Source organism: Silurus meridionalis, chromosome 2 (genome assembly GCF_014805685.1).
Source record: "Silurus meridionalis isolate SWU-2019-XX chromosome 2, ASM1480568v1, whole genome shotgun sequence".
Classification (NCBI taxonomy): domain Eukaryota; kingdom Metazoa; phylum Chordata; class Actinopteri; order Siluriformes; family Siluridae; genus Silurus; species Silurus meridionalis.
Genome location: NC_060885.1, coordinates 33547175 through 33619263, shown reverse-complemented (window position 1 = coordinate 33619263; position 72089 = coordinate 33547175). Strand labels below are relative to the sequence as shown.

Sequence of the window (72089 nt, the reverse complement as noted above, 5' to 3'; positions counted from 1 at the left end):
AAAAAGTTCTATTGGTTTAAATTTATACATTGATAAAATTTAGTATGTTTTTGTGTTAGGGGCGAGAAGAAAATACGTCTGTTTAAAATTTGTGATGAATTTGGTCACATTAATATTACTATAAACACCTATTAAAAACTGTTACATTTTCACCATATAAAACCAGGCAAAAAAAACACTTGTGTTTGAGTAAAAGAATCACATTTAGAGAGAAAAAAAAAAAAACTCAATCAGAGGAATTTCACTTGGCCAGAACTGCCATTTCTTCTCTACCTATTAAAATGTTTCTCAAATTTTCATACATAGATACAAGTTGCTTTTAGTTGTGTTGCCAGAGCTCGTTTTTTTTTCTCCTCCATCCAGGCAGAGAGGTCATGCCAAGTACAGGGTACAAAGAGCTCGCCGTGACTTCACAATGAACAAAAGCACCAAGTTGACGGGGTTACCAGAATTCATTTCTAGCTCGGCTGGTGGTAGGGAACTGCTGAAACTTCATAATGAAACGCTACGATAAAAATCTTTACTTTGCCCTACCTTTTTGGGAGGGGGGGGCGCGAGAGAGGACAAATGGCAGGCGGGGTATTTTCCACACTCATGCGGTGCGCGTGATAAATCAGCTCAATTGCTGATTCGCTCCCAGGAATTCCTGTCTCTTTCCGCCTCCTCTGCGTTGTCAGGGATGCCGGGCGTCTTGGCCTGAAGCTCTGACCTGATACACGTGCTGTTGGTCTGATAGGATGGAAAATTTAAACTGTGTCAGGGAGCAGAATTTAGTTCACGTTCATACACATTATATATATATACGGCCATGTCGATATTTTCGAGTTACAATATATATATATATATATATATATATATATAGACACACATACACTATATTGCCAAATGTTTGTTTTACCTGGTCATAAGTACGGACTGTGCTTTTTGAGAACCACATCCCGCATTTAATCCCAATTTGCTCTTATAAATCCCTCTACTCTTCTGGGAAGATATTTCACTCTATTTTGTGGAGATTCATTCAGACAAAAGGGAGTTATTAAAGTCAGGTAGTGATGAGAAAGTGAGGACCGCTCCAACCCATACAGCATAAAGCAGATCTTCATGCAGTCTCCTAGTTCATGTAGAGGAACATTTCTTGCTACTGCATCTAAAGACTCCTGTGTGATTGTGTTAGTGAAATAGTAATGAAGAATTCAAGATGATTAAAATCCTTTAAAAACCTTTTGTACAAATTTCAAGCTTGATATATCATGTGCTATTGTGTGTACAGAATATAAACATGTTTAAAATTACTGCACATGTCCAGAAATATGTTTAATCTTATATTTGGGTTCTAAGTGTCTTATAAAGACTGACTAAAATGACTTTTTCTTGTGGGTGTGTTACCGTTGCTGTTGTGCACAATGCCCCACTTTGTTCTAAAAATGTTAGAAAATGTCTGGTCAATAACTAACAGAACGAAAAACAAAAATAGGGTTAAAAATTGCTTAAAAAAACCCTTTAAGAGCTACACTGAAAAACAAAACAAATGAAAAACGTCTACGCTTTCTTCTGGTTTGACGTCATCATCACTTCTAGGTGTTAAGAGTTGCTCATATTATCTCCCTGAGCTTGGAAACATGGCCATTGAGAATACAGGCAGCTTCCAATCGGCACAAATTGTGTCATAAAGATAGAGACTGCCAGCTGAAACTGGGAACTGGGAATTATTAATATTTTTTTTGTATTTAAAGACTGTCATTTCAGTTTTCAAACACTGTTAACCAATTCCCAAAGAAAAGTGTCTGGGGAAATTCAAGGCCACTTTAGTCGTGCTCTCCCGCTGCAGTTAGGGTTACAAAGTTCAGCTGGGGAAAGATGGATAAACAGACAGAGGAGGAGGAGGAGGGGGAAAAAGGAGGAGTGGGAGCAGAGGAAGAAATAGTAGAGCCTATAGAGTTTTTCTTTCTCCCCCATTCTCCATGCAGTTAGTAGCGGGCGATGAAAAGATAATTTCTCTCTTGCCCTTTAAGCAAAGCATTGCCATGAGGGATCGATTCCACTCCAGTCTGCTCCTGCGCTCTCCTCCAGCACTCTTCAGGCTTTTCAAGATCGTGCCACTGTCACATGAAATAGACACCTAATAGGTGAGCTTTTGTGTTCACCCCTTCACATCTGCCAAACCCTCCCAACCCCCATAGACCGCTGCAGCATAGTGAGGCAAAGACAAACGGTGAAGAAAAGAGTACAAAAGAGGCTCTAGAGAAGATGAACCAAAGCGGTTCTGTTTCTGCTTCACAAGCCGGAGCGTCCCTGTTTTTTTTTTTTTTTTTACACTCACAGAAGGAGACGACCGCAGACGAAGGTATCATTTTGAAAAATATATGAGGAAGCATATATTATCGACCACATGTTTAACATGCGGTGTTTCTTCTGCGTAATGATGTGGCTTATTAGTATTCTGGGGATTTTTTAAAAATGTTTGTGCTGTAATTCTTGACCTCGGCAGGGGATTTTCAGGCGTTCTGTATTTTCACCCAGATGTCCTTAGACACGTCCGGATTTATGTACCTTTGATAACATTCATTTATCGCTGAAAGAAGAGGAGCACAAGTGTGTGTTTGTCTTGTGTAAAATTTCAGACAGAAAGGCTTTTTGCTCAAAATGCTGTGACCACAGATTACCCAAGCTACCTCACCTCAGAGGCCACAACCTCTCATCTAGAGCATAAAGAGAGCATTGAGAGTCCTCACCTGAAGTGCAGTTAGGATTCTGGCCAATGCCTGGCCGTAAGTGTCACGGCAGTACGCTTGGGAAACGTGGACAGGCACCTGTGTCGTCACTTTTGTGCAGCATCATGCCCACGTCTGTGCCAGCCGTGTGCCCTGGGGACTCTTCAATAGCAGCCAAGCTCATACACGCCGCTTTGCCACCTGGGCCAGAATGAAGGAAAGACAAGCCTATAAAAACATAATCCCCCCCAAGGAAAGATAAACAAACAGTGGGGGAGTGTATACAGAGAACCCAGTCTGAGGGCCAGAGAGGCCCTGTGGCTTTTACAGCAAACAGCGTAATAAGGGCCTCCAGGGACTGTGAACCTGATGAGAGAAGGACGTACAGTTCTTGGATGATCTCCTCGAATGGACGACCTGCTGTGGTTTTGCACATCCTGGAAGTTTCTGGTGGTGAATCAGAAATGTAATGTGCACAAGTTCGGTTTTTACCTGCTGCTTATGCGTTTGTCTTTAATATATCGGGGCGTAATGTTCGCTCACAGCTTAGTAATAAATTATTATTGCAATGACAAGTGTAGTATATTCATCTCCGAATCAGACTCGTGGTGGTAGAGCGGTATGAAACATACGTCTGGAGTGAATCAAATAGTGCATGTAGTGTAGAAGAAAAGCTAAAACGTATATGTGCTTTCCATATGTGCAGCTCAAAAACAGCACACAATCAAATGAATAGTTGTGAATGTTTCTCTTGAGGATTATGGATGATACCTCCGTTTTGCTACTGGAATTTCCATCTCTCACCCGGCCTCAGCGAGGGCAGAGCGTTTCAGTTGTCTGAAGCAGCAGGAATTAAGTCACTTTTGCCAGAATGACAACATCATACAAGTGGAGTTAATGCTCTCAGTGTGCAGTTTGTTTTTTTCCCTCTTTTTTCCCTGATGGTTCCTTTTTTTTTTTTTCACGAGTAAAATACTCTGACACATGTGGACTTGTGTGCTTGTGAATGATACAAAAGCGTGTGCACATCTGGAACTTCACTTATCTACTCATTAATTTAGAGATCTGCTTCACCCCTCCAAACCCTTCTAAATCGTAGTGCAGGGTCTGTTTTATACTCAGTAACGTTCAGTGGAACACGTCGTAATCACTGTCACACTCACGAGGAGTTGTGAAGAACTTGTGGACGCTTTTTTCTATGGATTGTTTGAAGACTTGAACGCAGCCTTGGTGCTACAAGGATTTGTCTCAGGCTTTAATAAGCAACACATAACTACGCCTATATGTGTTTATAAATTTTTTCTAATATATATATATATATATATATATATATATATATATATATATATATATATATATATATATATATATATATATATACATGCAGGTTTAGCAACATTTATAAATAATGTTAAAATTAGAGCTTTTTCCAGTGCTGTTATGTAAGATGTTGCGTAAGCTACAAAACACAGCATCGGCAAAATACCCGCGAGTGTTTCTTTAAAAGAGTTGACTTGGCATGCGTAACAGTTTGCAAATAAATGTAAAGGTTATAAACATTTGGAAAACCCTGCATGTCAGGAGGTTGTAAACAAAACCTTACCGGCTTTAATCACTTTTAAATGAGGTCTTTACAAGACAAGTGGACGCAGAGCAACTGATTAAAGGTCACAAGGCCAAAAGTTCAATTTCAGTTCATTTGTATCAGTAGAGCGCTTTAAACAATGGACGTTGTCTCGAAGCAGCTTTACAGAGATAAAGCGATTATAAAGTTGTATAAAAGAGCGGATAAGTTTAGCAGCTATAAGTGTGTTTCTTATAATTGTAAGTTTATCCCTAATGAGTGAGCTAGTGGCTACTGTGGTGAAGGAAAAACTCCCTGAGATGGAACCTTGAAAGGAACCAGACTCAAAAGAAAACCTCATCATCATCAAAATAATATGCATTTATTACAGTTTCTTCGTTGTTGAGGTGTTCAGTGATGGACGCTTAAATGCAAAAACTGTTCATTCAAACTGTGGTCCTGAGCACGTTGTAGTAGACTGTTAATATTAATCACAGTCCAAATTCATACACAAAGTTCTTGAGTTGCTCATGGATCTTTATCCTGCTGATGTGGAACCATCCTCACACAGAGTGGTCTTTATTTGATTCAATCCAAAGAGAAATCTGGATAAATCTGGAATGAATTTTGGAATTGAGTGGGTATCAAACATGTATCAAACAGCAGTGGTGGAACTGAAGTGGTTTCTATCCATACACTAATTATTAGCATAACGCAATTATCTTGATCAGCTAATCATGTTGCAGGAGCAATGCAGATTTCAGATGTTTTACCAGCTTCAAGTCACCTTCATATCAAACATTGGTGTAACGGAAAGGATGATCTCAGAAACTGCTCACTAGATGGGCTGAACTTGTGGAAATGAGTTGTTGATGAGAGAACAAGAATGAGGAGATTGAGAAGAGCTGGTTCGAGCTGACAGGAAAGCTCTAGGAACTCTAGCACTCTTAACAGCCATGGTGAGCAGAAAAGCATCACAGAATAAACAATCACATGAAACCTAGATGTGTTTGACCTTCTATATGACAGCAGAAGACCTCGTCTGGTTCCTCTCCCATCAAACATGGACAGGAGGTTGTTGACAAGTCGCTGTTAAAAAGTGGAAATGCAGATGTGAATTGCTTTTAAATCTTTAGATACATGCTTGTATATATTTTCACGCTTTTGGCTTGATTTTTTACGATGCATTCCAAGATATGGGTTTGTCCAAATTTATTTTCCCTCCAAAGACCTCAGACACCTGGTTTCTATTTTTCTGTCACCTACAGTATTGTACTGTTGAAATCACCCTGAAGTAACCCTGAAATGTCTCAAAGAAGTATAACCATATCGTTCATCTGTTATTCATTTACTACATGATGAACTGGATGTGCCTTTATCATTCCTGTATATATTATGATTTAGGAAGGAAAGTGGACCGTGATAGGGTGAGTGTTCCTCGAGCTGACAGTAAAGTCACACTGGTGTAATTTTATAAAGCCTTTATCTAGGTTTATAAGGATCTAATACTTATTTTATCCACCGCTTTGTTCAGTAGTTCTTTTTTTCTATAAAGAAAACGTCAGATCGCAATGTTTTCTTGGCATATTTTACTTTTGAAGTCTACAGTTGCATTGGATAAATCCCTTCTTTCTCCTAACACGAACTGATAATTGAAAAATGGCTCCTCAAGACGGAAACAGGGATTTTTCCAAAGAAATAACAGCCATCACTTTGATGCGAATCTTCAGGATGTCAAAGCAAAAGGTGTGGTGTGTGGTAAAGGTTTATAGCATTCATGCTAACACGAACAAAATAAAACACAAACGTGACATTTTGCGTGCTTGTGTAATTCACAGAAAACAGTGCAGACAGACGTAAAAAAAAAAAAAAAAAAGCAGCTGATAGATGTGCTCTCCCAGACGAGCTTAGTGTCCTCAAAGTGGGTTGGAGCAGGTAATAAGCCAGCTTTGGGAGGGTGAGTGTTTAGTGCGCTGAGTGATTAACTAAGGACTCATTGTCCTCCACAAAAAGGACTAAGAAAGAACCTGGACTCCAAGTTATTCCAGCTATGCCTGTATACCTAACAGCAGACGTTTGTTTTTTATCATAGCATTTAGCTAAAAAAGACAGTGTACGAAACATAATGTAATCCTAATAATGTGTGTCATGTTTGTAATTGATTTAATTCTCATGTAGATCATTAGATAAGTAGAATTTTAGAGTGAAACTACAGATATCCCACCTGCCCTGTGGTGTATTGATTAGCGTCATGGTTTAAACAGTTTGCTGCTATGAGCTCCTGTGGCTCAATTGATTGTGTGTTTCCTTTAGTGTGAGAGGTCCTGGTTTAAACCCCTGTCAGGTCTCCACGATATGCATGCAGTAGATTTAGGCTGAGCGAATAGACGTTTGTGAAGGTGTCAAAAACGTGACCTGAAATGCACTCAGCAGAGCATTGTAGAAGGTGTTGGAGGGTAAAAGGGGAGAAATATCCTGCCACCCCACATGCCTGCCATTTAGCCATCAGCTACTGTAGCTACTTGCATCTGTTAGGATGTTTATCTTTCATTTCACACCACTTGCTGCTGGATTTATCATATGCATGCATGAGTTGTTCTTTCTTTGAAGCTCAGGATTGTGCCAAAAAGAAAATGAACCACAGTCCATTTATACCTAAACACACATGGTAACACATACACACATATACGCAATGAGCTCGATGAGATTTCTTATAAACAACTACCTCTTAGCTACATCTAAAAATTCAATCTGGAGAAGCAGAAATAATTACATTTAGATGCTTTTTAGCATGTTCTTTTGGTTTTTCTTTTCTAATAGTTGATGCTAGCAAGAGATGGGTTTCTGTTAAAGCCTAAATTCCAGGTCTTTCGCAATTACAAGTTGTACTGTCAGTAGCTCAAGTGTTTAAACCCAAACAGCTTCATGGATTTTCACGTGTTGCTGCTTCATGAGTAAGTTAGTCTTATAAGTTCTATATTTACAATGTACAGGGATTACCAAACTAGTGTTTCATCATCCAGATGTTAATAATGCATATACAGTAAAAAAAAAATTATGCATATGCAGTAAAATGAAGTTTACTGTACTATAATTGCAAATCTCTTAATGCATTTTATTTTATTATATATTAAAAGAATGACAGCAATTTGATAACAGTTGAGTTTTTGAGTCGGTTTTAAATAATGCATTAGGAACTCATATAGGAGCTGTGACACCTACAGAGAATTACCCAGTGAGATAACCAAAGTTTATACAGTACAGTGGAAACTAGTGTTGAGAAGATCAGATCTTTTTGGTGACTCATTTCTTTGAATCTTGTTTATCAAAATGAATGAATCTTTTTTGATTCAGAGTCAATTCTTTGATCAGAAATACTGTTCTCAATAAGCAGATCTCCAAACACGTCCACATACACCAGCTTTTCAATAATGAAAATATGACAATGCAGCTAAATGATGATAAACAAAATAAGTAGCTTCACCACTCGTATCTTCTGGTCCGTGATGTTAGTTCTTTTGTCACGTGACTCCCCTAATTTTTGTAGCAATAAGGTCAATATTTGGCCAAAAACCCCCCCTGATTTATGGAATTGTATAGCGTCTATTGGAGTCACGTCACAAAAGAACGAACGACTCGGACCAGATGACTCCTGAGGTGAATTACTCAGTTCTGTTTCCTATATATAACCTTCAGAGATTTTGCGATGCTCGTGCGCGTCCAGTAGCAAACAAACGAATCACTCTTTAAAACGACTCGTTCTTTTGAGTCAATTAAAGGTTCATCGTGAAGCCATGAACGAATCGTCACTACTGGTAACGTTAGTATTTTGTTGACTTTCTAACAGCAGCTTGCTTTAGATTTATTAAACACCTGTTGTGAAATTATGCAGCATCTCCTACAGCTTCAACAGCAAAACCAGACAATAATGTCACAAAGCCCTCATTGTGTGGTTATATTAAACCAACGTGTTGTAAACACGAGACGTGGAATGCCTGCTAAAGAGTGTGCACCAGGGTAGCAAATGGATATGGTAGTAAGTTTGGTGGTGGGATGGGGTATGAAGTTGTTCCCAAGCTTTAGGCTGAGTACTTTTGTCATTGTGAGGATGTTAGTGTTACAAGGAGCTCTGTGTGTAGTCAAAGGGAGGCATGGGACTTTCTAGGGATCCTCTGGTCTTGAATAAGCTGAAACCACAAGCAGCTTATTTTGCAGCCCTCGTCCTGCCCCCCTTCCTTTCTTCAGCTCCAGTGGAAATCTGCAGCTTCAGGGGTAACACGCCTCCTTGATTGATCTCCAGCGAATAGTGAGGGCTGCAGGGTTTTTCATAGTCGGCCGTGCCACTCCTGCCAATGTCAACTGTGCTCTGTTATAAAATCTCTCTGTAAAGCAAGGCCACAATTTGCTTGTGAATGGGCCTTTCTTCTGGGCCCAGGTGTTAACAATAGAGGGTGTTTAAGGAAGCACTTGTGCTGAGATTCCGCTTAATAAGACGGCAGTATTTACTGTGAGAAACCAACCTCTAGTTCTAAGTTGAAGGACGGTTCTGTAAAGCTTTTAAATATATAGCATTCATTATACAACAGGATCATTCTCTTAGATATTTATGTTAGGTCTTCTGTACTACAGTTAAAGAAACAGTCCAATTCTTTAGATCATATTAAAAAAGGTTAAGGGCCCACAGAGACAGAACTATATATATCGAAGAAAGTTCTCCAACAGCTTTGGAGGAAACTACCAAAGAATTTCCTTATAGAACCTGTTTGCTTTGCGCTTAATGTTCTTATGTGAATTATACGTACATCTTATACGTTTTTAAAGCGAGTTTCGGCTCAGTGATCCACTGCATTGCTATGCGGGAGTAATTTGCGGTAGGGAATATGATTTGAAATTGCCCCCAGCTGGAGCAGCCGCATCAGATTTAGGTCCCTACCCAACCATTTAGCGTTCCCCTTTTCTCGGCAGCTTAAAGGACAAAACATGGACATCCGTCTTGACAAACACCAGCTGTTGAGGTTTACTTCAAAGAGGTGAGCCTTCGCCTCCAGGCCAACCTGGCTAATGTTACACAACACAGTGCAGGTGAGTGGGGGGTCTGAGGGCTTTGTCTCGGTTTTGATGTTCTGTTCACAGCCCAGACATGGTTGCAGGCATTTCATTGAAATCGGTGGAAATTTGTGTTTGAAATCTTATTTAAATTGGAGAGATTTGTGATGGATTCGAATTTAATCAGCATGTAAAAATCGCGACGTTCTTTTTGAACGAGGCAGACGTACGTTTTTAATTCTGCATGCAATCAATTTTGTGAACTTTGTGATAGACTCTAACTGTAATATGATTCTCCAGTTTTTCATCTTCAGGATGTGGAAATTAATATTATGCAAAACAGGTTTCAGATGGACATCCAAGCAATGTCCCTACACTGTCCTCCATATGACAATCTCCAGAATTCTTTCTCTATAAAATAAAAACCTGATTAAAGCCTGAGCTTATTCTCTTTCATTGTGAAGTCTTTTTGAAAGGTTTATACAGGTGTACCAGGTGGGGGTGTGGTTAAGTATAGGCTTTAAATTGAAGGGAGGTGCCTCAAGGGTGAGCTTGAGTACTAAAGACTAATGAGGCACACCTGAGCACTGTTGTCTCCATCTATATTTCTGTGATCTGCCTCTCTCGTTTTCTTTTGCCCTAAGCAGTGAGCTAAAGGTATTTTTTTGTATGAGGCTGTAAGCAGAACAAAACCAAAGCTACTGTGTGCAAAAAGTGGTGAGTGAGTTGGATTTGATTTGCAGGAAGGTCTTTTTTTTACTGTCTGACTACAGTGTCAAGGATGCAAGCACAAAAACAAACACTATGGTTTCTTGAAACCATGTGCTGTTACAGCCAAAGGATCTTTTAAAGGACGGTGAATGTTTAAATACAGTTTAAAGTAATTATAATGTCAGAGGAAAAGACCGGTTTGCGTGCGGAAAATACGTGCTGTTAAATCATATTAAATAAGTATAAATGAACATCTTTTTATGGAATTCATACTCATTGTAATGACTACACCATGAAATGTTTCCTGCTCCTGATCATGGTTTTCTGCTCCGGCTTCAGTCAGAAGTCTAGAGAATGATCCTACATCAGGAAACTGTACTATGATCTGAGCTGAAAATCTTTGCACTGTTGCGTTGCTCTTCCATTTGCTGTAAGACCACCACCAACCAACTCCTCTTCGTTTTAACTGCCAAGGTCCTCACGTCTCCCATTTCTGAGCAGTCCAAAGAATATTGTTAGAGGAAGGATAATGAATAGTCGATCGTATTCCAGGAGGCTGTGAGTGTCAGAGGACAAGTACTACATAGAGGGAGCGCTTTATGGGCAGGTCATGTGAGGTCACTTTCACAAGGTGATGACTTTGTTAAGAAAACAAGCACATGGAAATACTCAACTAGTTCACTGGTTTAAACAGAAGGAAACTGGTGTGAACATTTTTTGATGGTTTAACAGTCTAATTTGGGGCACTGCCTTCTAAATTCTGACGCATGGCCCTTTCACACACACGCCTTTTTGTAGCCGGAAAAAGATGAAATAAAACCGGATGTTCTTTTCCTGTTCTGTCTCCAGGAAGATGCAGCTCTACCTCTGCCATGTTAATCTGCATTCTATCTGACTGGCAGGACACGCCCCAGCAAAGACGCAAAGATGTTAAAAACAAGCGTCAACTTGTTTCCCGATGTACACATTTATAAATGAATGCATCACATTGTTGGTTAAAATGATTTGACAGTAAATATGTTACTGAGTGTCTGCAGAAAGTTTTAACTGAAAATTTAATCAGGTGAAGTGACAGAAAAATCAATTTTAAGCATTCAAAAAAGATCAAATCCACCATAAATCGGAACGGGATCACTTCTGACATCAGAAGGATAATCTGATATTATTCTGATATTAATCTGATAAATCTTTTGTCCGTATAGTGTGCGTTGTTGTAAAAGTCTCTGGGTTGTATAAACCTCCAGGAAACGGTGGACATGGAAACTGAACGGAAACTCCCTTTTTTAATCCCAGGTATAAAGAGAAACATGCGAATACGGTGAGCAGGAAAAGTACACAATGGCGAAAACCTCATTCAAAGAGATATGAGATACGTTCTTTCTGCACACCTCCTTAAATAGATCCTTGTCTCTTTTTTTGTATTTAATGTGCTTTGCAGGAAAGACACTGAAACATGTGCTGCTTTATTTAAAGAAAGAACAGAAGATTAAGCTATAATGAAACACAGCTTTGAAAATACCCCAATACCTTTGGTCCCTGTAATCCAAGTAAAAAGCTTAATGCCATGGGTTAAAGTGTGTCGGTAGTAAAGTTTAGACCCGAGGTTGAGAATACGGGGGTCTTCCGTAAATACAATCCGCAACACACCTACACACCAGTACACACAAACACACACAGTACGTGTTTTGGTTTGTGTTCTGTGCATCATCTTGTGCCATTTAGCATGTAATATGTGACCCAGATGGTTGGATCCATTCACGGGATTCTGATTGAACATAATGAAAGACTATACAGCCCACCCTCGGGAAACACAACAAGGAATAACCATATGAGGAAAGATAAATAAGACAAACTGCAAAACATTTTGATTAGATAAAGTTTCAGCAGCCTTGTAGACTGACGGTAAGCTGACACTAGAAAAATAAACTAGCAAGCCAAGCTAAAATGGGGCGGGGGCACAAATAAATAGATGCAGTTAAACATGTGGTGAGAGCACACGTGGTGAAACTTCATAATTGGAAATGGCAATGGTCAAGTCTGGTGAAATGAGTTTGTAGCAGATACTTTCTGCAGATGAAGAAAGTTGTTCAGCAGTTTTAGATGAGAATTGATCTTTTTTTTCGATTTGAATAATCGTGATTTCTGTTCGTTTTAGTAATTGACTTACGGATTTTGTTCCTTTTGCTGTTTATAGTAAATCTGAGAGAACCATCGATCATCTGAAAGCTGTTTTAAGTAGTTCATGCACAACTTGAAGGACTTCAAGGTCATAAAGCACAAAGAGCTTCGATTCAAGGTACAAAAAAACCCCTTGATTTACAAGCGCACATAGCTGACATTTGTAATAAACTGGGCACTGTTCCTTGGTGTTATGGCTTAAAACCTCAAATCAAAATACTCCATATTTATGTTCCTGAGAAGTCGAGCAGCTGTTTAGAGGAGATGCCATTCGAACCGAAGTGTGACGGAAAGGAGACGAAACGAGCGTAAGATCATCTCTGACTCGCTCTAGAGTTTCCCTGCTCGGACGTGTGCACGTGTCATGTAGCGTATCGTGTGGTGCGTTAATTCACGTTTGGGAAGGTAACCTTTCCCGCACTCTCGTTCTTGTGGCCACGTAGCTCCGTGCCCTCTGGCAGAAAACCCCATAAAATAAGAGCCTATTCATCTGAGTAGAAAGGAAGACATTTAGCAGAACTGGAAAGAATCCCACAATATTAAACAGTCGATGGAATTGTGAAGTGGCAGCAGTAATCCTGCAGGGCAGTGGGCCACAGGAATGCACATCATCTGCATTGCCATAAGTTAAGCAAGCAGGTGGCGTCCTTTTTCAACATCCTGTATCAACACTTGTTTTTAGATACAGGCTACGTAACATCTGGTTGGCCACTGGGATGCTTTTAATTAAGTTTAATCCATTCGTTTGTCTTTGACGATGTACAGAGAGACAGAGAGAGAGAGAGAGAGAGAGAGAGAGAGAGAGGAATAACACTCTTTTCTTCTCTATCAGAAAGCGAGGAATATGTGAGCTTGGTTTGTTATAAGCGAAATAAAACATGGCCACTTATGAGCAAACCTGCTATTTGTTGAACAGTCACAGATCACTCCATACTGTAGATTTGAGTCTATGCTGCTTGATATATCGTATAATAACCAGTCATATATTTGAGTAAAATTAGAGAGACTCTGTAAAATATGACTGCAGTAAAAGTAAAAGTATTTACCTTCAAATTTACCTATCCAAAGTACTATGATTTCTTATGGCTATAATTTTCCTGTTATTCTTCTTTATCACAAGACTCTTTAATCAACTAAGTTTATGTGAAAAGACTCGAATGTGACTCTCAGCACACTGATTTATCAATAGAATGATATTAATGACTCTGATTGATTTCAATTACAATTATTATGATCCCAAAACCTTCTTTTTGGTGAGTTCACGTCTGGAGTTTCTTCATCATTTATTCCTCTCTAAATGTTCTGCTTGATGTTGAACTGATGCTGAACTGTATGTTGGTGATCAGTAGATACACCAAGCGCCGATCAGAACACGTGTAAAACAGAGCCTGATTAAAAAAGGAACGAATGATTTCAGAAAACGTAGTTGAGTAAAAGTTGAGTAAGATATTTGACTTTTTGACTATTTGAATGTAGTAAAAGTCGCCCCAAACAGAAATACTTGAGTAAAGTACAGAAATGCGAAAAAGCTACTTAAGTACACAATTAAATTTACTTCGTTACTGTCTGCCACTGATTATACAAGTATTAACTCATTTATAGTTGTAAAATGATTTTCTTTTATGATTGACATCAAGACATCATCATATGGTAAACATGGGGTTGGGGAAACCTTCTTGGAGCAGAAATTCCAGGGGGATTTCCATGAGACTTATTTTCAGAGGTGGCAAAGCTTTAGTTTGGGCCAAAATAAATAAATGGAGTATATAATTAATTTCTTAATGATTGTAAAATTATTTCAGAAACTATACATTTTAGAATAGAATTTGACAAACAAAGCAATGCAACAAACTAGAAATGTTGTAGCAGTTCCAATAAATATATCTGAGCTGTTTTATTCTATTTGCCCAATTATTGGCTCAATATCAAAATCCCTGAACATGGTGCTTTTAATTATAGTTTTTACTTATATAAGTATGACTTATTAGCGATATGTGTGTATAGACATTAGCGATAAGTGTTTCATATGAAATGTCTGGTCGAGTCAGACAGTTAGTCATTCGACAGGAAACTCCCACATAAATGTAACGGATGATGACACCAAAAATGGATAGATGATGAAATGCAGGTGTACAATAATCACACATTACCACAAAGCAGCTTTATAGAAGTCTGAACCCTTGATGAGTGAGATCAAGACTTGAGGGGGGAAAAAAATCCCTCATGGGGGAAAAAGAACCTCAAAGGAACATGAGCAAAGGGTGATGTTGAATATTTGGATTTGGATAATTAGAGATTAACAGTCCTACAGGTATAGACATCTAGTATTGAAGATGAGTTTTGATGTACAAGACACTGCCTTGAAATGAGCGCCAAACGGATGCTACAGAATTAATAAAGAAAACAATTTTGATATCATTTTTTGGAAACATATTTATTAAAATATTATCGTTGTCCTAATACAATAGATGCAATATATTGCAAAATATATATTATTCAAATTACTAATATAAATGCAAAGACTGAAAGGGTATCAAAACAATTACAAATCTGCAGAAAATAATTTTTCATGATCAAGACGCCAAAAATAACTGCTGCTTCCTCGACTGGCCTCCAATAGGTATTGAAAAAAAGAGCTTTTTTTTATCATCTGCAAGTGGTAAATGTCTTCAAAATAAAGCCAAATAAATAAGCGCATTCATCAGCTAATATATACATAACACTGTACATCACTGTAAATCTCAAAACTATCTATCTGGTATGTGTTGTATTCCAGCAATATTATAAAAGTGTCAGGTTATAAAAAAAGAATGCTTTAATCTAGAGTCTTTGTACTTTACGTATAAACCCTAATGATGTAATGCATCAAAAACAAGGGCACAAAACTCCCCCAAAGCACCCCAAAGGTACATGGATTTCAGTGGCACCCACATGACCTGACTACCATATTGCGGTATTTTTTCAGAATTACATTTGAGCTGTCATCAAAGTAGAGCACGGAGATGGCGTTCAGCTTGGTTGGAGCACAGCACGGCTTTGGCACGTTATCAGGAAACATGAGATGGACCTGAATGGAAGACAAACAGCAACAAAAAATATCAGTTTTTGCAGCAACTTCAGTGACGCTGATATCAGGCTGAATTCCCTGAAATTTGACACAATCTTTACCAAAGTTTGCACAATCGCATGATTCGTCGCATTCATATGTGCATTGAGTGGAAACGAGCATTCTCCGTCGCAGTAAAATGCCGCGTATCCCTCGGGTGCGATTATCCAGTCCTTGAGGAGAAACAGAGGATGAAAAGAAAAAAACGGTACGTTAAAGAGGAACGCGTCATTAACGATCTTTGTATCGTCGTGAATTTGCGATCTGATGGATCCTGGATGATGCATACCTGCCATCCCAATTCACGAAAACTGACATAAAGCTCATGCTTCTTGCAGGCTTGCTTCTGTTCGCTGATGTTTTGATCTAGATAGAGGCAAAACCCACCATCAGTGTTCAAACACAAGCATAGTCATTTACGTGTTGTTTAGTCTATTCCTGCATGGGTGGGCCCAGTGGCCAACCCTCATGAGCACTTCTTCTCTATAGTGTGTATAGTGAATATACAGCTGCTCGAAGCTAGTGTCTGAAATAATGACGTTAAGCAAGACTTGTCTCGGTTCCCTGAGGATTTGAAGTGTGTGACGTTTAAATCCATATTTCATGCCTAAGTTTTAGGTTTTATGTAATATAATGTTATGTTGTATTATACTATACCTGTACTCCTGGAAGTCGGTGAGGTTTTTGGTTGACTTCTGCCTTTGTTTCTGCTCGGATTCTTCCTCTTCCCCCCTGTGGCCCTTACAGAGCGCAGCAACACTTCGCTGGCTTTGAAAAATGCCACAAGAAATGGCTGCTTGGATTGCGGCCCACTCCTGCCGATGATCCCGGCTGATTTCATGTTGATGCTTCGACCTATACAGTTAAACGCCGAACACGTATTAAAGTGTCAAAAAGAGGGTGGAGCTATTTTTTTTTTTAATTTAGCAACAATAATCATATCTTTATACTCAAATAGGCCGACATTTGCAACGTGTGTCAGTTTTTATGAACAATGGCTTTGTGCCATGTGCTGTTTATCCAGATGCAATAATAGCCATTTAACACGAAACAGAAACGTTTGGCAACGTAGCAACTTTTTGTAAAAAAAAGCTAAAATGCAGTTCATTCATTAACGACTGAATAATAAAATGATAATAAATATGTTCACAATAAACATCATTACATAACACTTCTGCTTTAACCTAATTTATTATTTAAACCACATAGCAAGTAAATGCTTTAGTGCTGACAAGTTCCCTGGTTTGGTTGCTTTGAAAAACCAACTGTGAGGTTATGAGTGGTAATTAATTTAATACATTGTAATAAACAAGTTAGCTAGTTAAGGCAGGGGTCCCCAGATTACATTTTGGAACGGCCCTCTGAAGAATGGCAGAGAATTTCTAAAACTTCCCTTAGTTATTAAATTTGCCTAATTCTGTGTTAGATTCATTCAATAACCAACAGAATGGTACGTAAATGTAAATGTTTTGATTTCAGAAGCAGTAAATATGAAAAAAACGTCATTATGATAGTATTATCGCTCTTTTGAAAATTGACGCTCATTTGTCTGTACGGTGCAGAACAAAATAATAAACTAATAAAGCATTAGGAGGCGAAATAAATACATTCAAAATCATAATAAAATCTCCAAAATAATACCGATAGTCACTCTGTTACAGACTGATACAACCCCCATTAAAGAAAAGACAAATTATGAAGAATATAAGAATTTTGGGGAACCCTGTAATATTACCATATGAGTATTATCTCTATGTGTGTCTCTTGACATGTTTAACCACAAACTGACTGCAAATAGAAAGTCGGATTACGGCTTTCTTTTTATTAAAATGTGTTCATGACTCGATGTGGTCTTGGTCGATGTGTGTAGTGCAGCAGGTGGTGTGAATGTTACAGTACGGAGAGTCTACACGCTCACATAACATTAAGTTTAAACATGGTTAATAAATATTAGCAATTTTTCTTCTGGTTGTCAAAAGCTACTAATAAATAATAAATAGTCCAGAAATGACATTGTCTGATCCTAAAAGCCCATAATTCGATTTTTTTTAACGATCTAACAATTATTCACAATAAATCCAATTTTTTTTTTTAGATTGTCTACAAATAAGGCAATTGTGTAATTTCCTTACCATCCATGGTCTCCACACATAGCTGAAGGCCCATGTTCTGCTGTGGGTTAAGCACCCAGTGGTTACTGGTGGCTGTGATGTCAAACACCAGCCATCCTCCATCTGAGGCACGGATTTTCTTTGAATCGAGCAAAAACGTCTCTGCGTCCCTGAATAACAAATTTGGAGCACAGCTGTGAGAGCAGGTCCTGTAAACTGTGGTCATAAAAAGGTCCGACTTATTCAATAACCAAATGCAAGCTTCAATATGAATCTGTTCCAGACATTCCTTTGTCATCTTGGCATCAACATCGCGGAACGGCAATTCCAGTTAATCTAATTGTCTGATGTTCCAAAACAGTGTGTGGGCCACACACCGTGAGAAGACACCAAAAACAAAGCTGATCAGAGGCAGTGACGAGCCCAGACATGCCCCCTGAACACCCCCACACACACACACACACACACACACACACACACACACACACACACATACACACACACAGTTTTGTTCAAATTGTACAACACACAGTTCTTCTTATGCTTTGCTCCTTTTGACCCCGTCCTTTAATATGAACATCTTAATCCATGATGTTTAGTCATACTGAAATATTTCCCCATATAATTCCCTCGTGTTAGTCCAGCTTTATTGTCAATCTTTCATTGTTTACACATTTTTAAGAAGCAACCACGAAGCACTCATATTTCTATTTGCATGATTTCAGTTCAGATATTAAAAACTAAATGCTGAATTGTGAAACTTGAAGGCTCATCCATAAAAGCAGTACAACCTGGTGGTAGACCTTCAATGACCACCTTCTCCAGATTCCTGAAGCCACTTATCTCTCTGCTGCATTCACGCCGGATTGGTGTGGTGTAGACCGTGTCTAAGTCGTAGCCATATATGACTTAAGATAAGATTTTTCCCTGAGCATTACTGTAAAAGGAACAGGTGGGTCAGCTGGCACTCTGTATGGATGTGGCTCTTCTCTCTTGGAGGTCTTTATTAGAAGCAGATGGCCCTGTTTGGGGAAACGAGCAGCCTGACAAAGTGCTAGGGATATATCAAAAGCGATAACCGAACGGGCTTCCGAGACTTCGTGAGTAGGGGAAACTTGCAAATGGCCTGTTAATGGAAACCTTTGATCTCTGGCTTTTTATCGGAGAACATGGTGAGAGCAAGACAGCGCAGGGTCTGCACTGAAGGCCAACTAATAACCCAATCTCACAACGTGCTCCGGGCCTTCCCCCCTTTTTTCGCCTAAAACAAAGAAACATAAAAGTACTCGGCCGAGGAGTTTGCCGCAGGCCTCGAGCGACTCTGAGCCCAGAGATTAGATAAAGTACATAAGCGCAGCCGCTCTTGAGTAATGTTTCAGAATGGAATCGTCCTCCACGTGCCCGTTACTTATGACCATGTTTCCTTCAGTCTGCTACCATGCGTCAGCGTTTATAGGAAAATCTACAAATGGAATCATTTCCTGTTAAATACGACACAATGTGAACCTTTTATGTGTAAAAACAGCTCCTATGAAATATGTACAATTGACTCATACTCAAAAATCATAATTTATATTGTGTAGCATTTGTAGGTGTGTATAAGAAGAAAAAAATGAATAAATCTTCTAAAAACAAAGTGGCAAAAAAAAAAACCTCCATGTTAAATAGTACTGTACTTTAAAAAAAAAAAAAACAGTACTGAATAATGAAAATGTGATAAAGGATATAAATATGAACATATTCTATAATAAATATAATTATATAATTAATAAGTAGTAAATAATATGTTGTGAAAATAAGTGGTGTCAGTGAGTCGCCTCTAGAGGCGGATGTATGGATTTTTGCTGTTAGCCATAGATCCAGCAATCAACCATCGGTGCCGATTAATCGATCGACCTCTAGATCTGATTACGACAGCAGTAGTAGAAACATAAAAAACAGAAGGCGATAAATCATCCTAGCTGTAAAAAATCTTTTAAGCAAAATTTTTATACTAAGTAATTTTATTGCATTGGTCCGATTTGAGATTTAACTAAAGAGTATGTGAATCGCTTGCTTTTTCCTCCCACTGTTCTTTTCCAGAAAAAGTGGCGAAACAGTATATTAGCAGACACGTGTGGGCAAAGACAGGTCAGTATTTCAATGGTGACAAATTACGCTCTTAAAACTTCCTGAAACATGCTGTTTAATCACCACTAGAGAAGACTCCAGACAGACTCCAGGCACACACACTAGTGTAAACAGGATGTCCTTTTATTTTCTGCCTGGTTGCCTACCCAAGTGTTTTACAGAGCAGCCACGGTCTTAAAAGTCCCATGGAAAAATGTAACCTCGAATGGTTAGAAAATTAATCCAGGCAGTGTTGTCAGATGACCATGATGACAAGGGCTGGGAATGGAATTGGAAATGGACTTTCTGCATCCTGTTTCTGTTCTCAAGAAAGAAATAAAAATGTTTTATGGCTGAAATCTGATGGCAAGTTACCATAACACGATCATCTGTGCCCCAGAAAGCTTGACCTAGTAAAGCTAAAGACTGTACAATACATTACATTATGTTTGTAATACACGTGTGTGTGTGTGTGTGTGTGTGTGTGTGTGTGTGTGTGTGTGTGTGTGTGTGTGTGTGTGTGAGTTGTACTCACCTGTTTTGATATTCCTTTATCACCTGATATATCGAGACCTTCAGCGTGATGTTTTCATATCTCCCATGACTGTGATCTTTATAGATGCGAAACTCCGCCGCTGTTACGGCCTCCCCATCCGGAATTTGAGTTAGGTCAAACCGGAACTCTTTATAATGTCTCCTTTGGTGGGAAAAATCCCTGTCTCGCTCCACTGTATTAAAAAAAAAGAGAGAGCAACAGAAAAGTGTTGGAAAATCGGTACAGAATTCCAGTCTCTTTAGATCCAGAGGTCTCGTCTAGACGGATACAAGGTTTCTTTTAAATGCATATCGTTTTTTTTCAAATATTCAAATTTTAGATGAAGGAAATGAAAAAAAAACTTTAATCCCATTAAATGAGTTCAGGAGCAGAGGTAAGGTTTTTAATGCTGGGCCTCTGCTGTGAGCGTTCGCTATTCTTTCAGTATGATGAACGATCTGGCAGTTAAGCAAAACAGGCCTTCACTAATGACACTCTGCCCTTCAGCGCAGACAAATCTGGAAGATAAAGTGTTTTGTTCTCGTCGACAGACTGACAATATGAACATATTTCACATATTTTAAGCTCACACATGTTTACTTTTTTACTTTTTACTCATGTTTAAAGTGCGCACACATTCCGACGTTCAGATGCGGAAAAGAGATTTCTGGGGTTTTTTTTAATACTCAGAACACTGAAACAGTATAAAAGTTCAGCCAGTGACACAACAACTTCCTGCTTTTATGATTTATAGACTTTATGAACTTCGAAATATCTTTGAATCTAAACAGCCAGATGTTTACATCTCGGTACACTTTTAGACGTGTTCGCTATCGCATGTAAAAGCAGTGAAATCATCCATTAAGCTTTACACAAGGCCTAAAATAAGAGTGCAAAGTGATAACTAAGGAGACGGCGTTGAAGCTCCGGAGTGTCAGTGATATAACGCAGCGGCGCTTCGCTGATAATTTATCTACAGCGAAAGTCTACGGCTACTTAACAGCAAGAGGTCAGAGGGCAGGTCCGAGTCAGAGCAGCTGCTCAGGCTCAATTTTAAGCCTGGCCTGCTAATTAGGAACAGAGTTCAAGGCTTGTCAAGACACAGACATCACTGATTTAATTCACAGGGATTCGTTTAAAACACTGACCCTGTAACGCAGTTCTTTTTCACATAGTTAAATATCATCATGTGTCCACGCTGCATATGATTCGAAGTTAGGATTCGCTTTCACTGGACTGTTCACTTGGGGGTTAAAGATCTCAAGAGGTTCAAGAGCTTTATTCAAAATCATGAAATATTTTGTGATATCCCGTCACAAAGTTTTCATAGTGTGTTTTAGTAGTGAAGGGTCTCCTGCCAGAACCGCTCCGAAATCTCCTTTTATGATTTAATATTTCTCATAAATCCTTTTACAAGGGTATGTCCAAATATAAATAAGTACTAAATAAACTGTTGGTAATACGTCAGTGAAGTGATGTTTATGGAGACCTGCAGTTTGGAATTGCTGCACGTTGGGTCAGAAATGAGAAGACCTGCTCTTTCGACGTAAACTGTGCGCATGCCTCGTGATTCTAAGTGAAAACACATGTAGTACAGTCATTGTGATGGCTTTCCCTGTGGGCTACCTGAAACGGAAACGTTTGCAAAAGGTCAGCCAGAAATGTAATCTGCTTTTCTTTTCTTCTCCCCCCCCCTGTTCTCATGTCAAAAATCTCGGATATTATTTCTGACGATTTAACAACTTTTAAGAAGGGTAACTAGAAAAAAAAACACAACGCATGCTCCAAAAGCTGAAGTTTAGTAATCCAAGCTCGCGATTAAAAATGAGACGCAACACGCTCGCACGCATTTCACGACCAAATCTCCTGTGTCCCCTCTTCAACAACAGGAAATAATTAAGGGGAATTATCTGCAGGTCAAAAACATTGATTTGAGAAGTTTGCATGGGCTTCTCTGTGAGAGAGGGGGGTCACGGCTACTGAAGCATTATGGCCTTAATCATGCGTGTCGCAGTGACTCAAAACACGCAACATTCCAGGAAGCAGGATTTTAATCAGGAATATTCAACACAACGCTTTTGCGTGTCCTAGGGAATTTATTTAATGCTTCCTGCTCCCCCATACGCCTGCCTCCCACCTCACCGCATTCCATACCATAAGTACGCATCGTACGTCCAACTGAATTTGCACACACACACACACACACACACACACACACTGCAGGAACTTTACAAATGATCTGATATAATAACACTCTTTAGACGCCAGTGTCTTTTCCTTCTCTAACCTGTAATTGTCTCCGAGTTTCCAGAGTCTGTGCCTACGTTCTATTTTATCTGGTTTATGGAGATTTAAATGGCATGCTGCAGAGAGTTGAAGCTACATGTTGCAAATGAAAGGGTGTCAAAAAAAGTAAGAATAGACGCCGCTTTAACTGTCGCGTTTAGAGTCGGATCTATAAATGGACTTCCCATTTCGCACGTGTGATAAAGCAGAGAAAATTCCAACAGGATTATTTATTAAACCTTAATGTGATTTTAGTCGAATTTTAGTAATTGTTCTCCTTTTTTTTTTATTCCTGTTTTTCTTTAATTCAATCGTGTGCATTAAACATCTGGACTTTGTGTATTCTTATTGTGTAACTTCTTCTTCTTTAAAGAGCGGAACAAAATTGTTTATCTACAGGAAATTTTGTTAATTATAGGCGACGTAGAGAATATAAATATTAATATATTGTTGGTTACATGTCAAATTATACGTGAGGTCTGAGAATTATAGGCAGCAGATATGTGGTTTATTTTTATTTTATTAAAATGTATGGAAATTACAACCCACCATTATTATTTATTATTGAGTATGTACAGTAATTTCCTTATTCAGTGTGTGACTACAAATAATGTCGTGCTCTGTTGAGGGAAAGTTCTAGGGAGGAGAAAAAACACTTAATGGTGGTAATAAATGAGCAAAATATTATTGGACAGTATTTTTTGAAATGTCGGGTTATATTTTTTAAAAATAAATTCAGGCTCAGTGGAATTTATTACGGTTAAAATGGGTTTCTAGAAGCAAACTCTGGAGAACTGGAAAGTTCTGAGGGGTTTAAAAAGTTCTCCACCACACTGAGTAAATACAAAAAAAATAAACCATGTGTTAAAATAGTACTAGTAATAGTGAAGTATTGTGTGGTTTGCCTCACCCCCCCGCCCCAAACCCCTTTTCTTTATTTTCTTTCTTTTTACCCCCAAGGAAAATGTTAGTAAAACAGGCTGTGAACAAAGTTCTGTTTGTGAAGATGGAACATTTTTCATGTTGATGTGTATTGTGTTGTCACGCGTAATATTAATGGCACTCTGTATGTTTTTAAATGGGAACCACTGGATGAACAAGTCATGTTATAACTCGTTATTATGCACTATAATAGACTGGGATTATTGAAGTTTGCCCCCCTGTGCATCTCCCCCCAAAAACACATCCACAAATAGTAACGGTTTAAAAGCATGAACTTCCTTTGGGAAACGGATACCTACCGAGGTTCACAAAGCTCATGACCATGTCGGCATCGTTCAGAAAGTTTGCGTCGTGTGAAGTGGCCAGAGGTGGACTCTGGCTTGTCCAGGTCACAGGCGCGCGTGAGTATCCGTACGGAGCGGTGTGCTGCGGGCTTTTGCGCGAGTTCCGCAGCGAGTTTGCGCTCATCGCCTTGGCTGCGTACTCGAGCAGCGCGTCCTCCTCCTCCTCCGCTTCCTCGGTCGTCATGGCGTTGTACAGATCGAGCATGAACATGGGTGCTGAGGATGCCTGCTTCGCCGGAGAGAAGGGTTTTGGCCGATGGGGCAAACCCAGGATGGAGAGGATCTCCCTTTGGATTTCTCTGCGCTCGTGGTTCCTCAAGCGTCTGTAAACGAAGCTCGAGTGAACATGGTTGTCCCCTAAAGCGCACCAGACGCTCTGAAACAAACCCACGACGCTCCAGACGAGCGCGAGGGCCGCCCCGTCGCAAAGCCTTAAGACCTTCATCGCTGCGATCTCACGACCCTGTTTCTTCACCACGCGCGTCTCGGGCTCTCGAGCTCCATGACAGTGCGTGTACCGTTCATAATACTAACACATGAAGCAACAGGCCTGATAAGGGCTCAGGATTGTGGAAGAAAATTTGCACCTCTGATTGTCGGCTCGTCCCAAAAAACCAGGTCCTTTTGTCGTGTGAAGGTTCACATGACGCGTGAACTTCTGAGCCTTGTCTTCAACTCCTTTGATGTTCCTGGTACACACACACACCGAAGAATCAAAAATAACTCGGGGAAAAAAAGAACTTACATATTTCACCTTCAGGTTTGTGGACGTAGGGGGTCTGGGGACGATGCGCAAAAAGCGCAAGACGGCTGCGACGGAGAAGACAGAGTCGCAGGACTGAGAAGTAGTCAGTGCTCGCTGCTGGAGCTCCGGCTAGAGAAGAGAAGCCTAGACGTGTGTGTGTGTGTGTGTGTGAGAGAGAGAGAGAGAGAGAGAGAGAGAGAGAGAGAGAGAGAGAAGTTTAGACCGGGTAGTCCGTCCCACACACAGGATCTGGGTTCTCCTCTAGCGGTCGCATGAAGTCTCGTTGAACACGCTTCAGCGTGAAATTAGAGCCACTTGATATCTGACACCCGCAGTGATCATGCACAGGAGAACAACGTCGTCCTCAGGTTGAGGTTTAGTTCATGCACGTACGTTCCATTCTGTGTGATTAGAATCATGCTTGATTTTTATCCCAAAAAATGCAGACTATGAACATGAAGACACCACCCAAAGATTATGGAGGTCCTTTTCTGATCTTGCTGAGGTGGCACCTTCCATTATAAACCTTGTGTATGGATTAAACTAGGTTATATGACCAATGGTTTGTGGCTTGACTTGCCCAAACCGGTGCCACATTGCTACAGTGGTCTATAGAATGTCTTTGTTTGCTGTACAATTGTTCTTCAGTGAGACTAAAGGGCTGAGCCCAAACATGTTCCAGCATGATCAGGATGGTGTTGGAGAACTCAAGTGGTCCTCGCAGAGCCCTGACCTTATCTGGAACGCCTGGCCTCACTAACGCTCTTGTGGTTGAACGGGCAAATCCCCATAACAATGCTCTGAAATCTAGCGGAACGCCTTCCCTGAAGAGTGGATTTTACTATAACAGGAAATGGGGAGAGTGAATCTGGAATGGGAAGTTTAGCAAACACAAAGATGAGATGGTCAGGTGTTCACAAACATTTGGCGATATGGTGTATATTAGGACATCAGGTAAACTGGGGCTGTTGAACTTGGGGGTATTGATTTCTGCCAAGAGTTTATTATTCTAAATTTATGTTATTCTAAAATTAATTTATAAACACTTTATGAATTAAATATAAAATGGAATCTTTCAGTGGTGGGTTTTACTGTATATTATTCCTTATTCCGTGAGAATTGAATAATTTTGGTGGAAACTATTGAACATTTTAAACCCTGATTAGTGATTAGTGGTAGTGCTGTAAACACTGATCATTCAATATAATAATAATAGAAAATAATGATACTATAATATGGTGATGATAAAGTTGGAGGTTCTGTAATAGAAATCTGATTTTTTACAATGTATTAAAAGATTTATGTCCATGTATAAGTAATAAGTGTAATGCTTTTTCAGAAAATTACAAAAAAAAAAAAAAAAAATTCATGGTAAATATCCAACAGCTTGACGATTTCAGAACTGAGTCATATTTTGGAGCATGTGTTTTATTTTAAGGTTTTAATGTTTAGAAAGCCTAAATGTGTGTTAGCTTTAAATGTGCTCGGATCTCAATAACAACCCCCCTAAACCCCTGGAGGCATCGCTTCTTTGACAAGTCTTATTAAACATTTTCTATATGTTATTGTTCTGAATGTTGCGCTCAGCCAATTCTCAGACAATACAAACCCCTATGAGCATAACACCTGTTCTTCTGCTGGAGATTCTTATGTTTTTCTTTTCCACCATATTACAACCAGAAATTTTATTAAACCAGGATTGTGGCCGAAAGCTGCACAAATATCAGATTCATTTTACAAATTTTCATTACTGCATGAAGAGAAAGCAGTAGATGTTTTTATCTTTCGTTTGGTTCGCAAGGTTTGTTTTTGTATTTGTTTGTTTAACAGTCAATGTCAGACTTAATATACAATGAAACAATACAATGGTAGAAAATGGTACATGGAACACGGTAGTGTTCAGTTTAAAATGATGGAAAATTCAATCTATTGTCTGAAACTTCAGGAAGCAGGTTAGCTGGTTGGTGTCCAGTTGCAATGAACAACATCTGAAATCTGTGGTACTTATCAGTAGCTGTAATTGCAATCACATTGAAGTGAAGTACAGCTGTGGAGACTGGCAGAGCGCCGAGCCATGACTCTCCCAGTACACACCACACCACACCAGGGATATGCCAGATAACTGTGAAGGTTCCTTCCGAGTTCCTTGCCAGCTTGGATGAGCAAACTTGTCCAGAGTCTTCTCCCCTTCAACTCACATTATTTGTATCATTTGATCATTTTCTGCATCTTAACCCTCCCCCTATAAAAGTCTTCTCTGGCCAACTGGAGTCTTCGTGATGGTTGATTTAATCTGAACACTGTGTTTGCTAGTAAGTACTAAGTGGTGTGGTATTCTTAGATTGTGTCACATAAGAGCATGGGGGTGCAGGATGTGGACAATTGCACTGCAGTATGGTTGGCCAACAGAAGGATCTTGGAGATCTGGTCTAGTTTTTGGATGCACAACAGGCTAAAACTTGCAATGATGGATTGTATTCTGGACAAGTTCCATTTTTTTTGTTCAAATGTGGTCAGATCTTCTGGATATTCCAAGGATAAGATTCTAGAGGACCATCATCACCAACTTGCTGGAAATGATACTCGAATAATCTTAGCAAATATTGTTCTTCTGGAGATACCACATGAGTGTGCTCATTATCTCTGTCAGACTTTTTCCTTTTGCCTCTTCCAGGTGAAATTCCAGATTGCGGATTGTGGTGTTCATTGCTAAAGGAATCATCAGCTTTGAACTTACCAAGCCATCCAGTATGTACATCAGTTGTTATGTGGACTGGTATCCAAAAATTTGGTGCTCTGCAATTCAATATGGTGCTGATAATTCAGGCAGCAAACCATCAATTTACTGAAGTGCCTTCATGGCCCTTTCACACACACGCCTGCAGTAAAAAAGAAAGAAAAATTATTCAATACAACAAAACGTTTTTTTTCCTGTTCTGTCTCCAGGAAGTTGCAGCTCTACCTCTGCCATGTTAATCTACAGTATATGTTATGTGACTTTAAAGACGTGCTTGAGAAACAGTTTAGTGATTGTTATCAATCTACATTTAAAATATTGGTCACAAATTATTGGTCATTCTAAATAATAAAAGTTCAGCGCATCCACTAATCATTTTATATAAATAAATAGTTTTGTGCAGATATGTTACAAACGATGCATCGTGATCCAAATGCCAACTTGTTTCCGATGCACAATTTTTTACATCGATGCATCACATCGTTGACTTTTAATGCCGATGCGCCGATGCTTGTGACTAACTGCGATCTAATTGTCTTCAGAAGTTAAATACTAAGTCATATGGAGTTTCAATAAAAACATTCTTTACAGTTCCCAGAGTGTGGAAAATGTATACTTAAGCAAACTTTAAACGAATATGAATACTAAGCACCAATCAAAGCAGGTCCAGGACAAAGTATCAAGTTGGTTATTAGAAGTGTCTTAAACTTTGAACATCATATCTGAATTGTTAATATGGTGCTACAATCTCGGTGCTTTACTGAGTGGATGGTGTTCTCATAGTGATGAAGGGTTGGTTGAGTGTAGCAGATCTTCTTAGATGTGCTTTTCCAAACTCCAGCGGGATTTTCGTTGGTTCTCTATTCATAAATAAAGCCCAGTTTTTTTTATTTTTATTTGAATGTTGTACAAAGGAAATGTGTAGGTCAGTATTATGGAAAATCATGTCTGTATAACATTATGGTATTAGATTCAGTATAAACGTCCAGGTAAAAACATTTTGAAATGTGGAACAGTGTCAGATAATGAAAGCGAGAAGCAGAAGCACGGGCAGGTTCATTTATTAAAGTTCAAACATACAAAAAAAAAAAAACTAATATGACAAGAAAGCAACAAGCAAAATAAGCAAGGAAACAACTAATTATTGGAGAAACCTAAGGGGGGAGATTTAAATATATTTGCTAATCAGGGACGACCAGTGGCAACAGCTGTGAGCAACCAGTCACATGTGACATGCAGGTGTTAATGGGTGACATATTTCTGTAGCTCCATCAGACTCCTACTTGGAAGCAGACCAAAGATGTCTGACTGTTGAAGAAACTCTTTAAACCTCCTCTCTTATTTTAGGAAAGCTGTAAATGTCCTCATAGGAAGCAGGTAATTACCAATACTGCCCCATGACGTGGATCACCATCTTCCTCAGGCTATATCTGATGACCACAAGGTCCTAGTGTTCACTCCAGACAGTGATTAACATGGTTCTATTGTTCCAATGCTTACTGGTGCTCAGAAATGAGACATGACATCAACACATAATCTTGGTCCCTGCAAATCCTCTCAGCCAGCCATCGAATGGTCTTTATGATAATAAGATCCTGCACCTGCTCCACTGTGAGAACAGAGCTCAGGGCTCCAAACGTCTTACTAACTAATTGTTGTCTTATTAGCTGTCACCTTCTGTAATGTAAGCTGCATTAGACTTAGTGAAACAAATCTTCCAGGACAAAAACAGACACATATAAAGAGGAAACATTCCAGGTAGTTAAAGAGCAGTGCTTAAACCAAAACACAAAATATTAAGGCTCAGGCTTACAGGGTAAATTACAAGCCTGTGCAAAGAGTATTAGAGACAGGTGTTTAAAGAGGCAAAGAGGAAATGAGCAACAGGTGTTTGTGATAAGTAACAAGAATAACTCAAGTTTGGGATACTGAGCCCTCTAGTGGACAGGGGGGTACTGCAGTGTGCTGCTTCGATCAGCTCTGTTTGGTTTAAAAACCTATTTTTGACTACTTTAGGAGGGTTTATTAATGTGCATTAAGTATTTCCATAACTGAGGATAATGCGATTCTCGATGCACAGCCAACAATACGATACATTAAAGATACATATAAAGATTCACTCCTATTACAATGCCATACGTTGCAGCGGAAAGAAAAGGATTCATGATGGTACAGATAGTTTGCTTTCAATTTTTTGGATTCAGACAGACAGCAAATCAATCACATCATCACTTACGCTTCTTCTGACTTCTAACGTATGGCTCTTTCAGAAATCTGCATCTTCCCGTCTCCAAGCTTCATCATCAGGGATAAATACACATCATTCACTTTAATTCTTAAGTTCTGTAAAGCTGCTTTGAGACATTGTCGATTGTAAACAAAACTATAGAAATATTGGAACCATGCATGAGTGCAATTCAAGTTTATGCTTAAGTGTTTCCTTTGACCTTGAATTAACCCCACTGCAGAAACCATGACCTAAACAGATCTATATTATACAGTGTTTTTAACTTGGACGTGCCAAACTGACTCATGTCATGACTCAGGACAGAGCAATGTCATATGTTCTGGATTGGATTTGAACCCATGAAGATAAAGGTGAACGACTATTTCTTTATATGATGATTACATTTTCCTTTGCTTGTGCACAGTGTGAAACCAAAACCAATAGATGTTTCAGACTCTGAAAGTCTGCAAGATCCAGGAACAGTAACAAAACCACAGCTTGAATGATGCAGACTTTATTCTGTAGCGCTCACATACATATTTCTCATTATTCTCTCTTTTTGCAACTAAATTCAGAGCGATACCAGATCATAATGCTCCCTGTGAGGATGCTTTCTACATGGGGTTCTCTAGACTCGATTGTGGAAGTTCACTGGGTCTCCTTTGAAAGTCTCGAAGCCTTCTTCCAGTACATTATTAATTGATATGAATGTTTTCCCCACTGATCAGTTCTGGAAGTAAAGCGTTCATGTGATTCAGCTGAAGACCTCCAATATCTCATGTCCAAATTCCTCCAAATGCCCAAAAGCTTATAAAAAAGCTTACGAAAATCCTTAAAGCTTATAACCTTCTCAACCACCTTTTGTTTGTTTTATGAAGGTTCAGCGACAGAATTATTTTCTATACACCAGGCGACGAGAAGGTTGTTTTTTCAGGCTCATTTAGGAGATGACCTTTTGCTGTGTCTTATACTGTGAAGTGTATTATCCAATTACGGTGTTTAATTCAATAAGCAACAGTTCAGTGTTAAATGCAGTGTTTTGTAGGTGAATATTTGAAGTGAAAAACTTTATTCCAACATGAGAATGAGAATTTCTGATAGTGATAATGGATTCATCATTAATATACAGACTTCAACTTCAACATGGTCTGTTATAAGAGCATTGTATAGCAGTTATAGGATTATTGTCAAAGAAATGACTGCGAATGTAATAAAAAAAGGGAGTTTTTATTCTTATTATCAACAAGAAATTGAGAATCACTAAAACACACAACAAAGCAAGAACATTTGACAATGAAGTTATCCTTCTTTTTTCTTTTTTCCTTTTTAAGACATTGAAAACAGTCACTTGAAGTGTTTTAGATGTTAAAAAGAGAAAGAAAATCAGAAACGGTGCCTAAGAACATCACAACTGCTTTATACAGGGCTCACATTTGTAATCAATAATAATAATAATAATAATAATAATAATAATAATATGCTCTTGGGCTATAATTGATCTCCGATGATCGAGGCAAGCAATGAAGGATCATTCAACATATTAGCAGTTAGCAGAAAGTAAATTTTCAGCATGCAGGCTTATGGTTCATATTTAAACTATAGAATAAAAAAAAAAATGACCTCAGAAGTCTGATAATGTACAGAATGTAGGTTAACTACTCAAATATCAAGAACATTAAATAAAGAAAAAACAAAACAAACTAAAAAAAATCCTATGGGATGGATGAAAAGCTAGAGACATCCTCTGGAGGGTGCTAGAGAGTCAGGAAATGAGTAGCGCTATGTGTTCACTTGATGCTACCGTTTGTCTGATGTATATTAAAGAAACTTCTGGTTCTGCATCCGTTAAGGTTTATGAGAGAAAGGGAATGAGGACAGTTGGTGATGTTGTGAAATCGTGCCTTGATCCATACACACAGAGATGCATTTCACTATTTACACTATTAGAGGTACTTCCTGTCTCCATGCCTTAGAGACACCCTTCAAAATATGATTGTCCTGAGATCGTAAAAAGGTTGTCTGTTAACTTTTTCTCTCATTCTCTGAGCACCAAATCCAGACTGGCCCGGTTCCTCCGGTTCTGTTTCAATAATTTGGCCCCTTAAAAAAAGGGTCCCTTCTTAAAACTGCACCGTAACACATAGACGGATGACACACACCTGGCGGCCCAGGTTGTCCCGGATATCCCTTCTTCCCCTCTTCCCCGTCCCGTCCAGGCATCCCGGGGGCACCTGGGTGACCAGGATTGCTGACACCTGGGGGACCCATCGGACCTAAAAGAGAAAAAATACAACCATTTAAAAATATACATCTTAAATGGATTAAATGGAATAAAAACTGTCCTTGTCTATTGAAACACTGCTCCCTGTACTGTTTCCACATTATTTAATATCATAAACACATTATTTCAATTCCTTAAAAATATTTTACACAATAGTCACTCCACAAATACAATTCAATACTCATCATTTTATTTCTTGTACAGTGTGTATATTAATGTCCTTGCCTTGAAGTCCCGGTTGACCTGGATCTCCAATTCCGGATCGTCCTTGATTTCCTTTTTCGCCCTTTTCTCCCGGATCACCTGGAAAATACCCCCCGAAAAGCCTGCGCTGAAATCTCTTCTCTGACATTTTAATACAGCATTTGGCAGAAGCCCCGATCCAGAGTAACTTACAGATATATCGCATTTATACAGCCGAATAGGTGAGGGTTAAGGGCCTTGCTCAAGGGCCCATTAGTGGCAGCTTAATGGTACTGGGATTTGAACTTATGACCTTCCGATCAGAAATGCGACACTTTATCCTACCGAGCTACTGTACTAATACGCTGCTTCGAATCGAGTCTTTTACAGAGGTGGAAAGTAGATTATAACATTTTCTCTATATAAAAAGATTACGTAAATTTACAATTACAAAATTGTTGTACTGTTGCGTTGCGTCACTGCGTGACGTTGCTATTGTTGGTTAGCACCAGGAATGGAATTTAACAGGGGGCGAACCTCTGAATGCACAATGCTGATGCTGCATGACATTTAAGCATTACTGTATTACTGTATTTCATTACTCTTTCCACCTCTGGTCATTTATTATTAGCGAAAGGGGCGTGGCCTGCTAATGCATCTATTTAAGCTATACTCAAGCTTATGCACTAGGGGCTGAAAGTTCTACGTTTTCCCAGGACCACCAGAAAGTTACTGTTGGGCCTTTGACCAAGATTGTTAACCCTCGACTGTTCCAAGGTCATTGTAAAATGTCTCAACTTGCTTAATGAGCACAAACTTCCTTTTTAGCAGTAATGAGTGCAGGCCTGGGAAAACCCTTCACAAGGTCAAATTTTGACATTTTCAACTATACATAGATTTAAAAACGTTCCGACTGAGACCTGTGTCTTATATGCACATTATTCAACTCTACGGAAAGCCACTGAGCCTAGACGTCCGTTAGAACCTAGCGTCTAGATTAGCGTCTATTGCATCAGACTTTTCCACTGTTCTGTTGACTACATTAACTGTAAGTGTGCGTGCTGTTATGTGATCTTTAAGCTTAACAATTACACTCCTGTTACCTTTCATGCCTGGAATTCCAGGCCGTCCAGGTAAACCTCTGTGTCCCTGCATTCCATTTGATCCTGGTGCTCCTGGAAAACCTCTGGAACCCTGTGGACCTCTTGGTCCTGCTGGTCCAGGATGTCCTGGCCTTGAGTGGCAGTGTTCGCAACTTCTCTGCTGACTGTGTTGGGTACTAAGAAGAAGTGAGGGAATCTCTGCTGCAAATCAAAGAATTACGTCTGCCATGAGGGAAAGACAAATGAAACCAGAACTGCCATTCCTAATAGCAGGTAACAGCTAGCTCATGACACATGTAGTTAGTCTGCTGTAGGTGAGATGCCACCACATGATGTGACATACTTTTATACAATTTTCCATTCGTAAATGTACTTCGGTGTGCTTTTTTTTCTTTTCTTGGGTTTGATCACAAATACTCACATCGAAGGACTTCTCTGCAGATCTGCTGAATGCGTTGCTCAGACAACTCTCTTCCCTGCAGGATTGTAGTTCAAGACAAAACTTAGCAATGACAAATGTTTTGACAATCATTTTTATCATTTTAATAGTCTTGTTGCACATTTGTTATGAAACCTGGGAGCTTGCTTCTGATTGGCTAACGGTGTGAATAATATTTCCTTTACATGATCCCTTTCCCAGAGCAGTACTGCACCCATTCAAACATCCAGATCCAAATGAAAGGTGTGAGCAAACATCTTGAGCACCAGGTGAACTCGTGTGACGGGAAATTTTTACATGAAACACAGTCTGTTTACATCCTGGCCTCTTTGTGTGGCTTGCACAAGGGTGGAGTTTTTATCTTTGGACCCAGATGTAGCAAATGCTAGAGGCTGTCGATGCACTTTGTAGGATTGTGTTTACATATTTTTGCTGACTGGATCCTTTGTTCATTAAAACGAGTGTAAATCGCTGTAAGAAGACTATTTCCTCCAGCAGCAGATGTTCTGGCACTGGTAGAGGGTGGCAGACAGACATGTCAGAAGATTTCAATGCCTTTCTGAGCTTTGACTTGATAGAAATCAAGTGTTTGGTTCATTTCCCTACCAAGCATTTTCCAGTTTGCTGTAAAACCCATGCAGGGGTTTGGTGAATTTCTGTATGTTGGGTGCAAAGAGTTGCAGGTTTTCTGTTAGTTATCTGGACGTGACAGTCAAGTGTATTAATCCTGCATTTATTTTTAATGCAATATGGATCTTGTTCTTCAGTGGCATTAACATATTTACTGCTCTGGAGCTGAGATTGCACAGCACTGGATTGAGTGCCAGGAATAAATATTCTATTGGTGGAACAGGGTTGTTATTAGGTGGGTTTTTAATATCTACAGGTTCTTTAAGGTTCCAAGGGTTGAAGGTATCTTTTTGGGTCCATCTCAATAGAACTCATTCATATTTCCTTTGGAGCTAATGTACTGTATTTGCAAATGTCAAAGAAAGTCAATGCGAAGTTACAAAATCTATAAGGATTGAAAATCATGAACACCTTTTGGACAAATTCATTAAATTTCGATGACATCTACATTTGCAGCATTAAGCAGACGCCCGTGTCCAGAGCAACGTACAAAAGTGCTTTGAATAAATCTACACTGATACGCTAAATTACAAACTTCATATAAATCAGACTATAACTCTTGATTTTTACGAAGCAAACTTGGAAAGTGCTTATTTAAGTGTTTCAGAAAGATGAAGGTCTTCAACCATCGCTGTTCGGACACCTAGGGGAAGTTCATTCCACCACCTCGGTGCCAGAACAGAGAAGAGACTTGAAGTATACTGTGTATACTGTATAGTGACATCAACTGTGATCAACATTATCATACATTTTGATGATCCTACTGAACAGTCAAGATCTTGAAAATTGTATTTCTTTGATTTAAAATGTAAAAAAAATGTTTAAAAAAAAAGTGTATTTTGATTTTTTTTTTAATTCTTCAATTATTTGGTCTAAAACTTTTTGACTACATTTTATATGCAATAGGGAATATAGCTGAATCAGCTGTTGCTGATGGCCAAAAATAAATCTTGAATAATTCAGCAGAAAAAGTGGGATCTATTAAAGTCTATCCACTTCAGTCATAATGATGATGGAAGGTCTTTATGCACTTGGTGTCTATGGTCAGAAGTCACTTCATTAGCATGCTTAAAGTTATTGAATATTTCTTGGTGTTTCTTCTCATTCTGTGGGCAGATGTGTGCCAAAAGGAAATGAACAAACAAACAGCTGCTTTTGTTTCTATTTCAACAAGGACCATCAAAGAAGTTTGTCTCAGAGGCAATATACTGGTTCTGAAGCCTTAGTTAGGATTTGTCTTCTGTCAACTGATCTTTTATTTAGAAATGTTTTCATTGTGACCAGACCTTCTGCAAACTAAGCTGAGAATTCCTTCCTATGGTGTAAAGCAGTATTTGAATCATCAGGCCATACCTCTATAAAACCTGCCCTGAAAAGGTGTGATAACCCTTTCTGGAATGCTTTGGGTATCCACCCTATAATCACTAGTTAAAAGCTGCCTCTGGCTCGTTTTTTCAAAGGGAACAATGGAGTCAGCTGAGCCATCCTTCTCCTCAAAGATGGCAAAAAACCTTGGCTTCTGCAGCATGTGATAATGTGAAAGAGACCTTTGAAATTCAGTAGAGCAGTGCTCTTCGTGTAGGAGGCTGCCGTAGGGTAGTAGAGCTTGACTTCTAACAAAAATATGTAAGCAAACGAATGGTTCTGTGAATTTGAATTAGACTTTCTCAATCTGATGTGAGAGCATGCTGTCAGATCTTGAAAATTTCTCAGACAATATCAAGAAAACCAGTAAGATTACAGTAGTTCTTCAACGACTGAACTTTTGCAAGTTGTAGAACAGCTACCAAAGGTTTTAGTGCTCAGGAGGTCAGATCTTCTTATTGACTAGTTAGTGGCACTAATATTTTCCTCATGGTACAGATTTTATCTGTTTGCACAAAATGTTTGTTTAGAAACAATTCTATAATACTTACAGGTCGTCCTTCAGGTCCAGGTGGCCCAGTTTGCCCAATGACCCCCATCTGCCCGATGGGCCCAGGAGGACCTGGTTGACCTGGCAGACCCGGTTGTCCCTGGTGACCTATCTGTCCCCTCTGTCCAGACTCTCCTGTTGTCCCTTTCTGACATGCACACAAGCACAGCCTCAGCAAAATAACGGTCGGAAAGTTTTCATTCGTTCAACATACAGACAAAAATCAGGTTTTTTTTATATGACTACTTATGTATAAAGAAGGATTATTTGTTTATACCAGTAGCAGAATATGTATATTACTATACAAATGTTCCTCTATATATATATTCACACACTCTATAAACAGCGTAGTTAATGACATGCAGCTACCAGGTGTTAAACTGGTGCTAGTTCAAGCTGGGAAAACTGGGATTGAAATTTAATCCAGAAGTTTTTTATTGAATCGAATATTATAAATCTGAACAGCATGCAATTAAATGAAATTACTCTAAACCTTAACTCACCTCTCCTTTTTGTCCTGTCAGCCCAGTTAAACCCTGGTCAAGATCAAATTTAGAGGTTATTTAGCAATAATCCATAAGCAGTGCTGACTTTGCCCTTCGTTCTGCACAACAGGCTTTTGTATGTCTTTTGTAAATCGGACTACAATGTCCTTTTAGTATCATTATGTGGAGATTTACACTGGTGTTCTCTTACGTAATGTAAAGGGTTTTACCGCATTCTCACCTTTCAACATCAGATTAGACGCTGTTTTTAAAGGCCCAAGGCGAAGGGCTGTAACTTCTTAATAGTTTTTTTCAGAACACAGTCCTCTAATGATCAGTCATTCCCAGACTGGTAATTTTCCTGCTACTGGAGCCGGGGATTAACTTGATTGTCTTATTATCAGTAATTAACAAACAAAACAGCCAGGGTTTTCTCATGGCACAAAATGAGGCAGTTCCTTTTGCATGTTCAGCTCGTGTCTTAGACTTTTGTTGAATACCTTAAAATTATCGCTGATAATGCCAATGCTTTTTTATATTAATCTTATGTGTATAAGTCCAGCTGTAACTACTGAAATGCAGAATAATGTCACATACAAAAGAGATTATGTACAAGTATAAGTGTGAAATATCAAGCTTACGTTAGGACCAGGTTTTCCCAGATCTCCTTTGTCACCTTTCAATCCCTGATGAATTGAAATGAAAGAATATTTTATACAGGATAGAGGAGGGATAAGATAAATGATATATATTGAAATATATAATGTATAACTAAATAGAATAGCACATCTAGAATAATATTTGTGAAATGTTTTTTTATTACATACACATTTTAAAGAGAAAAGATATAATAATATAAATAAATATCATTATTAAAAAAAGTTGCATTTTATATTGAAATTTGAAATGGCGCCCGTACCGCTTGCCCTCTTTCACCTGGAGCTCCGATTTCACCCTGGCGAAAGATAAAAAGATGATAAGCAGATCATCATGAACAAGCGGATAAAGGTAATATAATCGCAGCAATATTCCAGCAATCGGCGCCTGTAGCAGATGGGCATCAAGGATTGAGATCTGATATGTTTAAATGCAATAAATCTCTCTGGTTTTATAAGAAATGATGTTTTAGCTTAAGGAAAATGAACATGCTCACTGTAGTGTCAAATATCTTTAAAATAGTGAAAATAAATCCGGTTTCTTTGTGTGTAAACCTGCCACCTGTATCCTGGAGCCAGAAAAACCTCCACAGACACATCACAGAATTCTTTTCTTAACAATCTTGCACATTTTATTTTAAGCTTTAATGCCAACCGTGTTGTTGAGCAAAATAGAAAATAAATCCTAGCCATCTGGGGAACAATCTGGAGTTAGACTTTAACTAAAGCTTATTTCACAAACTGCACCATCTAAATGAACTTGGAGTGAACTATAATGTTCCTGTAAAGGGTCAGGGGCCATCAAAAAGCTTGAGAATAAAAAGCAAATGCAAATTTAGTAGTGATGGCAATGTGTTGACGAGTATAAGTCTTATCATATAAAAACTCCATGCTAAGGTGCAAAGGTGCTCCGAGATCCAGTAAAAAAATGAATCCAGGAATCACTTGAAGTGTAAAATAAATCTGATGGAACTACACTGGCAGTTCAAAAGTAGCAGAACAACATGCATCTGCAGCAGTACAGTAGGTTGCTTCTAATTTACACACAAAATAAAAGGGTGTCATGTGCAAATGTACCACTATTAAGCAGCAGTGGTCATTTCATTAATTGTCCAATCACAGAAGATGTGTAGAAACATTGTTGTTATTTTATTTGTCGTATCATATGGAAAAAGTCGAACACACTGATTGGGGATGGTGTTCAAGAATTTGCACAAATTTGCACCAAATCCTGCCAATGCTCAAGTCCAACACCAGGGTAATTTCCACCTAATAAGATATACCCCTAATTTGAAATCTACAGAGTAACTGTCACAAACGTTATCGAAATGATTGCAATAGTTTCTATTTAAATTTGACAGCAAAACCACTAAATAAAAGTGTGGCTGTATTTCTGCAACATCTTTGCATAATGACACAAAACTTGGTAAGTCAGAACCAGAGGATATGCAACAAATCTTGTTTTTTGCGCAACCTACAGTTTAAAAGTTACAGTAACATGCATCTAACATGCAAAGCATCATCTACTTGCCATCTATCTGCCATTTGCTACTTCCGCTAAATTGATCTGCACCCACACCGGCCCTTTGTGGAAAACATCAGCCACCCCTGGGATAAAGAACAGATAAAGCCTCAAAAAAAAAAAAAACTTCCAGCCCTAATGGCTTAGTGGGATAAGACCTTGTGGACAAAAGCAGTGGTTCTTGGCTCATTTCTGGCTGGTTATACTGTCTCTTCTTCTTTATTTAGAACAAAAATTACTTTATTTCATTGACATTTTCTGTCTGATAGTAAAAAAAACAAAACACCCACAAAAAAGAGAGCAGCTGATGTCAGTCTTAAAGGATCAATGTGTTAAAGGTTGTGGGTTCAAGTCTCACTTTTTCTATAGGGCTTTAATTCTTTCCTTATCTCTCTGATGAAAAAGATCTAAAATCTAAAGATATTATTGAACCAGGGATGTTCTACAGCAGAGCCCATGATGCTGCCCATCACACCACCAGAGAACAAATAATGGCTTTGCTTAATGGACATTTGTCTTGTGCTCTGCAGCTTTGTTGGGTGATGATTAAAGCACGATAATGATTATTTTTTTACAGGTTTTAACTCTGTCAATGAACCTGGATTATGATTCGCTTTTCCTGATGTCTTTGGGATAATTTTGTGTACATTAGAGCATCAGTGAACCGCTTTATTGGGTCCTGAATCTATTAAAGTTCAAAATGTCTTTTAAATGTCTTCTGGCATGGAGTCTGAAAAGAAGGCCAGTTATCTTCACTGCCAAAGTTACAGTCAAGGGGAATTTATCGCTCCCAAACAGGTCATCCCAGACTTGCCACGAGAAGTCAAGTAATAACTCAGATTCAAATATGGTCTAATGAGTTACTGAGTATGAGTCAAGTCCAGGATGCAGCTACGTATTTCAGTTGCCTTCTCTGTAAACAGAGAGCCTTTTGATTTGTAAAGTTCTCCTTTAGAGTTTCACGGGACACTTCCTCATAGCACATTGTGGCTCTAAATCTAAACCATGATGGCATATGGAGGTAGTTTGTATCAGGTACGTCTACTGGAAACAAAAGCCGAGAGGGTTTCAGAACCGCAATTCTGCGAAATTGGCTCTGAGACCACAATCATTTCTCGAAATAATTTTACTCTAAATAATTTTAATTTCAGTTAATCACACCGAATCCCTGCCTCTGAATCGCACATTTTAGCTTTTGGGTGTTAAATTTTTGTTGTTTTTATGTTTATTTTTTAACTCATTATTATGTAGATTCGAGTTTTGTATTGAAGATGAGTATTTTGATTATGGTTGAACTCTGAGTTCTTTTTAAGTCGTTTTGTTTGTTAATCGTTTGAGGTTTGTCTTTATTCCTCCAGGTCAAATCTGGAAGAATTTTCATTTTTTTCTCTCTGGTTTAAGGGAAGAAAGGCCCAAACCAGTTTGGATGCTTCTAAGTAGCTCATTTTTTAAACATTTCATTCTCTACATTTCTATTAATATCTAAAATTATATATATATATATATATATATATAATTGCTCGATAAAAGTCATGGTGCCTGGTTTAATAATTCAGCCATGTTTTTAGGGGGCCAAGCACAGAAGGTGCATAAATGCTCTTTTGTTCTTTTGCATTTTCTTCTTCTTCTTCTTTTTCCAGTTTAGTCTGTCTGTTAAAGCCCATAGAACCATGTGGTAGAAAGTTGTGAAATTTGGCTCACTCGTTTGGCCAAAGTTGTAGCTGCACTGTTGGGTTCATTTTGGTCTAATTTCAAAGTACTTGTTAATCATAAACTTTGAACCATATTTCAATTTGTATTTCCATCCATGCACCCCAGGGCCTAACTCCCCCTGGGCCAAGATTAGTTCTACTTAAATTTCTTCATGATCTTTTACCCCATCATGGCCCAACACATCGTCCAACCATGCCACCAAACAGGACGTAAGGCTTTATCTCAGCAGCGACTTTGTACATCGACACAATACGTAGTAGGCACATTAAGAGCCATGATCTGAGGCTTTGCAACCACTTAGAACATGCCCCATATTTACATGAGACGTTTTGTGACTGTGCCACCTTGTGGTCAAGAACTGTAACAATGTAAAGACTTTTCCTCATACCATTTAAAGAATTTGTGTTAAATTTAAAGTTTGTCTTTTCTTTAACACCTTGGACTATGCTGAGATGAATAAACACCTGCCTCTGAAATGCACGTGTACTTCCTGTCAGCCATCTTGGTTAAAAATATTTTTCCAAAACCTCCTACAAATTATGTCCAATCACTTCCCTACATCACCTTGAACAATGACACAAATGTTGATTGGCATCTTCAGGACGATGACTTCAGCACCTGACAGCTCCACCTACTAGTCAGAAGGTACAACAATACTGTAATCATGATTAAATCTAATCCTGATAATTGCTAGTTTTTCTCCAAATATTGAATAATCCTTACCAGATTTGTCTCATATTATTTTAGTTTATTAATCTAGACCTTTCTTCCTACAGCCACTACCATCCGTGATCATAACACGTATACATCACAGGTAGAAGAACAAATCGCAAGCTCTGTTTTCCTTTTGCTTGGCAACAGTTATAGTGAATCATGTGAATTGGCCCCTGGGGTCTTGTTTGCAGCTTGCAGCTTGTTACTTTTACTAGTTTTCTTCAGTAAGACTTGGCATGGAGAGTTCAATGCTCGCAGGAAAACTTTAACAGAGCAAAATAAGTAGCATTTTTTCTGTGTGTATCAAGTAACAAAAAATGTACTATAAAAATTTATGAATAAAATGAATCCATTTTAAAACTTTACGGCGGTTAAATATTGGAAAAATATTTTTTAGAAATAGTTTAAAAGTTAATAGAGTTGATAGAGTTACTGTGTAATTATTGAACATACCTTAGATCCTTCTATACCAGGCATTCCAGGATGTCCTGTCTGTCCTGGGTTGCCAGGTTCACCAGATTGACCCTACATAATAATAATAATAATAATAATAATAATAATAATTGTTATATATATTAAAATCTTAAATAGTATTTACACACTCATTTATGTGTATAAACAGCCTTTAAATCTACAAAAATATTAAATAATATTTTACCTGTTGCCCAGGTAGCCCTGGTTGACCCTGCATACCAGTGTCTCCTTTACTACCCTAATGAAAGAATGAAAGTATATGAGTAAAAAAATAAATAATAATAGAAAATGTTGTGTGTAATATCAGGTTGAAAACATGCTTTCTGACCTTAGGTCCAGGTAATCCAGATGGACCAGGTATTCCAGGCAAACCCATCTCACCCTGTGGAGGACACTGTTATTTAGCATTTTTCCTCAAGCAAACATTACAATAATTGAGACTTTTACTAGGATTGAAATGTAATAAATACAGGAGGGGGTTCAATGTAATTGCTGAAAGCTCATATAGACTTACATTGTCTCCTGGGGTGCCTTTTGCTCCCTTTGGTCCTGGTAATCCAGTCTCACCCTAAACAATGAGATGTCCATTTTATTAGTTTAATATCTATATTTAAATGAAAACATATTCATATTTACAATTCACAAAACCTCACTCCAGATGCACAAATGTGGGGAAAATGTGTAATCTCACTGTCCTTGACTATGCCATGCATGTTGGTGCTGATCTCTCCATGGCGTTAATGAGCAACTCGAAAACTTTGGACTGTGATTAATATCAACAGTTTGCTACAATGGATCAGGAGAATTCACAGTTTGCATTTAAGCGTCCATCACTGAACGATGCACCTCATCAATGATGGGACTGTAATGAATGGACATTCGGTGTTGATGTTGAGGATGGGTTCCTTTTGAGTCTGGTTCCTTTCAAGGTTTCTTCTTGAGAGTTTTTAATTGCCACAGTGGCCACCTGTTCGCTCATTAGTGATAGAATTATGAGAAACTTATAGGCACTAAACATGTACATTCCAAATTAAAATCTTCTTAATAGTATTACTACTTTATCTTGTTTTGGAAGTAGGCATTATAAAATTGGTACATTCTGAATAAAAGGAGGCACATGATCAGCGATAATCAGACAGACTTTGGCATTCAAAACAAAGCTTGATTGATTTTATGGGGTCAATTCCTTCCATCATCAGACCTGCTTGAAATGTTGGCACAAGGATTTGAGCTCACGGGTTCATGGATTTCTGTATCTTGTTGGCAAATACTGATCCAGTCTATTTTTTGTAATCCTGTGCCCACAGATTCCTCAGATGATAGGACTGAAATCTAATGTGGTCTCTTGCTGTCGCATTCCATTCCTTTCACCACCATGTTTGGCATGTTGCGCTCCATGAGTTGCTGTTCTCCTCACTACACCTGTGAAAGGTGGCTATTTTATTAATCACAATCTTTTCTCCGAACCCCTGAGACGTTCTCCTCAGACCTTTCTGATAAACAAGGTATTTCTGCCTGCTTATTGGATTGGATTTTCTTTTCCTGTAAACTCTGCAAAAATCTGTAAACTGTGAGCAAAAAATCACATCAGATCAGCATTTTCTGAGAAACTCAAACCAGCCCACCTGGCATCAACCACCATGCCACGTTCATAGTCAATGCCATCTGATTTTTCATGTTTTTAAATATGAACTAAAGTTCTTGGCCTGATCTGGATTGCATTATATTTAATTTTTTTTGCTGTTGCTTGCTGTTTGATCAATTAAATTATTATTATTTAATGAAGCGTTTCGATGTCTTAACTCTAACCCTGCCTTGTGTAAAGATATTAATATGGAACTGTATTGATACATATTAGTGATTGCAACCCTTAGAATGCATTTAAGACATCGATCAGATCTACATGTCAAACATGCTGCCATGGGCCAGGCTAATTATCAGCAAACTAATTATGAAGCTATTCGTGAGTTCAAATCCCAGTCACAACAAGCTAGCGCTCTGGGGCCCCTACACAAGACTCTTAACCCCACAGGTGCTCTGTTGTATGAATTAGATAAATGTAAGTCGCTCTGGATAAGAGGGAGTCTGACAAATGGTGTAAATATAAAAAGTGTGAGATGTTCAAGGTGGTCCTCTTGAGCAGTGGAAAATTTTTGTGTCTGTGCTGTTTTCAGTTTTTTTCTATTTTCCCACACCCCCTTGTGTTGGCTCTGTCTTCGGCTTTCTACTGTAATAGTGGTGAAAGCACCTGTTAATTGTAGTGGAGGCCTGGGAAAAAAGGACCAATGAAGAGCAAGAGCCTGACCAGAGGAGGCGGAGCCTACAGTTTAAAATTAGCAACCTGAAGCCCTGCTGGGGAAGAAGGAAAAGGAGGGAGAGAACTGTCCGCTAGTTGCCCGGTCCGCTAGTTGCCCGGTCCGCTAGTTGCCCTGTCTGCTAGTTGCCCTGGGTTAGTGTAGTCAGCTAGTTTGTTGCTGTTTGTTAGTCAGGTTGGCTTCCAAAAATACAGCCTAGAGTAGTCCCTTTTTTTTCTATTTTCATTTCTTTGACACTATCCATGTTCCTTTGCTTGTGTAAGTCTAGTCTTCTTATCACCGTTTGTTGATCAGTGTTTAGAATGTACCACTCTGATTAATTCCCCTAAAATAAACTTGACTAAGTGCAATGTGTCCCTTTACCCTTGACCGTTGTTCTTAGTTTATATAAAAAAATAACTCAGATATCAGAATGTGTGTATTTGCAGACGTGTACAAATGCAGCAGATAAACTAACCAATTAATCATCAACAATGCGATGCATTCACCACTGCATTGGTTCAGATTTTCAACACAGACTTGAACCCAAGTTCAAAAATAAGGACGTTATAAAGTTTTATAAAATGAACCAGACTCAAAAGAACCCATGCTCATCTGAGTGCTACCTGAATTTACATGTATAGTATTTGGAAAAAGCCCTTATCCACAATGACTTATAATTATCTGATTTGTGACAACTGAGGAGTTGAGGGTTAAGGGCCCTGCTTTAGGGCCCCACAGTGGCAGCTTGGTGGTACTGAGAAATAAACTCACAACCTTCAGATTTTTTTGTGTGCTTATTCACTAAAAGGAATGCACTTAAATCCAGCTGAGCGCTTCTAATCTACTAACAAGCATTTCAACACATGGACACCGAACACACAATGCAGACGCTGTGGAGGAAAAGTACACACAAACCAGTTGCCCAGCTAACGGCAGACGTTGTAAAGCTTCTGGAAATCTGAATCGTTGTGCCAAAGTCTGTCACTCGTGCAAAAGGACGCCTGCGCAGCAGATTCCTGGCAAGGACTCTTTCCTTAACGAACAGCACAGTCTGCAAAAAGACGTTTATCTGGTATTTGCAACACACACAATATCAGCTCTGAATTATTCGCATTTGTTTGTCATCAACACTGTAGTGCACACCCACAGCAGAATGTTCTCAGAGATGTTCTGTTATAAAAACCCAGCATTGATTGACATCACACACTTGGGACTAACTAATCAGACGTTCTTCATTCATCATAATCTGAGGCAGGGTAAACACCTGAATATTATCTGTCCTGCTGCCAATGTGCTCCTGAATCTCCGATATATACGAGAATGTCTAGAACCTCAGTGAAATCCGAAAGAGGCAAAGCACAAAGCTGTTAAAACTCAGAAAGCTCTTCAAACAACAACCAGAGTTTCAACAGAAACAAATGAGAGCTGAATAAAAAACACATCTTGAGTGCCTTGGCTTCATTTTCTCAGCAGATGAGATTTCAGCAGGAGCCAAGATAAGTGATTCACTAAGTCAGCAAGGTCTTAAAATCAGAAGCCTTCATGCCATGGCGCATTACTACTCCAGATTCATCGAACACATTTCTACCATCACTGCCCCTCTCTGAGATCTACACTGGGCATGTGATGAATGACACAATGCAACAATTGTAGAGTAACTTACAGACAGATGGACAGCATTACTCTGTCATACAGTATTACCATGCCATTCTCCAATCCAAAGAAAGACACAAAACATATTGGATTCCATGACTGGGCCAGGCTCTCTCAGGCGAACAAGGGGGAGGGAAAAAATCACTGTACATGCAAGCTTTGCACTCGGTCACCCAGAAATATGCTGGCTGGTGAAAAAAGTTAATAAAAATCTGGCTAGAAAGTGGTGTTCTGTAAGAAAGTGTACAGATTTTCTAGTCCTAGAATTGTAATTGCATCTACACCAAGTTTTCCATGTGACCACAAGCCACTTTGACCTGATCTGGAGTATACTTCAGAGTGGAATACAGGAGGTATAAAGAACCACCTGGCTGGAGTCACTGGTCCACCAAATGTCACATAGTACAAAGGGTTTCAAAGTTGCCAAAAAAGAACATTAACCTTTTTCCTACAGGATGTTCCATACCATGGCCATGACATGAGGAGTATTTGAAAGAGAAAGAGATATTCAGACACCATCCTGTGCACCAGATAGCACCCATTCAAAGACCTTACAATGCATGCTGAGATGTTCATAATTCACAAAAATGTTTATAGAAAATAATGTTCTAGTTCCAGGAGTTATCTTCAAACTTGCCCACAAAAACAATCGAGGCACCAGGAAGACCATATAAGTTTTTTTCTTGTTACTTGACCCATAAATTAACCATGTTTTGGTTCATTGTATTTTATTTTGCCACGAAAAAACAATACAGAATTGAGAGCTGGAGGTGGCGGCTCAGTGCTTAAGATATTGTACATTGGCCAAGAAGGTCAAAAGTTAAAACCAAGCTGCCACTGCTGGACCCTTAAGCAAGGCTCTTAACCCTGAACTGCTCAGTTGTAAGTCTTTAATGCTGTAGATGTAAATACCTCCCAGAGGTTGTCAATAATAAAATAGCAAAACCTCTTTTTCTGTAGAATTCTCTAGACGGTATTACTGTAAAAATCAGCCCCAGATTCCTGCATGAACAATCGGCACAAAACTCTCAGAACTTTGGATTTTTCTGAAATTAAAGTCTGACATTCGGTTGATAACCAAGTTGAATAAATTCCAATACACTGTCAGGATTTTGTTATGCAATGTGAGATGATGTAAATATTTTGAAAATCAATGGCGAGCAAATCGTTTAATACAATATCCATTATCAAAGCCACCAGAACATCTAATAATGGATATAGAGTGTTTGGTGAACTGGGATATTTGTATGCTGTCGTCCCCTCACATTCGCACGTTCACTCAGGTTTGTTGACGGTGGTGTGGTGGGTCGTCTCTTATCCCAGAAATCCTCATGTCTGTGTTACCTTCTGGTTCTCCCTTTTAGTTCTGCTGCCATAGCGAGTCTTGCCGGAGTCCAAACTGCACAGTGACATTAACTTTCATACAACAATAAGGACACTTAATAATCCATATTCTTCTCTTCCTGTCACCCTCTCTCTCTCTCTCTCTCTCTCTCTCTCTCTCAAGTTAAACATGCGCCTGAGGCTCCAGTGACCACTGTTCCTACCCCTCTCCCCTCAGTGGATCTTCCCACTTCGTCCAGGCCTGCCTCTGGATAGTGTTCTCTTCGACTGGAGGCGACTCTGTGCAGCTTGGGACGGTTTCTCATCAACGCCTTGGGTGGTTCCTTGAAATTCCCGAGTAAGAACGGGAGCTTTGAGGATGGATTGGACTGTAGTTAATGTCAACAGTCTCCTACACTGACTCAGGAATACAGTTCGCTTCTGATCACCATCACTGCACCCCACAACATTGTATATCTGCTTCAAATGGTCATTCGGTGCCACAGTTGCTCATCAGGGACAAACTTACTTACAAAAAACATATTTACTTTTAATCACCACATTATCTGTGTAAAGCTGCTTTGAGGCAATGTTCATTGTTAAAAGCGCAATACAAATAAAAATGAATTGAATTAAATTGAATAATAATGAGGGGCTCAAGAGGCGTTAAGTTTACCCGATCACTTCCTTGTGGCAACACAACGAGAGAAGGATTCATAGGTAATCTGGTTATGCAAAAAAGTGCACTTAGCTATATTAAAATTGGTTGTATCAGAGCTTGCAGGATGATCTTACAGAATTGGAAATGCTACAAAACCCCTGAAACCGTTCCTCTGTAAAAGTTTAGCATTGGCGGCGCAGTGGCATGCGGTGGACTGTGTGATGTGGGTTAGGCATGCTTACATGGTGCATTACGTAAAAAATTTATTACAGCTAAATTGACAAAAAACATAAACAAGAGACACTGACCTTTAATCCCCTTTGGCCTTCACCTCCAGGCATTCCTGGTAGTCCCTGTAAACAGGAACAGGATCTTAAACTATGGAGTAGTGTTTTGTAATCTATGCTTAAAATGCATAGAAGACAAAATGTATACATGAATATATAATATATATACATATATAATACTCATAGCTATAGGCTATGGAAGATCAGATCATTTTCTACACACGTATAAGGGTTTCCTGATGCTTCTAATGCCTCAAACACGCGTGGTTCCTGGAACGAGCAGGTTTCCTCCTGCTGTCTGGATTAATCATATATAATATGAGCTGCTGCAGCTTTGACAGCCATAGAGACTAATAGGTTTAGCAGGATGTTGCTTTAATGCTAATGCCAGCATAAAACAGGAAGACGCTCCACCAAAAGCCCTAGTGAAGGAGTAGAAAGACAACTATTTAAATAGTTCAGCTTCCTAAACCATGTGTCGATGCTGTAGTTCATTTCCTCAGGACAAACATTTCATTCCGAAAAGTCTCGAAGACTAAACACAGGTTTTGCAGGTTTGCACCTGAATGAGAAACAGTTATAATAAAATGGAAAGAAATGTTTTTTTTTAAATTGAACTACATGGAGACAAATGATGAAATATAAAGAGCAGGACGTCAGTAAAAGTCGGTTCTAGATGTTCGTTTTTCATAAGTAATGTGTTATATATTGCGAGCACCAATGTCTGGTCAGATGGACATTTTTTCAGAATAAAGTTATAGCAGGATGTAAAATGCTTTCAGCAAGCACACAATAATTGTTTTTTGGATTTTGAAGTATTCCCAAGCAATCCCTGCTTCCTCTTCAAAATGTGATGTATGATGGACCTGTACATGATGTCTGTTGGAAAAATCTCCTCCAAAAGTCAACAAAACCATGAATTATGGTTTTCGTTTTAATGAATATTCCATCGTTTGTGTACACCTGACTATTTTATCATCCCGTTCCACATTCAGTCTCAGTTGTAATAACCTCCACTTTTCTGGGAAGATGTTCCACTAGATTTTGTGGAGATTTATTCACCCACAAGGGTGTTAGTAAAGTCAGGTACTGGTGAAGGTGAGGTGAGATGAACCTCTGTTCAATAAGGTTCAATAAGGTTGGAGGTTGGAGCTTAATAGCAGGAGATCTTCCACTTCAACCCATGTTACAGCAGATCTTAATGGAGCAGGTTTTGTGAACTGGGGCATTTTCATGCTGGAACAGGTTTGCATCTTCTAGCTCAAGTGGAGGGAATATTTCATGCTACCACATTTAAAGACGTCCTACACAACTGTGCTTCCAACTTTGTAGTAACAGATTGGAGAAGAACCACATATGGCTGGAAAAGTCAGTTTTCTCCAAACACTAAATTTTTTTAAATCAGTAATGAAAAGCGTTTTATGACTAACATTATACGGTTGCTATTAAAACGAAAACTTCTTGTCTTTAGGTTTTTATATGGTTTTAAAGGTTTACTAGAGAATTGTTTTTTTTATGAAATCGAAGCGCTAATAACGTTGAGTTAAAATGCCAGCGATATCGGTGTGATATTACACTAGTCCCCCAGGATGTCTTTGTTTTATGGGTTCGAAATATATTACTAAATATTCTTAAATATTGTTTGAAAATTGTGTTTCGACAGCTATTTAGAGTTTTATCTCTGGGAACTGATTTTTGCCACTCTGATATGCTGTGACGCACGTTTTCTAAAACCTTGTTCTAATTGGTGAACAGAGGTGACGTGTTTTGTGCTGAAAAAAAACCCAACAACAATCGTAATAAAATCCTTGGTAAAGTCTGTTTTTTTTATGTTCTAAACCAATGTATTTTGCCTTAACGTATTTTATTAAGAAATAGACTTTTGTTGTAGTACAATTCGAACATGTTCCTGAAGGGAATTAGTTTTGGACAAACAATAAATCCAGTGTTCATTGAATTTAGGAGGAAAGTAAACAAACACTTTATAATTTAGTGCATCCAACAAAGCCACCTTGAAATAACTCTTCGCTACATTTTCCATGATAAGCTGAAGCAGATGTTTGGTCTGCGTTTTGCTCTGCGGGGATTAGGAAATGAACATGGAAACATGTTGCAAAATATAGTACTTTCCATTTCTTCAAGGACACACAAAACAAGGGACCGAACAATGCTTTGGAGGGGAATGTAATGGCAAGGCTTAGTCATATTAACGAGTTTAAGTGAGATGTATTAGAGACAAGGTTTTACGAGTTTGTGCATGAATGACACGTTGGAGACAAAGTATTTCAGTTCATGCTTGGTACTTTCAATGTTTTCATGGTTCATCTCACTCAGAGACCACCAGAGCCTTTCATACCCCAAAGTGTATTATAAAAGCCACATCTCATAAACCAGATGCATAACGACAAGAATTCAACAATTAATATAATTAATCAAAATGAGGAAAAATATATATTTTTTCCATGCAATTTTTTTTTTATAGATTTAATAAAGTCTCCATTTATTCGGAAGAACAATAAAGAATCTGTACCTGTTTTGTTAATATAAAATGTCTGGAAGCCTCTTTATATTGCTGGGTTTACAGATATGGACTCTTATTAATCCAGGCCTCTAGCAGGCAGCTTATACACTGGGTTTATCTATAATTATACTGTTCTCACTTGTCTTGTGATGAGTTGTGAAATAAAGCCTCTGGTTCATAAGCTCATGTAAGTTAGATATCTAACCAGCCAGTAGCTTTAAAACTGCATCATTGCACAAGGGTTTCTTCCAGTTGATTGGTGTTCGGCTTAGTCATTACCACTTAATCTCTGACTGATAATGATGGGTTAATGCTCAAACAAATCTTTATCTCTATTTGTTGTTTAAACAGTGAGGCTTTCATTTACTTTCCAAATAAAAAGGACCGATTTGCTTGGGCAGTTGGATAAATTGTATTAATGAAAAAAATCTTAATGAAATAAAATATATTACATTAATAGTACACAGGTTTTAATATAAACTGGTAGATTTGTATGTAAAAGTGCCCCATAAAGAGCAGTTTGTCTCAGGACCGAATGGCTGCCACAGGAAGTGTTCTGCTTGTTTAGCCCCAGTGAAAGCCAGAGGTGGCAAAAGTACACACATCCTTTACTTAAGTAGAAGTACAGATCCTCATGTTTTAAAAGACTCGGGTAAAAGTTGAAGTACTGATTATACTTTTTTACTCAAGTGAAAGTGAAGAAGTTTTGGCTCAGACATGTACTTAAGTAAAAAGTAGTTATTACTTCTACCTATTTTAGCTGTTAACTGGACCTCACATCATAGATAGATGATGCCCACTCTGAAAACATTTCAATTCTGTCCTTTCTGTGTTGGATTTATTTCCTGGTCTTTAATGAAAGATAACCCCACCAAAAGAAAAAGAAAAAGCACTTCTGTGGTATCTCAGTGGGTTAAGGCTTGTGCCTGAACATGGTCCTTAATATAGTCCACGCTGGTGATAAGGTTTCCAAGCCAGTCCTACATGCCTTCTTTCTTACTGTGCTGGCATGAAACAAAGTATCAACCCTCCAAAAAGCACACATGCTTTTCAGCAGTGGTCGCTCAGTGGTTTAAGGCTTGTGCCTCATCTAAACATGCTTCTCAGTCTGATCTCTTCCATGGTTCATCGGCTTAAGGCTGCTGCCTCGCTGATAGTGAGGCTCAGGGTTTGAATCCTGCTAGTTACAATGTTGGTTATGTTCCTGCTTCCTACATCTTTCTTTAGCTTTATATTCTTGTGTTGATGGTTTAAAGGTAGATAGACCTGCTCTAAACAAGCTTCCTGGCCTGTCTTCTCTGATGGTTCAGTGGGTTAAATCAGGTGTTGTGCTTTTGGTGGGGTTCAGGGTTCGAATCCTGCTTTCTGCCTGCCAGTCACGATCAGGATTCACTTCCTACATTTTTCTTTAGCGATATATTTTTGTTTTTAATGGGTTGAAAAGGAAGATAGACCTGCTCTAAACAAGCTTCCTAGCCTGTCCTCACCGATGGTTCAGTGGGTTAATGTTGGTGTCTAGCTGGTGGTGGGGATCAGGGTTCGAATCCTGCTATTTACAATGTGGGTTCAACTTGTGCTACTTACATCTGTATTTGCTTCCTACATCTTTCTTTAGTTTTAAATTTTTGTGTTGATGGTTTAAAAATGAAAGATAGATCTGCTCTAATCAAGCTTCCCATCCTGTTTTTTCCTGATGGCTTAGTGGGTTAAGGCTGGTACTTTGCTAACGTTGCTGGTCAGGGTTCAAACCTGGCTTTCTGTCTGCTAGTCATGAGGTAGGTTAAATTCCTGATTCCTATGTCTTCATATTCTTGTTTTGATGGGTTAAAAAGAAAGATAGACCTGCTCTAAACAAGCTCCCCAGCTTGTCCTTTCTGATGGTTCAGTGGGTTAATGCTGGTGCCTCGCTAATGGTGTGAATCAGGGTTCAAATCCTGCTAGTCACGATATGGTTTTGCTTCCTAAGTTTGTCTTTAGCATTATATTCTTGTGTTGATGGTTTGAAAGAAAAGATAGACCTGCTCTCAACAATTGGCACAGCCTGTCCTTCCAGATGGTCCAGTGGGTTAAGACTGGTATTTTGCTGTTGGTGGGGTTCAGGGTTTGAATCCTGCTTTCTGTGTTTCTTTCTGGTCTGAATTTCTTGCTTTGAAGCATGAAACGAAGGATAAACCCCCAAAAAAAAGAAGGTGTGTTGTGGGACTTGATGGCTTTGTGGTAAAAGCCTTGCCTCTAAGCTCAGAGGTTGCTGGTTCAAATCTGGCTTGTCCCCACACTGGGTAAGTTGTGTGGAAGTTAGTGTGTGGTGAGCAATGGAGTGGGTGACTGTGAACAAAGGGTGTGAAGCCTTGCTGGTTACAGCCTCAGAAAAAAAAAAAAAAAAAAATTGAGGGTGATAGTTTTGCATTTAGGGGGAGGAGAAAAGTCTATTAAATGGATTTTTCTCTGGAGCCTATGTTCATACTTTTTTGGATGTTTTTGCTTCATAACCCCCTGTTTTCAGCTCCTCAGATGCCAGGGGGGCAGACGCCTGATATTGCCCCCCTGGTTCAGGATATGCCCTCGGAAACCGTCCACATCCAACCTTCCATGTAGCCATTTCTGACACCCTTGGAAACCATCCACATCTGACCTTCCACGCTGCCATTTCTGACACCTTCATCACTATTGTCACTGGAACCTTCCACGCTCTTAACTTTGAGTCCTGGCTGGGGTTTGAACCAGCAACCTCTCAACCCAGAGGCAGAGCTCTTCCAATTGAGCCACAGGATCTCCTGCAAGAGCCTGATTTTTAGGACCTTTTTTGGTTCTTTTATAAAACTTTTTAACAATTTAAAGGAAAGCTAAGGGGTAGGAATTGAACCGGGTGAGTCAGATTGCAGAGGCTGCATCACTAAACCACTACACTACCAGAGGGGTGACAAACAAGGCTTTGCTTATTGGACTCTTGGTTTTTCTATAGTTAAGAGACCACTGTTTTCTCTTAGATCATGATGGTAGAGGGTCAAAACTTCTCCTTCCTGTACATTCTCTCAGTTACTCGAAGTCTATGAGAAGTGACTCAGGTACAAGAACCACATCTCCAACACCTGCACCACTGATATACCATGATTTACCAGCAACCAATTTTAATGACCTTTTATTGTTCTGTTTTTAAAAACTTCTTATAATGTTCAATATGAAACTAGAGGTAAGAATCGAACCAGGAAAGTCTTTCATCATAGATCACTAATGGCATTACTTCAAAACTCAAAACTTTGTGAGACATGTAAATAAGCAGGAAAGACAGAGACAAAGACAAAGAGACACAGACACAGCTTTAGAAAGAGTGAGAAACAAATAGAGAGACAGCAAGAGAGAGACATATACAGTGAGACAGAGACATTTACTAAAAGAGACACAGAGACAATTAGATAGAGAAAATAGAGAGACAAAGATAGCGAGATATAGCCACTTCCTGTTGGAAGTGTTTCTCCCGAGCGACTCTTAATGATCTCATTTACTAAATGAGCAGTAGTGAGTTAAGTGCTTGCTCAGGTGCCCAAAACTGGCAGCTTGGAGGTGTTAAACATGTATCATATTTACAGCATGTGATATGTATGTAAGCATATGTACAGTGATTAAATATAAAGGCTATATCAGTGCAGAGACGTGTGGACATCATTAAGAGCCTTTGCTATGTTTCCACACGGACTGTTAATGAGGTGATACCGGAGAGACTGCCCCTCTTCAAGTCAAGTCAGGAAGCATATATATATATAATTATGACATTTTACAGATTTGAATGATGAATTGTTTTTATCTGTACGATCAATAAAGACAGTCATTTAAGTTTGTGTCGCCATTATGAGGGAAAAACCCACAAAACGCCACCCAGAGGGTAAATTGTGTAAAACATGGCGGATTTGGTGTTTGATTTGAGACTCAGAAATAAAACAAAAGTTTACTGATTAAAAATATTTTTATCTGGAGTTAATTTATTTATTTAATATCTAAGAAAGGACATTGTGGATAAACGTATTTTTTGCTGAATGTTTTAAATGTATATATATATATATATATATATATATATATATATATATATATATATAATAATACAAATCGAATGTTTTGTATTATGTTACCTAATGTTACCTAATGAATGTATGCAGGCTGAAGATCCACATATAGAACACAAGCAGAGAAAAGATGATGATGATCAGGAATGTGTCTGTTCTCAGTCATGTTCTCATCACTGACTCCCTCTGTCTCATCCACATTAACCCCAAACTTTTTACTGCCTTCTGCCTGCTGATTCTTAGCTCTGTAAACTAGTCCACATCTGTGGTGAGTGAGAGTCAGGAATTTATACACCAGCGAATTGAAAAAGACGCGCAGTAACAGGAAATCATTTGTTCGGCTGAAATCGGCGCGCAGTGAAAATTAAAAAAAGAAATTTCACCAAATCAATGGATTAAAACTAAAGTAACGAGCCGGTTTTGAAAATGTAAGAAGTAAAAAGTACAGATATTTGTGTAAAAATGTAATGAGTAAAAGTGAGTAAAAACTGATACCAAAAAAATCTACTTAAGTACAGTAACAAAGTATTTGTACTCCGTTACTTCCCTCCTCTGGTGAAAGCTGTCAGGTCAACAAACTCTAACAATCTGAGAATTTGGGGTGAAAAACCCAGATTCTCCTTCAGGGTCATTCCAGAGTGATCTGGCTTTAAATGCAAGCAAAGCCTGAGCTGAGACCATGCAACTCCCCATCTCCTGTCAGTTTTGTTTTTTTGGAGAACATTTTTAAGTCATTAATTTCTGCTTTACAGTTCGTGAAGCTTTAGATTTAGCCTTTTTATTATTTTTTTTTAAGAGGGCACAACCATGGAGGCAGATTGTACAAATTCAGTAACAATCCAATGGATTCTAGATATAAAGCATACAGTAAGTTCGCTGGTATTATTGTTTTTGTTGTTTTGGCTGTTAATGCTAAGGTTTTAAAACACTATTCCTCCATGGCAATAAATACAAATATAAAAAGCAGCTGGCAGCTTTGGAAGTGTATTGTTAAAAATACAAGCAGTCTAGCTGTCCAGAAATAAAAGCACTTATCATCTTACTTTCTGTTCATGGGGCAATAAAATGTTTAGTTGCTACTGCATTGTATGCTCTGTTTACAGCATGTAGATTTTTACAAATGATTACTAAGAATATCAGAAGAAAAAGGCAAACGTTTGAAGTTCGAAAGGAAATGTGTATGATTGCTGTATTAGTTTATGGTTAATACTGAATCATACACCACTGTGGGACCTTGTTGTAAAATCTTGACATGCATTTCCAGTGGTGAATCCTGTGGAGTTGGAATAAGCAAAATACAGCCAACATTAATAATACTTTGGTAATACTGGTTATAACTTTGAGAAACTCGCTTATTGCCCTGTTACAGTATGCTATTATGGTTAAATGTTGGAAAAAAAGGCCTTCGGACGTTTATGGCGAAAACTTTTATTCTTTAAATGACACTGAACCGCAAAAGTAAACGTAAGATTTGTCATGGGTTGTCGTTTTGCTCTGATTTAGATCTTTATTAGATCAGGATATGAGAGAATTCAATTCAATTATTAAATTCCGGCCTTCCAAGATGAATCACTATTTAAATATTATTGGTGCGTAAAAATAAATATTTTAGAATATACTCACAGGATGTCCTTGTGTCCCATCTTGGCCAGGAATTCCAGGAGTACCAGGATCACCCTTAAGAACCAATACAAAGGTTCATGTTTAGAAATAGACAGCACAATAAGAGTATTAAACATTGGTGAAATAACTATACGTGTATATTTACAGTCCGCTCTGAAGGTATTGGAATGGCAGAACCAATTTTCTTTTTTTCCACATACTGACGTCTTTAGAGTTTAAGATGAAGGAGACAATTCACCAAACAACCATGGCATTAAAATCATCTCCCACTGGTGCATCCACAAATAGACACATCTAGATATACACTGTACAAGTCCTGTAAATTGTGATGTCAAATTTCCATTAGCTGAACTTCAAAAAGTCCCTGAACAGTTTTTACAATATGAAAAAAAAACATTATCCTGCTGAAAAAAAAAAACTCTGCCATGTTGCAATAAAGGGAGGTGGTAGATTAGTGGTTAAGGCATTGGATTTTGGATCTAAAGGTTTTGAGTTCAAATCCCAGCCACACCAAACTGCCACTCCTGGGCCCTTGAGCAAGGCCCTCAACCTCATAGCTGCTTTGCAGATAAGAGCAACTGCCGAATACCATCAATGTAGAGGTAAATGTAAATTCCAGGACTGAACATTGCCCAGAGCATCACACTACATCTGAGGGTTTGCCTTCTTCCTGTAGTGCATCCTGGTGTCATCTCTTCCACGTTTATGCTAAAGAAAACGTGATTCCTCAGCTCGCATGCCCATTGTATGTGCTTTTGGGAGTAGATAGTGGTCATCATGGACTCTGACTGGTATGCAGCTACACATCTGTGATGCACTGTGTGTTCTGATTCCTTCTGATCAAAACCAGCATTAACCTTTTGTAGAAATAGTAGCCATTCTGTGGTTTTGGAAACGAGAGCAGCTTTGACTTTCCATGCACATCAGTGTCCATGACCGTGTGATTGGTTTATTAGTTCCTTGTACCACTTTTGATAGGTACTAACTGTTATATACTCGAAAACACTCAACAAAACCCTCTGACCCAGTCACCTAGAGACCACAATCTGGCTCCTGATGCTTGCTGATTTTTCCTACATCATCTTTAAGAGCTCAATATATACTTACTCGCTAACTGATTTTAAGGATTTTTGAGCTTATTGCACAATGTATTTAACAGTGAGTGCCCTCGTCTCAACCTAATCTGACAATAAATACATGCATCAGACTGCCTCATGCTACATTGAAGCTTTTCTGTCATCAACTCTTCCAGGTCAATCAAGCAGTCATTGTAGTAATTATTCTCGAATCCCTGAGGAAAAGGAAGAATGTCTGAGTTTATAGGCACATGCTAGACAGGACAGGCATCTGTAAGCTTAACAGCCGCTAGTTTGATGACTTGCCACAGCATGCAGCAAAAAAGTTGGCAAGCACTTTAGTGTGTAGTGTAATGTTATCTACTAACTAGGGGTTGTTTCCATTGTACATAGAGAGCTGAATATTCGAAATGATAGAAAATAAAGTAAATATTAGGTGAAGTAGGTAACGAAGTACAGAATTTCAGACAATCTTAGCAAAGTGAAAAGCTTGTGAATGGAGAACCAATACATAGCAGTCACTTTCTATTAAGTTGACGGGAACAGATCTAGCAAACGTTTCAAAGTTTCTTTTGAAAAGGAATGGAAACAAAAACCCATCATTACAAATCGGGAAGGAAATTGCATGAGCCATGAATTAACAGCATATTGCCATACTGATTCGCCCAACCAATGCGGTAAAATCCATGGAAACTGAACTTGCCAAACAACCTCTGTGTTCCATGCTCTCAAACTGTAGAGGTCAAAACATGCTTATGTTTTTCCTCTTGAAACTTCAGTACAGACCTTTTGCCCAATCCTTCCTGGAATTCCATCTTTCCCATCTCGTCCATTTGTCCCCTGTAGAAAAACAAACAAAAGATTATCATTGGTTTGCTAACTCCTAGCATTAGCATAAAAGGGAAAAGTGCACACATACAGGTTGCCCTGGATAACCAGGTGGACCAGCAGATCCGCTGTTTCCTTTTTCACCCTGTAATTAAAACATATTGATAAATTGACCATTAATCAACATTTTAATTTAAAATAAATTTTTTTTTTTAATGTATATTAAAACTCAAAGAATCGATAAATATTGTCTGGATGACTAAACACTAATACATAGTTTAATAAATTAATAAATTGTCTACATATTTGTTTGACTTTGTACCTGTTGCCCATCTTTTCCTGGCGTCCCCTGCACACCTTGAGAACCGGATGCTCCCTTAGATGTTTATTTGGGGGAAAAAAAAACGAAAATTGTATTTGGTTAAAAAAATTGCAGAACAATATTTTATGAGTTACAGTTACAAATATTTCAACTAACACTAACTAACAAATATCTGTTTTGTGCACCAGACTACTTTAAGTCTTTAAGGGATGCCAATCACGGAAATATTAATGCGCTCATTTATGTGTCGAACATCACAGAAGAAGAAGTTTCATCATTTTTTAGTTGAACTTGGAAATCAATGGACAGAGATTTTTCCTTTACTGTACCAACTAGTGCTCTTTTTAATCCTCATAATGTCATGCCGTAAAGTCTTGTATAAACTGGCCTTTAAGTGTAGAACTTAAAAGTATCAGCTTCACAGAAATTAATCTTAAAGATCTAGGGTCAACAATGTAGAAAGGCAAAATCTTTCCAAAAATCCAGAATTGGGCAGATTTCCGTCTTTTCCCTCTAAATAGCAACTGTACTTGTGTAATGCAGTGAATAATACCAGTTGGCATGGATCTCTCAGTTATGTGGGATGATCCCTTTCTTTGGTATTAGACAATGGTGCCCTGTGAACAGTGTGTCTGTAGTCAGTGATCTGATGTTATCTAACTCCAGTGTTACAGAGGAGAAAACCGGCTCTTTGTCAGAAACAATGGCGGGTTTCCCTAAAGCTTGTGAATGTGCTCTGGAGGTTTGGACACTCTGCTCTGTGTGGAATTAAATATCTTTTAAACCACAAGTGAAGTTTTAAACCCCTAAAGAAATTCTGCTGTCCCAAATATTAATTTTGCATTTGAATCATTTAGTGCTTAATGTGCCTGTGCACAAAAGTCACGACAGAGTTTTGGCAGCCAGTGGATTAGAGGGTTTTAACTAGGCTCTAGCAATAGCATTGAGCCAGCCAAACTTGCATTTTCCATTGTGTTAACACACACAGTTATTTACCACACCTTTTTTTTTTCATCGCTGTCCCAGCCACTTCCCTATTTGGTCAGGGCACTAATCCTTCCCTGTTTATAATACACTTGTCAGGGCCATGTTTGGTCTGCTCAGGGGGGACAAATATTTTGCCTGCTGATTATTTCAAGTGCCTTGGAATGTCTGGATATAGGAATAACGAGCCACTCGTATATCTATGGCTTTGAAACTGAAGATACCGAAAGATCAGTTCCCTTATTCGCAGACGATTGTGACGACACTGTGTTCCGTCAGTCTTTTATGCAACACAGAAAAATACTGTAGATTCAACCGCAATTATTGTTTGTCTAGAAATGTTATGTTAAAGATCTACCTTTTCACCCGGTTGACCCGTAGGTCCAGGTAACCCCGGGACTCCTCGTTCACCCTGCAGAGATGCGGGAAATATTTATAATAATCACAGAACTCTCAAATTCTAACATGGACGAATAAACATTTTGTATTCAGTAATATAATATAAAAGTTGTGATATAATGTGGGGAAAAATTTTTCAGACGCTTTAACCACTTTTCTGTAACTAATAAAATGAGCAAAAAGTGAGCACAATATATAATATAAACATGAATATAAGCAGTTTTTCTCTTTTTTTCTTTAGCAGATCAGTTATGCATGGGTTGTAGAAATAATGGCTGTGTATCTGTTGTTCCTGCTGCTTACTGTTCATCCAAAAGGCTTTTCTTCTACCTTTCTAATCATCAGTCTAAGACCAAATGGTGAAATCAGACTTGGTTCACCTTTTTGGATGATTATTTGTGGTTTTATGAATTTTCCACCTGTATATTATTAACCTGATTGTACTGCTGGGATTATTTTCACACTATAAGTCTTCACTTCCAGTGTTTTTACAGGTGCCACGTTTTTTTCCCTGTAGTGTCTGAATACCTGTTTCCCCTCACTATACATTAGAAGACAATGGAAATAAATGGACCCTTACAGGTTCCCCAAGACTTCCTTTATTCCCCTTGTATCCATCTGCTCCACGAAGCCCCTATTAGAAACAAAATGTGTGATATCCAGATAATGTGTAGGTTCATTTACAGAATTTGTTTACATTACTGAGAATGATTTGCTTACTGCCATGCCAGGAGGACCTTGAAGACCAGTGTTTCCTCTCGGCCCGGGTGCACCCTTCAAAACACGTAGAGATCAATTAATCCGCATATTAGTCCGGGATACGTACAGTGTTTTTTGAAAGATACCCAGATTTTCTTTATAATTAACAGGTTAACAGGTACAAATGAGCAGCTATGGGGTTAAGGCTCTTGTTTAGGGGCCCAGGAGTGGCAACTTGGTGTGGCTGGGATTTGAACTTACAACCTTCTGATGCAATGCCAATACTGCCATCCCACAGACAATAAAGCAAACCTATCAAAAGAAATGCTTAAACACTGTCCACATGCGACTCGTGCCAAGAGAAAAAGGAAAATTGTGGGTTCCTGTAATACAGTCAAAAAAGGTGCTGATGCTTGCTGTTACTAATTATACGGTTACTCTTGGGGTCCTTGGGGTATTCTAATCACTTTCTGACTAGAATAATCACCTCATTACAACAGACAGACAAAAACTGAACTTCAATAACAGCATCAGCAGAGAGAGCTAATTGGATCCATGGCGAAGCTACACAGCTGTTTTGTTTTCACAGATTGGAACGTCTTCAAACATGCAACAGATGGGATGAATGATTGAAGGGAGCAGACTGTCAACTGATCAACACTTGGTAATGAGTTAGATTTGTTGCATGAAAAAATAGATTTACCAGGCAATCACAGGAGAGCCTTTTGAGTTGCTTGAGCATCTAGCAGACGTTTATTTGTTAAGAGATAAATTTGTCTGAACTTCTATCCTCCATAGAATCTCATATTTGTACGGATTGAGGTCTGGGGGTTGGAGTGAGTCTGAATGGAGAAAGCCTTCAGTAGTAGAAGCAGCTACCAGGAGCTGTGACAAGAACACTGCTAGTGCCTGCTGGGGAGACCTGTTATGCTACACTGCTGCTGAGGGAAATTGTCAAGATCTAAATAAAATAAAAAAGACAAGGGTATCTGGTCCAATTATCATATCAAGCCATTCTGGCTTCCCCAGGAAAGTCTATTCTTCATCTGATAAACAACAATGAATTTGTACATCGATCAGAAATATCAGTACAGGTAAGGAAAAACTGGTGTGCTGTCAACCAGATATTAAACAGGCCATCCGAAAATTACAGCATTTAATGATTGACACATTGTGAGACTTATAAAGAAAAGACCCAAAACAGTGGTCTGTGTTGTTCTTCAAAAGCTCCACAGGACTCCTGGAAGTCTCGAACTTCACATCTCAAAGACTCTGGGAGCAGAAGTTCAAAGGCCATTCTACAAGATGCAAAACCACTCACTAGCAGTAAGAATCAGAAGGGCAGATACAGAGATAAGTCACAAAGTTTTAGAACCAATATTAACCTCTACCAAAGTGATGGCAGGTTTGGAGAAAGAAAGGATCGGCTCATGATCCACATCTTGTAAGTTCATCGGTCAATCAAAGTAAAGGTTTGGACTTGGGCTTGTATGGATGCTTCCTGAACAGATTCACTAATCATTCATAATTCTCACTCCTGTTCATAAACTATACAATTCATATACGGTTTTAAAATAATGCTTTAAAGTTATTAAAAGCATTTAGTAATTTTATCTGGTTTCTTTGCACTATTAGGTACAATTCTACCCCTAAAGGTTCCAGGTACTCATTTAGTGTCTTGTGTAGCTCTGCATGTGCTCTGTTGATTTGAGGTTTGTATTAAACTGTGTAGTACTCACAGGCTTACCATCAGCACCAGCAGGACCAGGTTTGCCGGGATCCCCAGGTCTTCCTGATTCCCCCTAAAGAGATCATAATACGCAAAGAGGTTAGAACATTCACATAATAGATCAATTGCCTTATTGTGCAATATAAAGATTCTTTACAAGCTACAAACTTTACATTTGTGAATATTCCTTAATCTTGGTTGAAGCTTTGAGAAGATTCTAGACATTTGGCCATTCCAATTAACCTGCAGCATGTGTTTTTAAGTCATGGCTTGACCTTATAAACTTCCAGCATTCTTTATAGACATTTTATGTGAATTTACTGCATTGGGGGAGTTTAATTGAATTCCTGAATCGTGTGGAGAAACTACAACTGAAATGTCAAGATCCAGCTTTTAGTCGTTTAAGCACGTTATGAGACTTAATTTACTCCAACAGAAGCTAAAATGGCTGAATGAGTTTAACCTTTTGGCCTGCAGTACCAGGCGCCCCAGGTGGACAGACGCATGGCTCTGGGGTTGGATCGATATCAGCTGGTCCACTGGCACACTGAAAGAATACCAAAGAAACCAGATATTAGTTAAAATGTCTTCAAGTGTGAGGTCCTGGGGTTTCCTGTAGCTTCCTGATTTAAAAAAGTGAAACAAAAAGCACAATGCAAAACAGCGAGCAGTGCCCTGAGACATCCCTGAGACGATGTGTGAGCGCACATAGTATAGAATGAACACAGAGCCATATTTCTGCACACTTTATATACACTCTTACAAAACAGTACAGGGAATCTTACCTCCAGAACTGACATGAGCTTAGCAGTTACTTTTGAAAGCAAGCAAAGCCATTGGCCAAAATACATACCTCTCCATCCTACAAATGAAAAAAAAATGACATGATGGAATCAGACAACCTGAAGCAAATCAGCCAAATCCATTAGTTTAGAAAAAAAACCTCATAAAAGTAGTGTGGAGAAGGAACATTTCAGACTTTACATTTAACAGTGAGAGCAATCAAAAGCATCTTCTGGATCAGGCAACCAGGGTTAGTAAGGATAAAAGTGTGACAGAAGCAGGAAACAGTAAAATAATTACAGACATTAACATCATTATAATTGATAATGCAACATCCCGAACTATATTCTAGGTTAGCACACAAATTTTTGGGTAAAGATGCATTATGAGATTATCAGAACACGGTCTGAAATACCGACTCACTCATCTAATTGTTATCACAGTATGGCTTATACTGGAAAAATAATACGATAGTAATGGTTGGAATTTATTCGCTCATGCCAAAAAATGGACATCCAAGATTTTTGTACTCACAACTCCAGGTATTTCACAAGCAGTTTCCCGGTTATTCTGCTCTGGATCACAGTAGATTCGTAGTTTCTGGATTTCAAACTGTTCAAAAATAAATTACGGTGAGTGTGTGTGTGTGTGTATATATATATTTTTTTTTTTATTTAATTTTTTGGTATTAAAGTGAATGAATCTGTACAACAGCCTTTAACTCATTATACATCCCATAATGTTAATTATAATAAAGCAGCCGTACACTTACAGGAACTGTTGTTTCTTTTCGGACATATTTCCCAACTTGTGTTTTTCCATTGATAAAAATGCCAGCAGGAGGTTCCAGCGTTAAGCTTTCGATTTCCAAGTCGTCAACATAAAGCGTTACGTCTTCCTCTGTCACCAGAAGACGAAGCTGATGCCATCTCTCATCGAAAAGTTTCTGTAAATGACAAGAAAGTACCAGGGAGAAATATATGATTGTGAACTACTATAAAAAAATGTTCTTTAAGAAATCAAGAAAAAAGATGGAAAATAAGTGATATTTTCATTGCTAACAGATGCAGCATTGTTGTATTTTTCCATATAATGCCACATTTAAGATTCCCCATGCAAAATTTTATTTAAAATTTGATAGCTTCACAATATCAACATATTAATTGTTGGGGTTTGATAAATGCATCTTTCCAAATTGTCTAACAAAATGATAGAATAATCGTAGTAGAACAATAAAGTTCTTTATATTCTTGGTTCTTCTTTTTTTGTTGAAAGCTCTTTAAATAACAGCAGTTTCTGAGCAATTACTGTATATAATTTGTTGCAACATTGAAGATTTTTAAGGAATACATTATGTTTTTATATATATAGTAGTTCATTTAATATATCACATTATTTAACTTCATTAGTTGTAAGATTTATACAATCTTAAATTGAGAACCTTAAATGTTAAATACTGACCCAGGATTAGGAAAGATCTCAGTATTATAATATAATTTAAGTATTTACTTTTGCTGGTGATTTGGTGAAGACCACCATCTGTGTTCCGCCTTGTGTCGTACTCGTAGTAGTGAATGTCACCGTCCTCTTCAAGCCATTTAAAGTTACTGCCATCTGAGGCTCTCCATCTGTGGTCTGTATCCTCCAGAGATCCCAGTCCTCCGTTAGGACGGAGCCTTTGTATTTAAGCGTGGCCACAAACACGTACGATGGTGGAAGTCCATCGGGAAACAAAGCCCTATGAATAAAGATTTACATCTTGTGATTGTTTGAGAACACAAAAACTCAAAACTCAGAAATCTGAACTCAGCATAAAAATATTATAAAAACTAAAATGCATTCTCTGCAGACTGTACCTGGTATTTTCCGTTAAATCATCTCTGGGCGTCACTTGGTAGGCTTTCATTCCATAAAAGGATCCTTGTGTTTTTTTAGCCTTTTTGGCCAATTTCAGGTGAAAAAGAATATCAAATCCCTTCTCATCCCGAGAGTCAATTGGTATTTTGTTTGGGCAGACAGTTTCTACAGTGAATTAAAGGGGAAGAAAACAAAAATCATTGTGTTATTGCATTGTGTTTGGTCAAAATTCTATATGATACCACAATTACCACACTGGATAACCCAATGTGCTCATTCAGCTACAAGAGAGTTAGTAAAGTCTTGTAGATGAGGTGAGGAGGCCTTGGGTGCAGTCATCATTCATATTTATCCCAGAGATGTTCAAAAGGGTTTAACGATCTGTAGCAGGAGATCTTCCACTCCAACCCATGTAAAGCAGATCATCATAGAGTTTGATTTATGCACAGGAGCACTGTCGTGCTGGAACAGGTTGGAGTCTCCTAGTTCAAGTGAAGTTACAATTGTGTGCCCCCATGATTTGTGGTAGCAACTTGGGGAAGAACCACATCTGGCTGGAAAATTCTCAAACATTTGTCTATATACTGAAAATAAATCCTATAATCATTTCATTTGCTCTTGCACTGAAGTAGAATGAGTAAATTCAATCAGTAAGAATCAAACTTTGGCAGAGAACTCTGGACATCTTGCAGATCTGCAAGCTGTCCAAACTACATCTTAGCCAGTGCAAAAAAACAAAAAAAAAAACAGATGACCATTCCATCCAGACAATTCCAGAATGTTCAGTAGATGCAAAACGTTTTGAATTTGAAACATTTTTCCACAATTCTGAAGCAAAATCGGTTGCGAATCATTTTACCAGATGTCACGAACGTGCAGACTTGAGCAGACGTGACGGATGCAAGTGCAGGATAGCGTACGCTAAATACGACAGTGATCAAATCCAAATTGCAAGACAAAAATCACGAGGCAGAAACAGACAAACTGTGGAGTGTAAACAAAGTCAAGCAGAACAAATACCAAGAAAGTATGAAACCTACGGATGGAAGAAGAAAAAATTGATGCAGTCTCAAGTCTAGGTTCTATCTGAACCCTTGTTCTTGAAGCTCATTCACAATTTCTATATTATCACACTGAAATGTGATCCTGGCAGAAGCTTCAGTCGAAAAACGATAAACCAAATTTACATCTATATTTACGGCATTTGTCAAATGCCTTTATCCAGAGACTTACAACTGAGCAGTTGAGGGTTAAGGGCCTTGCTTAAGGGCCCAGCATGGCAGCTTGGTAGCACTAGGATTTGAACTTGTGACCTTCTGATCCAACCACCTCCTAAACTGACCTACCGCCAAATGAGAACCTGCAGTGCACCATCAAGTCCACATTCTGGTGACGTTTCTGAGGCGTTGACATACAGCATTTGATTGGTCCTCACTCATAATTCAGAAGGGTTTCATTTATATTCTGCTCTTTTTGGTTTTCTCCTCCGCTTGTTGCGCCATATAAGGAGTATTGAAACAGCAAGGTGGATTATATTGGTGAGATCAGACTGGCTGCAGGTGCATGTGATCAGACTGGAGAACTTGACTCCAGATTGGTTGATTGCATATCTTTTGTATGTTTGTAACAGTCATGGTGTTTAAACTTCATGGTTCACACCTAACTTCATTTAGAGAAGATCTGGTAGAATTGCAATGACATTATGGATGTTGCGAAATTTCTGCTTGAAAAAAGCAAGAACTCGGGCTCAAGATACTCCATGAAAATAACTCTTTAATGTTCTACACTCGAACAAAAGGGTTGGAGCAAAGTAGACTCGAGTGACACCATTAAAAACTCTAGTTGAAGATTCCAATTATGTATACAGGAATATTTTACAGTACATTTGAAATGAAAATAGACAGAAAAAATGGCCAGAAATTCTGCTCTACAAAATGATTCCAAAGAGCGAAAGAGAGAGAAGATGTTCACAATGTTCTGGATTGTAAACCTACTGTGGAGAATTAATCTAGATAAGTACTAGGCATAATTCTTTTTACCAAATATCTCATTCTTGGGCGAGATATAAATGCCAAATGCCTGTGATGTGTCAGATTGGCCCCAGCTCTGAACATTAATGATCTGAATGTTTACCTTCACACAACTTCTGTCGAATTACTTCACGAATCTTGGAGATGGCTTTATAGTCTTCGACATAAAAAACATAGGTGGAGGACGGCTTGTTGGCGATTGTTTTTAGCTCCGCCTCCTCTGTTTCAGCCCCAACACCAATAGCAAAGAGTATTATCCCTTTTTTCCGTGCCGCCTCTGCGGCTTCCTTCACGGAATCCTGCGACTTCCCGTCCGTCAGAACCACGGCGATTTTTGAAGCCCCGTTTGGACCACGCTCCGATAGTGCAAACAGCTTCTCATTGGCAAACTTGATAGCTTTTCCAGTGTTAGTGTTGCCCCCCATGTATTCTATGGACTCCATGGCTTTGATTAGGTCTTTGGTTGAGTGATGTTTTCCCAGCGGTATGTGTAAATCAGGTTCATCACTGTATTGAACCACACCAATTTGAGTGAACTTCTGGCCAATGTTAAAGCTTGTCGTGATGTTCATCAGCCACCGTTTAACGATCTCGAAATTTGTGTCATCCACACTCCAGGAGCCATCAAGGATGAATACTAAGTCACTTGGAGCAGTTCTGCAACCTGCATGGCAAAGAAAGAAGGCGGCTTTAGTTGTACGATCTTTAACTGCACAATATGGACAAACTTATGTGGACACATGACTATGTGCTTTTTGAACATAATATTGAGCTCCACTCTCCTGGAAAGATGTTTCACTAGATTTAGGAGTGTGTATGTGGAGATTTGCGCTCATTCAGCCATAAGGCTGTTAGTATAGTCAGATGCCTGTGGTGCAGTCAGTGTTCCACATCATCCCAAAGGTTGAAACCACTCAAGATCTTCCACTTCATGATTCTCACTTTAATCACCGGGGCATTGGGACCCTAGAACAGGTTTGGGTTTCCTGGGAAAATCTAAAGATCCTGCATCCAAAGGCTTCCTAAAAAAACGTTTGCCTCCAACTTTGTGGTAAAAGTTTGATGAAGAACCACATATGGCTGGAAAAGTCAGGTGTCCCCATACGTTTGTCCATACGATGTATATACAAACAATGAACTCACACTACATTAATGCAAACTCGATAAAGGAATTGCATTGACCATGATAAGTAGATGATGATCAGTAGTTATCTGAGACTGATGTCTCCATGCAGTGGGAATGGGAATTGAGAGAAGCATCTTACTTAATCTCATGTCTTCATTTTGGGCTGTGCAAAATAAGTGAAGAAACATGACGTACACACACCAAAAGACAAAATGCATGGATCTCATTTTGCGACCAGTGATCCTGAAGCACCAAGCCTCAGTTTGTACCTAAAGAGAAATGAAGATGAAGACATCTCAGAAAAACGTCAAGTTAAAGACAGTGTGGAATCTCAAGTGATTACAACGACGTGCCACATGAACAGCATGCCTTGATTGGCATCATTTAAGATGAAGAGATGCACCGCAGCCTGACTGAAGCAATAACAACAGATATTGTTGTATTGGAATCCGATGTAGAACATTATAAAGAAACTGCTGCTTTTTTTACGACTACTGGTTATGGTTTGGCTACTCAGAATTACACTTTGAGAGGCTTCACATAACTACGGTTCCTGCGGGAAACCATGTATTTTATTATGGTTTCCAGAGGGAGAATGATTTGCAGACATTATGAAAACACGGTAATAAACAGGGAACACATATTTCATAGAGCGCCTTTGGCCTGTTGATCACTCAATATGCAAATATACAAAAACAAGATCTTTTAAAATAATGATTTAGAATTAAACCCTTATAAGCAATTTCTGTTTTGTAGTACATTTGGCTTGACAGGTTTATCGTCAGCGGGTTGTTCTAAGCTTTGACCTCAAGACAAAAGTACTGTATGGCCTTGTTGGTGTGTGGGTGGGGGTGTTAGGGAGCTGGGGATCGGGAGGTTATTGGACTGGGGGTTATCTGGAACTCACCACCATTTGTATGAGCCAGTCATCAAATCTCCTCCTACTTGCTTTTTCTCAGAACTGGATATTTCTACTTCTCTGCCAATCACACACGGAATCCATTTACAGTGAAGACAGTGAAATTTCAGTTCTGGAGAATGACCAAACACATGTATTCATGACAAAGTGAAGACAACTATGTTCCAAAAAAAAAAAAAGAAAGAGAGTTCGATTTTACATTACAATACTTTCCTGTACACAAGAGATGCTGCAGATGCTGCACTTAAACCACCTTAAACTAACTGTAGAGATGTTTCTGCTAAGTGTTTTCTGGTAATATTCCATTTTATTAGATAACCTCTTTCACTAAACTGTAAACTTTACTACTTTTACTACTACTGAATTATTATTAAAATGAATGGCAATGTATCTTTGGTATTTATTCCCCAAAACATGGGAATTCCTAGTGGAATTTGAAGACTGAGCTATTTTCAGCTTGCTAGCTGATTTTATCTCAAATCAGTGGGAGTCGAGATCCTTGTTCATCACTTAATTCCTGTGTGTCCTCCAGATGAGATATTGCTGAGTGTGTTCATTGCTCACTATCTGTTTTTTTCTGCTCTGTACAGGAAATGAGTGTGTAATGAATATTTTCGTCTCATGTCAACGCAATCAACTGCGGTAATCCTTTTTCGGAAAACGTTCCAACACAAGAGCGAAGTTCCCTCAGCAACAAGGAAGTCTCAGACCATTCATGTGAGATCCCAATAATCTGATTTCAAATCATTCATACCGTAAAACCCAACGTTAATGAAGAAAAGACATCCACCCCCACCCCCCCCCCGATTTCTACATTCACATCTGCAATGTTGTTCCCAAATCTATAAAAACCCAACAAAGCTTTTTATCAGAGTTTATCACACATTAAAAATGCAGTTCATGCCATTCATTCTTCATATATACGTTACTGATGTGTTTAATTTAATAAATTGCTCCAGCATAAGAGACTGGATGATATATCCTGACTGAAGGTATAATGATAAAAGTGCTTCTTACTCAATTTTTTTTTCTTTCACAACAATAATTTTTATGCATAACTGTAAAAGTGGATGCGACCCAACGCAGGACAGAAGCAGACAAAATGAGAAACAGCTACGAAAAATATTAGAAAAAAAAAACAAAAAAAAAGCATTTGTTACTTATTAGCTCAACAACAACAAGAACAACAAGACCAAAAATAAGATCTAAAACAGCTCCTCAGTCTGGTTTGGCCTTTTCTCAGATCTTCTTCACTGAGACTTGAAATCAACTTTGAGAACAAAACGTTAAAATAGAAAGAATGCAAATGACTTCGGTCCTAATCAGCCATGCAGTTAAAACGGATGTTGCCAAAAGAATAATGGAGACGAAAGAGAAAAAGGTTTTACCAAAAGTCAGTAAGTGCAGAGTTGAAGTTTTGCTCAATGAAGCTCCTCGTACATCCTCATAGGTGTGCCGAGGCCATGGTTTCTGCAGAGTGCTGGACTGCAGGAGCTTCGCAAAGCTGCAGAGTCACAGATGTTGCTACAGTGAATGTGCCTGCCTTCTCCATTCACTTTCCAACTCTCTCTCTCTCTCTCTCTCTCTCTCTCACTCTCTCTCTCTCTCTCCCTCTCTCTTTCTCCCTTTCTCTCTCTCTCTCTCTCTCTCCCTCTCTCTCTGTGACACACACACTCTATTTCTGCTTCACTATCTTTTTGTATCTGCCTCTTTATTTTGGCTTCTCTTGAGATATATATATATATATATATATATATATATATATATATATATATATATATATATATATAGAGAGAGAGAGAGAGAGAGAGAGAGAGAGAGAGAGAGAGAGAGAGAGAGAGAGAGGAGAGAGTAGCCTCTTTCTCTTCATGTTTCTGTCTCTTGTCATATTTCTCTGTGGGGATTTGGAACCAATCCAAACGCATTGCTAACTCCAACGTGTAAACAGTTGTTTTTGATTTCCCTGTTCCTCAGAGATGATGAATTAATTTCTAAAAATGCGCTTATCATTTCACTAATAAGAACAATCTGATTCGATGCTTGTAGTAGAGTAGTTTTTCTGATCACAAGTTTTTCTGCAGTCAGCGTACATTTTTATGAGGACATAATGCTGAAAAAGCGTCATGAGGAACTTGTATGCTAATGTTTTAAAGACACTGGATTATTCTTGAAAGTTTGGAACGGTGCGAGTTCCTGCATGTGGATTCATGTATTCGGTGGAAATTTTTTTTTTAATAGCCTTCTGGGAGTTTGATTCGGTATTTCAAAATAGCGTTCGCGTTCTCGTGTGTATCAAAGCTCAAGCCCACATGTTGAGATAGTGGAGCTGAGAAAATATGTACATCATCGTGCACAAAGTGAGCAGGGGATTTGCAATATTCAAGAGAACTCTCACGAGCCAAAGATTTCTTGGCAAAAGAAACACTACACACTTCCTCGAACAGGGATCTTTGTAAGGACATTAAAAAAACGAGCATGGAGTAAAGAAATGTATTACATGAGATTCTTTTGCATTAGACGTTCCCCCTGTACGCTGATTTAAAGTTCTCACAAACGTTCCTACATTAATATAGTCATGATTATTATTATTAATCTATTTTCAATGATACAGCTGAAATCTGCCTTGTACGCTCGTGTGCACGTTATTTTTCTTTCACACACTCCTTGATTGAGTGGACATACGGGGGTGATGATCAGTCCACAGAGGCTTCTTCTTTTCCTTGCACAGCAAGTTCTACATCTTCTCAAATTCTTCTGAATTATCCCTCACATTCCTCCCTCTCCTCTGGAACGTATCATCTATTAGCACACACATATTCGCTGTCCTAGACTAAACTAAAATATAAAGATCTTCTCCATTTAGTCTACTTGACCTTATTGTGCTTCCTGATCCTGCTGCTGATTCCTGGGTAGCTGTGCGAGCAGGATCTACCTGCTGATCCCTGGAGAGCAGCTGCCACCTTGACGAATGTTTTATCAGCGTTTAGAGGAATCTACTGTATGATTGATGCATTGAAAAAAACTCACAAATCTTTTGTGGGTCTCCGCAGATTTGGGTAAATTGAAATGTCCAGCTGGGTTTTGTAAGACTGTATATTCCATTTGGCCTGAAAGTCGACTGCTAAGTCATGGCTGTACGGTGAAAAAATCGCAGTGGGATGTAACAGAAAAATGATGGATTTTTGCGTGGTTGTGTAGTTTGGCCTTTTTCAGGCCTACTATTATCACGTCAGGAGACTGTGGAAAACATATGGCATGCCTAAAAAAAAATAAATGAAATGTTTTGAAATCAGAAAACGTAATTTGCTGAGCATTTTTTTCCTTATTGAAGAAAAGTAAACATTTATAGGATGAAAGTAGTAGCTAAGGAAAGTGAAACAGGCGTTTGTGCTGCATCGCATTAAATTCGAATGCAGTGTATACTGCTGGTATAAACATTAATCACGT

At 38.7% G+C, this 72089-nt stretch overlaps 2 protein-coding genes across 7 annotated transcripts; both read right to left on the bottom strand.

Moving 5' to 3' along the window:
• Window positions 1-14617: 14617 nt before the first annotated feature.
• On the bottom strand, window positions 14618-24570 carry bmp5 (bone morphogenetic protein 5). The gene is made up of 7 exons (XM_046836075.1): window positions 23599-24570; window positions 20072-20264; window positions 17449-17597; window positions 15974-16171; window positions 15606-15682; window positions 15379-15489; window positions 14618-15277 (listed from the first exon to the last, which is right to left on the bottom strand). The coding sequence occupies exons 1-7, from the start codon at window positions 24086-24088 to the stop codon at window positions 15128-15130; spliced, it is 1368 nt and encodes a 455-aa protein (XP_046692031.1). The 5' UTR covers window positions 24089-24570; the 3' UTR covers window positions 14618-15127.
• Window positions 24571-30570: 6000 nt separating this feature from the next.
• Window positions 30571-70238, bottom strand: col21a1 (collagen, type XXI, alpha 1). Of its 6 annotated transcripts, XM_046868351.1 has the most exons (31): window positions 70031-70234; window positions 68631-68754; window positions 67863-67992; window positions 66701-67261; window positions 64567-64732; window positions 64220-64448; window positions 63483-63656; window positions 63245-63322; window positions 62781-62789; window positions 62391-62474; window positions 61938-62000; window positions 60220-60273; window positions 60080-60133; window positions 59459-59512; window positions 58117-58170; window positions 57886-57939; window positions 57753-57806; window positions 55891-55944; window positions 47710-47754; window positions 41982-42035; window positions 41796-41849; window positions 41652-41705; window positions 41447-41518; window positions 37308-37343; window positions 37030-37074; window positions 36407-36439; window positions 35905-36051; window positions 33341-33395; window positions 32920-33120; window positions 31859-31936; window positions 30571-31625 (listed from the first exon to the last, which is right to left on the bottom strand). In XM_046868351.1, the coding sequence occupies exons 2-31, from the start codon at window positions 68634-68636 to the stop codon at window positions 31438-31440; spliced, it is 2940 nt and encodes a 979-aa protein (XP_046724307.1). In that variant the 5' UTR covers window positions 68637-68754; window positions 70031-70234; the 3' UTR covers window positions 30571-31437. The 6 variants fall into 6 exon arrangements, 5 of the variants coding, with proteins under 5 accessions (XP_046724307.1, XP_046724314.1, XP_046724323.1 ...); XM_046868358.1 differs by lacking the exon at window positions 62781-62789; XM_046868367.1 differs by lacking the exon at window positions 68631-68754 and having other exon boundaries at window positions 70031-70233.
• Between the last annotated feature and the right edge of the window lie 1851 nt (window positions 70239-72089).

Excerpts from the sequence above, each read along its gene's own strand:
- bmp5 (XM_046836075.1), bottom strand. The coding sequence starts at position 24,088 with ATGAAGGTCTTAAGGCTTTGCGACGGGGCGGCCCTCGCGCTCGTCTGG. Across the intron at positions 15,490-15,605 it reads TTCGTGAATTGGGATGGCAG|GACTGGATAATCGCACCCGA; the intron begins GTATGCATCATC and ends TTTCTCCTCAAG. Across the intron at positions 15,278-15,378 it reads ATGCGATTGTGCAAACTTTG|GTCCATCTCATGTTTCCTGA; the intron begins GTAAAGATTGTG and ends TCTTCCATTCAG.
- col21a1 (XM_046868351.1), bottom strand. Across the intron at positions 59,513-60,079 it reads AAGGAAGTCTTGGGGAACCT|GGTGAACGAGGAGTCCCGGG; the intron begins GTAAGGGTCCAT and ends GCATCTCTGCAG. Across the intron at positions 33,396-35,904 it reads CTGGACCTGAAGGACGACCT|GGAAGAGAGTTGTCTGAGCA; the intron begins GTAAGTATTATA and ends ACAATCCTGCAG.